The sequence below is a fragment of the Pyrus communis genome, chromosome 10, assembly GCF_041283825.1.
Source record: "Pyrus communis isolate YQ-2024b chromosome 10, ASM4128382v1, whole genome shotgun sequence".
Taxonomy (NCBI): domain Eukaryota; kingdom Viridiplantae; phylum Streptophyta; class Magnoliopsida; order Rosales; family Rosaceae; genus Pyrus; species Pyrus communis.
In genome coordinates this window covers 5,444,439-5,516,527 of record NC_142574.1, presented here as the reverse complement: position 1 = coordinate 5,516,527, position 72,089 = coordinate 5,444,439, and the positions used below count along the sequence as shown (strand labels likewise).

At 38.3% G+C, this 72,089-nt stretch overlaps 4 protein-coding genes across 5 annotated transcripts; 2 read left to right on the top strand and 2 right to left on the bottom strand.

Annotated features, from left to right (window-relative positions):
* Window positions 1–20,964: 20,964 nt before the first annotated feature.
* LOC137728112 (GATA transcription factor 5) lies at window positions 20,965–22,752 on the top strand. Of its 2 annotated transcripts, none has more exons than XM_088677218.1 (3): window positions 20,965–21,146; window positions 21,285–21,592; window positions 21,689–22,752. In XM_088677218.1, exons 2-3 carry the CDS (start codon window positions 21,287–21,289, stop codon window positions 22,349–22,351), a joined length of 969 nt encoding a protein of 322 aa, XP_088533344.1. In that variant the 5' UTR covers window positions 20,965–21,146; window positions 21,285–21,286; the 3' UTR covers window positions 22,352–22,752. The 2 variants fall into 2 exon arrangements, with proteins under 2 accessions (XP_088533344.1, XP_088533345.1); XM_088677219.1 differs by having other exon boundaries at window positions 20,994–21,146; window positions 21,271–21,592.
* A 28,473-nt stretch (window positions 22,753–51,225) lies between these two features.
* LOC137730314 (cytochrome P450 84A1) lies at window positions 51,226–53,453 on the top strand. The gene is made up of 2 exons (XM_068469384.2): window positions 51,226–52,274; window positions 52,641–53,453. The coding sequence occupies exons 1-2, from the start codon at window positions 51,336–51,338 to the stop codon at window positions 53,259–53,261; spliced, it is 1,560 nt and encodes a 519-aa protein (XP_068325485.2). The 5' UTR covers window positions 51,226–51,335; the 3' UTR covers window positions 53,262–53,453.
* Window positions 53,454–55,272: 1,819 nt separating this feature from the next.
* Window positions 55,273–58,478, bottom strand: LOC137727441 (uncharacterized). Its single transcript, XM_068466300.2, has 5 exons — window positions 58,123–58,478; window positions 57,630–57,799; window positions 57,316–57,385; window positions 55,742–55,814; window positions 55,273–55,600 (listed from the first exon to the last, which is right to left on the bottom strand). The coding sequence occupies exons 1-5, from the start codon at window positions 58,322–58,324 to the stop codon at window positions 55,480–55,482; spliced, it is 636 nt and encodes a 211-aa protein (XP_068322401.2). The 5' UTR covers window positions 58,325–58,478; the 3' UTR covers window positions 55,273–55,479.
* A 490-nt stretch (window positions 58,479–58,968) lies between these two features.
* LOC137727440 (zinc finger CCCH domain-containing protein 19-like) lies at window positions 58,969–71,227 on the bottom strand. The gene is made up of 10 exons (XM_068466299.2): window positions 69,698–71,227; window positions 69,538–69,617; window positions 67,792–67,979; window positions 65,077–65,998; window positions 64,845–64,972; window positions 64,458–64,517; window positions 64,330–64,380; window positions 62,270–62,340; window positions 61,410–61,564; window positions 58,969–61,240 (listed from the first exon to the last, which is right to left on the bottom strand). The coding sequence occupies exons 1-10, from the start codon at window positions 70,930–70,932 to the stop codon at window positions 59,136–59,138; spliced, it is 4,995 nt and encodes a 1,664-aa protein (XP_068322400.2). The 5' UTR covers window positions 70,933–71,227; the 3' UTR covers window positions 58,969–59,135.
* Between the last annotated feature and the right edge of the window lie 862 nt (window positions 71,228–72,089).

The window sequence follows — 72,089 nt, the reverse complement described above, 5'->3', positions numbered from 1 at the left end:
GCATAACGTCAATTAGGACATTAATAGCGATTGCGGCTGTATACAACTTTGATATACATCAAATGGATGTCAAAACAACATTTTTAAATGGAGAACTAGATGAAAGAAATATACATGGAACAACCTGAAGGGTTCGTGCTTAAAGGACAAGAAAGCAAAGTATGCAAATTAGTTAAGTTATTACATGGACTTAAACAAGCACCAAAACAATGACACAAGAAATTTGATCATACTTTGTTGACACATGGGCTCCAAAGAAATGAGTCTGATAAATGTGTCTACATTAAGAGTAATGATAAAGCTTGCGTTATTGTCTGCTTGTACGTGGATGATATGCTCATAATGGGAAGCAATAAAGATATAATAAACAAAACAAAGAAAATGTTGAATTTAAATTTTGACATGAAAGACTTAGGTCAAGCCAATGTCATTTTAAGAATTCAAATTAAGAGAAGTAGTGAAGGGTATGTCCTTACACAATCCCATTATGCAGAAAAAATATTACGAAGGTTTGGTCAATTTGACTGCAAACCTGCTGCAACTCTTTTGATGCTGGATGCAAGTTGGAGAAAAATAAAGGCAATGTCATATCTTAACTTGAATATTCTCAAGTAATTGGAAGTCTAATGTACTTGATGAATTCAACTAGGCCCGACTTAGCTTGTGCACTAAGTAGGCTTAGTAGATATACAAGTAATCCGGCACAAGCGCATTGGGATGCTTTAGTAAGAGTGTTAAGGTATTTGAAAAATACAATTAACTATGGATTACACTACACAAAGTATCCACCTGTTGTAGAATGCTTCAGTGATGCCAATTGGATTTCTGATGCTACGGATTATTAATTATATATATTAATTAATAATTAAAAAAATATATTAATTAATAATTAATATATATATAATTAATTACCAAAAGATGGGCCTTGGGCCTTGGGGCTCTTGGTCTTTGAAAATTAAATTCTTTAATTATTTATTTTTTAATTAATTCCGAATTTAATTAAATTATTTTTTATTTTGAACAAACTCATATTTTCAGATGAAGTTTGAAATAAAAAAACGCAGAGAGCATAACATCCCTCTGAAGAGATGTCTCCCAACAATCACATCTCATTCTCATACCTGTTACGAACAGGCATAATCCCACTATATATACATTCTCAACTCCACCTAAAAACACATTTTGCTATAAAATATCAAAGCACATTAAAAATTCATAATAATTAATTTACAAAGTGAAAAATGTGAAAAGATATGCAAATGCTCGTGATAGCATACTCTACGCTTTGATGACGGGTACATCGTCCTTTTGAATTTTTAAAACCCACGAAACCCTTGTGAATAGTGGTGCGAGATTTATACGCACACAAATTAAACCCTCTTTTCGTCAAATTGTAGTATATGTATAAGTAGGGATCGTTCTGGACCGGGGATTAGGAGGGATTGTTAATCACTTGAATTTGACTCAAAAAAAAAACGTAAAACACAAAATAAATGTATTTCTAACTAATCTAACACTTTAAAATAAATGGGGGATTGGTTTTGGACGAAATTAAACTAAAAATAGAAACTTGGAAACAAAACAGATTGTACAAACGAAATTGATGGAATAGAATGAAGAAAAACTAGTTAGAGGATTCCTTATCCACACATGAACATAAGCATATAATTTGACTCCCAGTTATGACTTCAACAAACGATGAATGACAATGCTCCAAGTTAATTAGGTCCGCTTAAATTAACCTTCAGATTTCCCTAGATTCATTGGATTGAATGGGATACGCATTACAACCAAATTATTCCTAATCAAAGTCTCTCACATGGAATACGCATGATAGAGACATTCAACAAAGATCATTAAGTTCAACGGAAATCATAAACATTGACTAGGCATTCATAACTATGGAATACGCATGTTAATCCAGCCTAGGGTTTACTAAACACAATCGTGACTAGCGATTTTTACTACTCATGAATATAAGTTCATAACGATTAGGTGAAATTCCCTTATATCCTAGCATCAAGTCTTAGGCATGCAAATTAAGTGTCGACCCTCAACCCACATACATAAACAAGTTCTTAATCAAAACAGAAAAGTAACCCACATCTAAAGTTCATGAATTCATAACTGGAGTAAATCAAATCATAACCAACATATGTCCATGGCTTCAAATTCGCCTCTAACTAAAAAGAAATTAGTTTCACATGTTTAACATAATTGAATAACAAGTTAAATTAAACATGAAAACAGAAACAAGAAAAGAAAGAACAAATGGATGGAAAGTTAGCTACGGGGTTCATCTCCACATATGTTATACTTGCATAATAAAACGATTTCCAATTGCATTTCAATAAATCATTAATTCTCAACGCCCCGGGTTAATTAGGTCCGCTTAAATTAACCGTCAAGTTTTCCTTAAGTTAATGAATTGGATGGGTTAGCGCAACGCAATTCACAACATTCTCCAAAAGTCCTTTACGTGAAAAGCACAATAAAGATACAATCAAAGATCATTAAGAATAATGAAAACTATAAGTGTTGACGAGGCATTCGTTACTATGGAATACGCATGAAACTTATGCCAAGAATTCGTTTGACGCGATTGTTTATAAGCAACCTCCACTACTTGTGAATATAAGTTCGTAACTATTAGGTGAAACTCACTTATATTCTAGCGTCATATTCATGCATGAAAATTAAGCGCGCATTCTCAATAAACATACATAAATAAGTTATCAATCAAACGGTTAAACAAATTGAATCCACAACTTATGAAACGCAATTAGAAGTAATCAAATCAAAATGCAAGCATAAACATATATTTCGAATCACCCCCTAGCTAAAGGGGGTTTAGTTTATTATAACTTTGAAATCAAAGAAACACCTAAACATTCCAACAACTCAAACTTGAATTGTATGAACGTTTAGGCACTCTTCTCTTCCATTCCTCACACGTACAAACAAAGAGAATTGAATTTAAACATTGAAATCAAAGAAACACCTAAACATTCCAACAACTCAAACTTGAATTGTATGAACGTTTAGGCCCTCTTCTCTTCCTCTTTATTGAAGCATAAGGTCTAGGGATAATTGGTTTGGGGGATGGAAGTGTGGAATGGAAAAGGAGTGGTGGAGAAGTGGAAGGGGAATGGAGAAATGGTTTTTGGATTACAAGGGAACTCACGGCAAAGAGAAGGAATGGAAGTGTTTGTGGTGTGTTGTGTATGAAATGAGATGTCCATGAATGAATGAATGCAAGGGTATTTATAGGAGTAGTGGAGGGAACATATGGCTATGTCATTTGTAGGTGAAGTAGGTGGATGTTGTAGGTGAAGTAGGTGGATGTTGTAGGTGAAGTAGGTGGATGTTGTAGGTGAATTAGGTGGATGTTGTAGGTGATTATGAGTGATAAGTGATAAGTGTATGATATGTTAAGTGGTGAATGATAAGTGATAAGTGGTGATGATAAGTATGGAGCATGTGAATTAACTAATGAAGGAAATGCATGTGCAATGACAATGTGTTAGAATGGATGTGTGTTATGCATGGCATGATTGGGATTAGGAAAGGTTTTAAATGTCCTAAAACTAAAGAGAACAAGGTTCCAACACTTTGGTCTTCAATTAGGTCTTCAATTTCCTCCAACACTTTGGCTCCAAGCATAAGCTATCCATCCTTAGCCCAAAAGTGCTCCAAAAGTCTCCAAAATGCATCTTTTTGCTCCTTTAGCCCTTTGGACCTATAAACACACGAAAATAGCTTAAAGTACTAAAATAACTAAAGAAACATAACGTAAATGCACGAGAACAAGCCATTTAAGTCGCATGAATATGCTCCTATCAAATACCCCCACACTTAGCTTTTGCTAGTCCTCGAGCAAAACAAAACAAAAGAAACCAAAAACAAAACAAAAGGAACAAAACACAACCTACACCTTCCAACAATCGTCTCAGATTTCCAATGCACATGACAAGTTAAAAATCATTAGTCCCATAGATTTTTAGCCATCTTTACAGTTAAGTACATTCTTAATCATAGTCACCACATACTAGTTCACAATTAAGCATTTAAAACACATTTCGAAAGTAGTAACATGCCTTTAGAGAATTTCCTCAATTCCTTACTAGAATGCACTCTATTTTCACACAGATTTTCTGACTACACACCCTACACTAGTTATATGTGAGAGATTGATGTAAACATGTAGACGAACACTCACATATGTTATAATAAGGAAAGCATTTTCTGGAGTTAATAAGCATGTTTAGATATGATCTCATGAATGGAATGCTACTACTTAGACGCGAGAACCAGTGACACCATAAGCTCATACCAAGTTCAAACTCCACAATTGAAATACATAACACTCAAGATAGAAGTCAAGGGTTGTAACGGGGCTAAAGGTGTTTGGCTAACAAAGAAAGGTGAAGGATAAACAAACATTCTTAAAGCAATAGTGAGCAAAGTATTTGAATTAGGCACTTAGAATTCCCTTTAGAACGCAAAAATCAACTTTGAACACCCAAGGGAAAGTCACACAAAACTTAGGGCCATATTCAACTTTTTGGACCCTTTCTTCAACCATCAACGCTCGTGAGTTCATTCTTACTTATTTTCACTCTTTTTTTTTTTTTTTTTTTTTTTTTTTTTTTTTTTTTTTTTTCTTTTCTTCTTCTTTTTCTTTTGAATCTCGAAACATACATATAAACGTAAGAACAAACTTTTACTCCCCCACACTCATTTTCTTGCATAATGTAACTCAAAAGGAATTCATTTAAGTCATGCTCACTATACTTTAAGAACAAGGGTATAGGAAAGTCCTACACTAAGCTAGGTAAGGGAAATGTGGGAAAACAAAGAATAAAAGCTAAACAAGGCTCAACGGGGTTAAAACTTACAACAAATACGAAGTATGGGAAGTAAGTTTATTTGGCTATGGTGGTGGTCACTACACAACTTCTTCTTGAATATGTGTTATGCAAATCAATAACATGCTTTGAATGAAAAGGGCATGAGTTCTAGCATTTGGAACTATATGATGAAACGCCTTCTAAGTAGTAACCAAGCAAAGAATAATGAGATCATGCAACGACTTTAGAAAACAAGAAATCACAGATTATACTCTCCAAAGAACGTTATAGGTTCAAGTCTCTCAGGGTTGTAGCGTTTGTTTGAGTTCCTTCCTTCAAGCATGTTACAAAAACGAATTTTTTTCTTTTATGATTGCATGTGAAGTCATACATTATAACCATAACCAAGCATATACCAAGAGTAAATCAAACTTTTCTCTATGTTTATAACTCTTTTTAACAGTCATGCAATTACAAACCAAATCCTTATCATTGTGTTGGAAGGTATCCTAAGACACAAACACACAAAAACGACTCAAAACACTCTTTTTAGGCTTTTTAAAACACGTTTTTCAAATTTTTATGTGATTTTCGGAGTTATAAAAACAAAACATACTAAAACACTCTAAAACAACTTAAAAACACCTTAAAACAGCAAGGAACAACATTTGAAGTTATAAAAACAAAACATACTAAAACACTCTAAAACAACTTAAAAACACCTTAAAACAGCAAGGAACAACATTTGAAGTTATGGGTGATAAAATCCCACGAATTTGCATTAAATATACTTAGTTACCCCCCCACACTTAAATCAAACATTGTCCTCAATGTTTTAAGCATAGATTCACACAAAACATAAGTAAACACACAAAAAACATTTAAACATACTAAACATGGCAGAATGTAATTAACAAAGAGAAGAGTTTAGGGACGCAAATCTGGTTATGGAGTGTAAATTCCGTCTTCTCTTTGTTGATTGCATTGAGGCTTGATCTGGATGATTCCATAGGCTTACTCTCGAACTGGTTGCCGCCCATCGTTGATTTTCCTTTGTGCTACTCTTGATCTGGGCAGCAGGATTCTTTTGGTCTTCCCCGAAGGTCTGAGCTTACTCCTTTGGTCTGTTTCTTTGTTCAATCTTTCCAATTCGTATTGAAAAGGGTTGGAGGATAACTCAGCCTAAGTTTGTCTCCACATGCTTCAATGTATCATTTTCACTTGCCTTACTCGCTCCCTTTTGCAGAAGTGGTCCCTTCTCTGGAAGTGTATCAACCGTTGAAGATGACTACTCGAGAGCAACGCTAGGTAAGCAATCAGGAACAGATTCCAGGCAGTTGGCTCCAGATCGGAAGACTGACTCCAAGTGCCGGCTGATTGCTTCTTTCACTTTGCCATGCGAGTAAGAACAAGGACAAAGAAAAGGACAGGGAAAGAGCATGATATGAGATACTTTTGCTTTAGACCTTTTTGATATGAGATACCTTTGCTTTTGAAGAAACGGCGAATGAAGCAGCATATGTATTTGTTGTGGTTGTCTCCACATGCTTCGATCGACCGTTTCCTTCTGCCTCATTTGTACTCCAGGTTTCTGGTATCTTCTTTGGGGGAGAAAAAATTGAGTATTTCAAGAGGCTTTGCTGGGAGTGCACCCTCAGAGGTGAGGGAGAGTTGGGCATTTTCTTCAGGTTTGCCCTGCCATAAAAGACGAAGGTCGACATATATAGAGATAATATCAAGTGGTGGTACTTTTTACCCTTGTCGACAAACGTTTTGATCCCGCAAATCCGGCTCTTTGAAATAGTGGCGCCTCTTCGATCTTTGAATACGCCTCTTCGATTTCTGAGCAGGCGCCCCTTCGATTTCTGAACGACGCCCCTTCGCTTTCTGAACGACACGTGGTAGTGCAGATGCGGCTCCTTTTGACAAAGCTGCACGCGTCTTCTGAAAAGCAGAGAAAGCGTCGCCGAACATTGCGCTTGTCGGCTAAAGATGTGTAGATGCGATGATGGCCTCCACGTGTTTTCAGCTTTGTCAGAAATCTTTTGACAAAGTTGAACGCGTTTTCTGAAAAGCCGAGGGAGCGTCGCCTAAATTACGCCGGAAAATCCGGCTCTTTGAATCGGTGGACGCGTCGTCTTGGCTTTTTATAGAGCTATCAATCACCCCAACACACACACTCTGAAGATTTCCCATTCCTGAAAATCGACTCCGGCCCTTTGAGAATTAACTCCATCCCTTCTCTTTGAACACTTTTGAAAAATGGCAAACTCATCGAACCTTAGCTTGGAATTGAGCCTTAGCAGTGATACGGGCGCACCGCGTCAAGGTAACGTATGGCGCCCTTCTTTCTTATCTTCCAACGGTCCTCTCACAGGTGAAGACTCAGTGATGCAGGACGCCACAACAGCTACAATAGTAGCTAGGAACCTCCTCACTCCAAAAGATAGTAGGCTGCTGTCAGGACGGTCCGATGAGTTGGCCGTTCAAGAGTCCCTCGCACTTAGTGTTCAGTGTGCGAGTTCTGTGTCCAACATGGGCCAACGCTTGCTTGCCCGCTCCCGTCAGCTGGAATCATTGATGGCAGAGGTGGAAAGTCTTAAGCAGGAGATCAAACTGCTTAAGCATGAGAATAGAAGTTTGCACGTACTTGCCAACAACTATTCGACGGGCATGAAGAGGAAGCTTGATGAACTGCAAGAGTCTGAAGGTCGGATTCAAAGTGACCGTCAAAGGTTTTCGTCTTTCCTCCAGAGGCACCTTTTTCCTGGATCATCCAGCGTTTGGCCAAGTATTGAGGCCTCAAATGCTCTATCTTCGATGCCTCCAGCTCCGATGCCTTCCGCTCCTATGTCTTCTGCCCCGATGCCTTCCGTCTCCATGCCTTCCGCTTCAAGAGTTTTGCCACGTAGTGGGTCTTTAAGTAAACAACCTTTGTAAAACCTCCATCGTTCTGCCATGTTTTTTTTTTTTTTTTTTTTTTTTTTTTTTTTTCAAAATGCATTGGGTTGCCTCCCAAGTAGCGCTTTCTTTTACGTCTTGCAGCCGGACGAAGAACCCAATCACTCCAGGATATGTTCACGAATCGGATAAGAACTCCGAGTCATGAACTAGTACCTAAAACAAGAAACAAAACAAAATTAAGAATCTGGAAAAATAAAAACAAACGAAAATAAAACAATCCAAGGGATTAGCAAATTTTCTAATCCCCGGCAACGGCGCCAAAATTTGGTGCGAGATTTATACGCACACAAATTAAACCCTCTTTTCGTCAAATTGTAGTATATGTATAAGTAGGGATCGTTCTGGACCGGGGATTAGGAGGGATTGTTAATCACTTGAATTTGACTCAAAAAAAAAACGTAAAACACAAAATAAATGTATTTCTAACTAATCTAACACTTTAAAATAAATGGGGGATTGGTTTTGGACGAAATTAAACTAAAAATAGAAACTTGGAAACAAAACAGATTGTACAAACGAAATTGATGGAATAGAATGAAGAAAAACTAGTTAGAGGATTCCTTATCCACACATGAACATAAGCATATAATTTGACTCCCAGTTATGACTTCAACAAACGATGAATGACAATGCTCCAAGTTAATTAGGTCCGCTTAAATTAACCTTCAGATTTCCCTAGATTCATTGGATTGAATGGGATACGCATTACAACCAAATTATTCCTAATCAAAGTCTCTCACATGGAATACGCATGATAGAGACATTCAACAAAGATCATTAAGTTCAACGGAAATCATAAACATTGACTAGGCATTCATAACTATGGAATACGCATGTTAATCCAGCCTAGGGTTTACTAAACACAATCGTGACTAGCGATTTTTACTACTCATGAATATAAGTTCATAACGATTAGGTGAAATTCCCTTATATCCTAGCATCAAGTCTTAGGCATGCAAATTAAGTGTCGACCCTCAACCCACATACATAAACAAGTTCTTAATCAAAACAGAAAAGTAACCCACATCTAAAGTTCATGAATTCATAACTGGAGTAAATCAAATCATAACCAACATATGTCCATGGCTTCAAATTCGCCTCTAACTAAAAAGAAATTAGTTTCACATGTTTAACATAATTGAATAACAAGTTAAATTAAACATGAAAACAGAAACAAGAAAAGAAAGAACAAATGGATGGAAAGTTAGCTACGGGGTTCATCTCCACATATGTTATACTTGCATAATAAAACGATTTCCAATTGCATTTCAATAAATCATTAATTCTCAACGCCCCGGGTTAATTAGGTCCGCTTAAATTAACCGTCAAGTTTTCCTTAAGTTAATGAATTGGATGGGTTAGCGCAACGCAATTCACAACATTCTCCAAAAGTCCTTTACGTGAAAAGCACAATAAAGATACAATCAAAGATCATTAAGAATAATGAAAACTATAAGTGTTGACGAGGCATTCGTTACTATGGAATACGCATGAAACTTATGCCAAGAATTCGTTTGACGCGATTGTTTATAAGCAACCTCCACTACTTGTGAATATAAGTTCGTAACTATTAGGTGAAACTCACTTATATTCTAGCGTCATATTCATGCATGAAAATTAAGCGCGCATTCTCAATAAACATACATAAATAAGTTATCAATCAAACGGTTAAACAAATTGAATCCACAACTTATGAAACGCAATTAGAAGTAATCAAATCAAAATGCAAGCATAAACATATATTTCGAATCACCCCCTAGCTAAAGGGGGTTTAGTTTATTATAACTTTGAAATCAAAGAAACACCTAAACATTCCAACAACTCAAACTTGAATTGTATGAACGTTTAGGCACTCTTCTCTTCCATTCCTCACACGTACAAACAAAGAGAATTGAATTTAAACATTGAAATCAAAGAAACACCTAAACATTCCAACAACTCAAACTTGAATTGTATGAACGTTTAGGCCCTCTTCTCTTCCTCTTTATTGAAGCATAAGGTCTAGGGATAATTGGTTTGGGGGATGGAAGTGTGGAATGGAAAAGGAGTGGTGGAGAAGTGGAAGGGGAATGGAGAAATGGTTTTTGGATTACAAGGGAACTCACGGCAAAGAGAAGGAATGGAAGTGTTTGTGGTGTGTTGTGTATGAAATGAGATGTCCATGAATGAATGAATGCAAGGGTATTTATAGGAGTAGTGGAGGGAACATATGGCTATGTCATTTGTAGGTGAAGTAGGTGGATGTTGTAGGTGAAGTAGGTGGATGTTGTAGGTGAAGTAGGTGGATGTTGTAGGTGAATTAGGTGGATGTTGTAGGTGATTATGAGTGATAAGTGATAAGTGTATGATATGTTAAGTGGTGAATGATAAGTGATAAGTGGTGATGATAAGTATGGAGCATGTGAATTAACTAATGAAGGAAATGCATGTGCAATGACAATGTGTTAGAATGGATGTGTGTTATGCATGGCATGATTGGGATTAGGAAAGGTTTTAAATGTCCTAAAACTAAAGAGAACAAGGTTCCAACACTTTGGTCTTCAATTAGGTCTTCAATTTCCTCCAACACTTTGGCTCCAAGCATAAGCTATCCATCCTTAGCCCAAAAGTGCTCCAAAAGTATCGTTCTGGACCGGGGATTAGGAGGGATTGTTAATCACTTGGATTTGACTAAAAAACGTAAAATAAAGTTTAAAACACTATACTAGACTCAAAGAATGCAAAACTAAACTTTAAATCACTAAGACAAACCAAAGACTCAAAATGCTTTAAAACATAAACTAAATTGAACAATAAGGAAAAAGGGGGGAAAGAGTTTTGATTTGACGAAAATTGAAATAACAAAACAAGTTAATAAACTAAGCAGAATGTAAATGTGAATATGGATGATGGAATAAATGGAATGAAGGCTAGCTAAGGGGTTCTTCTCCACACATGTTATACTTGCATACAAGATTGATTCTCAGTTGGTCTTTCGATAAATTATGAAACTCAATGCTCCAAGTTAATTAGGTCCGCTTAAATTAACTTTCAGATTTCCCTAAATTCATTGGATTGAATGGAATACGCATTACAACCAAATTATTCTTAATCAAAGTCCCTAACTATGGAATACGCATGATAGAGACATTCAACAAAGATCATTAAGTTCAATGAAAATTAGAAGTGTTGACGAGGCATTCGTTACTATGGAATACGCATGAAACTTATGCCAAGAATTCGTTTAACGCGATTGTTTATAAGCAACCTCCACTACTTGTGAATATAAGTTCGTAACTATTAGGTGAAACTCACTTATATTCTAGCGTCATATTCATGCATGAAAATTAAGCGCGCATTCTCAATAAACATACATAAATAAGTTATCAATCAAACGGTTAAACAAATTGAATCCACAACTTATGAAACGCAATTAGAAGTAATCAAATCAAAATGCAAGCATAAACATATATTTCGAATCACCCCCTAGCTAAAGGGGGTTTAGTTTATTATAACTTTGAAATCAAAGAAACACCTAAACATTCCAACAACTCAAACTTGAATTGTATGAACGTTTAGGCACTCTTCTCTTCCATTCCTCACACGTACAAACAAAGAGAATTGAATTTAAACATTGAAATCAAAGAAACACCTAAACATTCCAACAACTCAAACTTGAATTGTATGAACGTTTAGGCCCTCTTCTCTTCCTCTTTATTGAAGCATAAGGTCTAGGGATAATTGGTTTGGGGGATGGAAGTGTGGAATGGAAAAGGAGTGGTGGAGAAGTGGAAGGGGAATGGAGAAATGGTTTTTGGATTACAAGGGAACTCACGGCAAAGAGAAGGAATGGAAGTGTTTGTGGTGTGTTGTGTATGAAATGAGATGTCCATGAATGAATGAATGCAAGGGTATTTATAGGAGTAGTGGAGGGAACATATGGCTATGTCATTTGTAGGTGAAGTAGGTGGATGTTGTAGGTGAAGTAGGTGGATGTTGTAGGTGAAGTAGGTGGATGTTGTAGGTGAATTAGGTGGATGTTGTAGGTGATTATGAGTGATAAGTGATAAGTGTATGATATGTTAAGTGGTGAATGATAAGTGATAAGTGGTGATGATAAGTATGGAGCATGTGAATTAACTAATGAAGGAAATGCATGTGCAATGACAATGTGTTAGAATGGATGTGTGTTATGCATGGCATGATTGGGATTAGGAAAGGTTTTAAATGTCCTAAAACTAAAGAGAACAAGGTTCCAACACTTTGGTCTTCAATTAGGTCTTCAATTTCCTCCAACACTTTGGCTCCAAGCATAAGCTATCCATCCTTAGCCCAAAAGTGCTCCAAAAGTCTCCAAAATGCATCTTTTTGCTCCTTTAGCCCTTTGGACCTATAAACACACGAAAATAGCTTAAAGTACTAAAATAACTAAAGAAACATAACGTAAATGCACGAGAACAAGCCATTTAAGTCGCATGAATATGCTCCTATCAAATAGTGTCTAGGGGATTCAAAATAAATAAAAATTCACAATAGTTAATGTACAAGTGTGAAAAATGTGGAAAAAAAATACAAACACTTGTGGTTGCATCCTTTACACTTGGAGGTTGTTACATCATCGTTTGGATTTTTAAAACCCTTTATAAACGATGATGTAACAACCTCCAAGTGTAAAGAATATACAAATGCTTGTAAGGACAAGGTGTGACAACCAGTCCCTAATTTTCCATGTAATTTCCTTCCCAATTGTGTAAAATGGTGTTTATGCCCTTGTCGGCAAAGTGAAACCTGACGTGAACATTGTTATTCATCTTTAAATTTATTCTTCCTATTATCCTAATTAAATAGTACTCGTTGTTACGAATGAGGAAGCGCGAGTTAGACCTAAATCAGATTTGTAACAAAGAAGTTACGCTTAGTTAAAGTACGCTAACAACAGGTAAAATTGTACACATGTGTGCTAATTATTTAGTGTTGGGAACATTGTTTTTGATAATGTGAGCCAGATTTTGTGTACTTTTAAATTGTACAAAATGAATTCTTCCCACTTTAAAGACCGGTCTTGTGACCTTATCTCACCACCAATCAGTTTTCTTCCCTTACTTTCTCACCCAATCAGAAACCTTATCTCTTTTGTCCAATCAGAAACTCTCCCCTTCTCTTTTTCTCTTCTTCTCATTCTCTCTCTTATGCTATGTCTCTCTTCTCTCTGCAACAACTAAGAACCATCATCAAACAACATAGATCGGACTTAACTCACCACCCTTGTACTCCTCTCATCCTCACGAGTCCATCCATACGAGCCGATTCTAAAATGACCTAGTTTTGAGCTTCCAACTTAGACCTCCGACTCGGGTGTAGATTCTTCAGCAACTTTCTGTTCGAGTTGCAAGGTTTTGGAAGGTTTAGAAGCAACTACACAACTCCCTAGAGTCCTTAGTCTAAGTTTGAAGTCAAGCCAACATGTAGACACGCGACTTTGGGACGTTAGAATTAGAGCCGAGATCTTCGAGGCGTTTTCATTCCATTTCCGTCCATTTTTTGGACTTTTAAAAGGTACAAACTTGCTCTTCTTTTCCCAAGCTTCATTTCCATATAAAGTAAGTCAAAAATGGTTGAGAAATGATGAAGATATGAAGTTTTAAAGTTTTTACAAAAATCAGGCCAACTTTTCCTGATTCCGACGAACCAGACGACAGCGGCGACGGTGACTGGAAAATTAGAGAAAAAGAAGAATATTCCATTAAAGTTGACAGAATATTCTCACGCCATTATTAACGCCATTAAGGTAACTCCTCTAGACTTAATGGAATATTTCGTATCCTTCAAATCTGTCGAAATATTCCATTGGGATCTACTAATGAGTGCAGGCGCGTGACCTGCGCATGTAGCCTCAAGATGTTAGCGCGTAGAGGTGCATGAGGGCGCATGCTGCTTCATGGCGATGCATGGTCAACGTGTACGGGTCCACGACGTCGTGTAGAATGTTTTCGTATGTTTAAACCCTCTGTTTGAGCAAACTATAGGGGATTTTCCTAGCCTTTTTCATGTATGTCCTAATTAATTAATTAATTAATATAGGTTTCACATTCCGTTGAGAAGTGCGAATTCAAGTAAGGCTAGGAGGCTACGATCCGACTACGTATCAATGAGTGGGCATTTGTTTTTGTATATATTATATATAAAGTTTTATAGTTTCCACAAATGCTTTAAATTAATATTATACTTATCAGGCAATGTTTTATTTCATGTTAAAAGTGATATTATATTATTGAGATTTATAAATTGTCAGGGCATGTTCATTTACATTTTATGTGCTCGTCATGCATGCTTGCATCAGTGTAGTACTCGTCCCGGGTCAGGGCTAGGCTTCACGTGTATGTTCACATCGCACTGCACGCTCACCTTGGATCCATTGTAGGTGCCAGTCCTGTCCTAGGCTCCAATAGGCAACTCGAACTCGTAAGTGATGCGCCTAGCGCTAGTCTTCACGTGATTATAGTACTAGAGCGTATATTATGATTACACCCAGTCCTTTTCATGTCAGATCTTCTCTGTGTGAACTCGTGTGTTAGCATAGATTGATGAGCACCTGATTTTCTTATGCCATGGTTGAGATATTATGATTTGTGTGTTTCTTGGATTATTGTTCAATTACCTTTGATTTCATACTTACATGTAGTATGATTTTCTGGAAACTATACATATTTTACACCAAGGGATTAGTATGTTCAGAAAATAAATGTGTTTAATAAACCTTTGTTTTTGCCCACTCACACCTTCTATTTTTCACCCCTCCAGGACTTAGTTAGTTGAATCCTCCGTGGTGTACTAGGGAACTTCGACGATTATGACATTCTCCCAAATAAATATAGGAGCTTATTTTTGGTTGTGTAATAAGTAACTTAACTAGATTCGATTGTTCTAATTATGTCGTCATGTGATCTATGCTCTGACTACTTATGTTTTATAGGTTCTTCCAACTACTGCGCACTCTTTTTATTAGCTTCAATAAATTCTAGCTTTGGTTTAAATTTATCCATATTTTTATATATCACTTTCCTTTAGGCTACGTCACCTTTGGGTGTCGACCAAAATGCCTCGACTTCGGTCGAGGTGTGTCATAAGCTCTACAACTTTCATGAAGGGGTCAACTTCAAAATTCGATACCATAATCCATAAACCCTAGATTAATATTTGACTATGATTGTCGTTCACATTTATGCTCCATTCTTCTCACCATATTTCGTTTTTTCAGATTTTCTTTTTTGAAAACATGATCTTTAGCAAATGCAGAAAAAAGAATGGTTCGGATTGTTGATATCATGTTCATATTTTTATGGTTAGTGAAAATATTGCTCGGAGTTTATAAAGTCTCTAGAAACTATATAACATATACTTATATTTCAATTAATTGTAAATGTCGAAACATGATATCAACAATCAAAATCGTTTATCTTTCTGTTTCAAAAAAGAAAATTTGAAAGAAAACAAAATACAGTGAGAAGAATGGAGCTTAAACGTAAACGACATCGACGTGAAATATAAATCTAGGTTTTATGATTTATGGTGTCGAATTTCGGTCCCTTCACAAAAGTTGTAGAGTTTGTCATTACGAGCGTATGTATATTCTACATTTTTGACACTTGTACATTAATTATTATGATTTATTTATTAATTTTTCACTCAAACAAAAAAAACTATTCATGAGGTTTTGGAGAGTTTTAAATATTCAAACGACGATTTAACTATTGTCAAAGTGTAGAGGATGCAACCATGAGCGTTTTTATATTATTATTTTTTTCACATTTTTCACACTTTTATATTAATTATTATGAATTTTTATTTATTTTGAACTCCCCAAAAAACAATGTTCATGAGGGTTTGGAGGGTTTCAAAAATCCAAACGAGGATGTCCATCGTCAAAGTATAGAAAATGTAATCATAAGTGTTTGCATATTTTTTTTTTCACATTTTCACACTTGTAAATTAATTTTATTTTTATTTTTAATGTACCTTGGTATTTTGACCACCATGAATGTTCACCGTTGGCCATTGTTGGTCTCATTGATCGTTGATCGCTGTTAACCAATCGTAAGGATTTAGTCTCACTTTTTAAGATTAAATACTATGATTATTATAGTAATTTTACTAGTAGTTTAAAATTGACAAACTAAACTTTTTCTTAACGAATTGAAATGAGTTATTCACGGATTAACGGATGACATGATAACAACCTAATTAGTTAAGTTGTTAATCCGAAATTTGTTATTTTCATGTCATTCGTATCAGATTAAAAAGTCGTGTAAAAAATTCTCAGATCAAATTGTGGTGTAAAATTTTGGTTCAGCATAAAAAAAATAAAAAAATAAAATTTTCTCTCTTTCCTATTTAATTTCCCAACCTCACCAAACGTGACAATGAAAAGATGCATTTTTCATACCCTAGAAAAAATCATAAAAAATTATCTTCCATGAATTCCTTTTCGCGTACGGCTACAAAATAAAATTTTCTCTCTTTCCTATTTAATTTCCCAACCTCACCAAACGTGACAATGAAAAGGTGCATTTTTCATACCCTAGAAAAAATCATAAAAAATTATCTTCCATGAATTCCTTTTCGCGTACGGCATACACTTCGTAGTAGCTATTCAGTAATTTTATCACTCGGGACCACACCCCTACAAAATTAAAAGGACTGCTTTCTCTCCAACAACCAAACCCACCATGCTATGTACAATCAACCTTAATTTTTCCAGCCTCCACCATGCCGTGTGCAAATTTCTTTCTTCCTTCCCTTTTGGATGGAAACCACGACCTAGATTTTTACAAGTTATTTGTTCTTGTAAGTCAGATTGGAAGTTTCACTTGCTACATTTTGTGCTTAAGGATTTTGCATGCGGTCATGACCTTTGAGTTTGAATTGCCTGATTATTTGCCATTGGTCACCAATATCACTGAGGATGCATCTCTTCTTGATTCAAATAGCACTAGCTTTTCAGTTGTTGATAGTGATTATGGTAGCTTCAAACATGACATGGCAATACTGGTGTAGAAAATATATACTTGGTATAACCTTCTTACTTAGTGTAGATTAGTCTAATATTGTTCGTAATAAAATATAAAATAAAAACCAACTACAAGCATAGGAGTTCATGTTGTTTAATGAGAAATTTTTTTATGTGTACTCAAAACATAAGGTGATACACCTCGTATTATTATATAAGTCGACGAAATAGTTGAATGTCACACTTTGGAATATATTTTTCAATGTTTATGCACATATATTATGACATGCAATGTATTATTTCGCATACTGAATAAACTAAATATCTCTCATTGTGCAACATGCTTTTCTAGCATGTAAGATGAGGTGGAGCACTTGGCTTTCATATCACCCTTCTAAATTAAAAGCAAAACTTGAGAAATTTTTCAGTGTGTCTAGAATACAAAGTGGTATACCATATATCATTATACAATTATAGAAACGTTATTTTTTTTAAGTGTCACTCCAATTATATGATAATATGTGGCGTACTACCCGTGTTTTAGACACACTGAAAAAGGAATATGTTTGCTCACCACTTTCAAGTGATGATGATGTTCACAACCTTATTTAACACCGTTGAATGAGTTTAAATTTTGAGACACAAATCTCAAAACATAAACTCACAGTAATAAGTAAGGCGGTGAGCGTCACCACCACTTGAGGGGGGTAAGAAAAATACACCCCACTAAAATCTCCCAAATCTAAAGAGCAACAAAAACGCAATGGAAAGGGATCCTCTCCAGATCCCTTCCACCTAATTCTCCTCATCAAATAATTAGGGCCCTTGAAATTTAATCTAACTGCTACAAATAAGAGCTTACTCTAAAAATTATAATAATTTTAACCGTTGGATCAAATTTTAAGGGCATGAATTGTTTGATGATGAGGATTAGGTGGAAGAAATATGGAGAGGATCTTTCCAAACGCAATGCCACTTTGCTTTTTAGGAAAGCGCGTGGGTGAATTAGTTATCAATCAATCCTATCATTAGCCTCAAAGTAGAATGTTTTAGCAGCAGGAAAGACGTCGCCAATTAACCAGGAAAAGAGGCGCGATTAACGCGGACAAGCAATAATTTTTCAATCTCGTAGATAACTCGAATTCCGGTGGCGAATGTCCATGACTAAAAGGCACACACACAAAAACGCCAAATGATAGCGGTTTCCTGGGCGGTTTCGTTTAGTTTTTGAATCATCCAAGCGCCAAAATCTCACTTTAACCCATTGTTAACCACCAATTATGGCAATATCCATCACTCAATTCAAACATTCTAATTTCTTCAATCTTGATAGGTATGGTATTCAAACGAATAATGTCACGTTCAAGTGGTCTTGAAAATGAGTTGAGTTCTTACATGACAGCATGAGTTTGAATCTCGTCAATGACTAATCTAATATCTAATCTAACAAACTTTATCGTTTGACCGAAAAAAATAATAATAATGTCACAGGACAATTTATTTATATATGTTAGAGAAATGCTAAGGAAACTCTCTCAAAGTGGGACTCTTCATAGACTCTTTACCACCTCCTTCTTTAACTTAATTTTCATGTTAACATTATAAAATATTGTACAAAAAACATGAAGTATCAGAGAGTCCACAATGAGAGAGAGTTTCCTTAACATTTTATCATATTTTTAATATTATACAAGTGATATGAAGAGATGAAGATTGAACATCCGGGATGAAATAAATGTGTTTTTAACCAATTGAATAGCAAACCCTATCATGATTAATCACTTTTAAGATTTGTATCCGATAACAAAATGACTTAATACTTTTAACGTGGATACTTTTGTGTGTTTATATTCTGGTAGTTTTGTAACAGGTAGTTTGATTGTCAACTTTTTGCCCTCTTTTCTTTCAATTTTGCCCTCACTTTTGAATACACAATGTTGACATGAGGAGGGCAAAATAGTAATTTTGTATCTTTTGAACTTTTTCCCCTTTTTTCCTACTTTGTATCTTTTGTATCTTTTGAACTTTTTCCCCTTTTTGAGGAGGGCAAAATAGTCATTTTATATCGAAATATTTACATAAGATAAAAAATATGCACTTATTAAGAGAATTTGTCTCACCATCATTTTTCATACATGTAAGTGAAATCATGATGTTTTTTCGATAGTTTGAATGAGCTGAAGCGGTTGCGCTTGAGGAGAACGTGATAGGAGGTAGGCAGTTGTTCACACACACGGAGTGTGTGCTCATCTGCTAGTAATATAATAAGTTAAAAACTCGTATGCATATCACCATTATCGATATTTAAATCAGCCTATTATTTCCAATGAGAAAGTGTATTGTGCAAGTCTCTCTTGTTGCTACAATTAACATTTTAAAAGACGCTAGGCGCTAGTCGGACGTCGTATTGGAGCCTAGCACTTAGGCGGCTAAGAGGGTTTAGACGGATTGAAGTGTTTCTTTTACTTAAAAAATACATAATTATATTGACTTACATAAATTACACAATAAAATGATATATAAATGATAAATTATTAAAACATATTGAAAATATGTGGAACTATTATATAATAAGCGTTTGTTCGAGTATTAAACTAGTCTCTTCCATTCTATCGGAAAAAAAAAATGCAAGATGAAAGTTATCTACTTTTGTATAAGTGAGTCGCGACCTAAGCGGGTCTAGGCGTGCTAAGCGGACGTCTAAACATCTTTAGGTGCTCTTTCTTGCTTTCAAACATGTAGAGATTAATCAGAGCGGTAGCCAGCTGCTTAGCGCCTAGGCAGATCCTAGACGACGCTAGGCTGGGATTTCTAGAACAATGCTAATAATCATAATACCGACGTTTGTGAGAATTTGTAAAAGCTCGAAAATCATTTGTTCATATTTTTTTTTTAATATGTACCACTTCTTCATATAATTAATCGTGTGATATCAGTAAGATGACGTAGTATAACCGTTTCATATTATAATTAAGATTTTTTCTATTTAGAGGGCTTGGAAAAGTTGGAACTGAAGGAACCAATGCCATGATGGTCGTTGGTGGTCATGGTCAAGCTCAGCTAGATTTGCTTTTATAGAGATAAGTGGATATGGACTTGGTCCGAATAGGCCAAGCATGCCAACCCTTTGAGACCTAGAATAGTCAGCCAGCCGGAGCCAGACAGCCATCCCCACCATCCTTTGTCACACGCATGCACCAAACACGCACCAAGTCACAACCCCTCCCCAATATTTAATTTAAAAGTTATTTCAGAATTGCCCCTTAAGCTTTTGATTTTATTTTCACTTTTGTCTGTCATCTCCCATTTTTGTTACAAATTAGTCTCAAAACTTTTAAATGTGTGAACTAGTCATAATAGCACGTGAACACTTTATGAAGGATATTTTCTGTAATTCATCAATTTGGAAAAAAGAAATGTCTTCCGCCCATTGGGACGTGACCACTTAAGTCCACATGTAAGCGTTGGGAATGAATTTGACATTGATAGAAATAAGGATCTTGCATGTGCTTATAAATAAATTGGGCTACTCTGCATATTGCCAATTGATTTTATGGTAGAACCTTAATTTCATGGTATTAGAATAGGTTGTCCCACGTGTGAAGCCAAACGGCCACATGCGTTCCACGTCATCCAATTTGTGTTGTCTACGTGTTAGTCTTGAAAATTCGCTTTTAAGTGAGAGACAAATTCGATACCAAATTAGGTTGTCCATTGGGTGACTTAAACGAACTCCTTCTCCCCTTAGTGTAAACTATACTAAAAAAAATAAAAGAAAATTACGTCGAAGGCCCCAAACACAAATCTTATTAATCTTTAAACTATTATCATTGTTCTCAATTTACACATTTCAGGTCTTATTAATTTTTAACGTAGCCTTTTCATTTAGAAAAGTGAGATCTTAAATTCAATTCCATGAACATCAAGTTTAATATCGAATTATAATGCTTCAAAAAAAAAAAAAAAACCGAATTATAATTGGTCATTGTGTAGTTCTATATACATAAAATTAAAAATTTGAGACCAACTTGGGATGAACCAAACTTTGAGGTGCGGAGTGGAAGCACAACTAAATTTCAGGACCAAATTTATAATATTCTCATTAATTTAAATTTACTCAAAAAATCAAAATAAAAAAAAAAAAAAAAATAGCGGACGGACACTGAAAGAGATGGATAAAAACACCAAACCAATAACTCGGGCACTTGCTTCGCCCACAAACCTGCCTTTATTTCAGTGCTTCTAACCCAACCAACTCTGACCCCATCAATCATCCACATCGCACCACCCCACAGTTTTCATCTTTCTCTCCTTCTTCTTCCTCCTCTCCCCTTCCCCAGTTCCAGGTACAATTATAATAATGGAAATTAACATAATTTAATATTTAGTTTATTTTAATTCCCATGCAAAACTAAAACCCAATTTTGTTCACTTCTTGTGCTTAAACTTGTGAATTTTTTACGACTGAAGTTTTGGGTGTCTAGAAATGGAGTACTGCATCGAAGCAAAGGCCTTGAAATCGAGTCTGCGCAGAGAACTGGCCGCGAAGTCGACCCAGCATGTTTTGTTGGAGGAGCTTTGGTGTGCTACTGGAATTTCCGGTGTGCCCTGTGAGGATTTTTCAGTGGACGACCTTCTTGACCTCTCCAATGGCGAATTCGAAGACGGGTCCGTTGAAGAAGAAGAAGAAGAAGAAAGAGAGTCAGTTTCTGTGGATGATGAAATTTCTAATTCAAGCAGTTTGGTCTTGCCCGACTCTGACTCTGGTCTGGCAACCCAACTCCTGGTTCCGGTAACAATCTTTGAGTTTACAATTTTTTGGGTTAATTCTCTGTTAAATTATGTAATTATTTGAAATTAAATTTTGGGTTTTGGGTTAATTTGACAGGACGACGATTTAGCAGAGCTTGAATGGGTTTCCCATTTTGTGGACGATTCTCTACCGGACCTCTCTCTGTTACACACAATTGGTACCCAAAAACCAGGTGCTCTTCTTATGAACCGGTTTGAACCGGAAACCAAACCGGTTCATTTAAGATCTCCGTTGTTTCCTTTTCAAGTTCCAGTCAAACCCAGAACCAAACGTTACAGACCGGCTAGCCGGGTTTGGTCCTCCTCCTCTTCATGTTCACCATCATCATCGCCTTGTTCTTCTGGGTTTTCATTTTCAACTCCTTGTCTTATCTTCAACCCCGTTCAAAGCATGGACGTGTTTGTTGGTGAACCGGCGGCTAAGAAACAAAAGAAAAAACCGGCGGTCCAAACAGGGGAGGGTTCAATTGGGGGACAGTTTCAGCGGAGGTGTAGTCATTGCCAAGTACAGAAGACTCCACAATGGAGAACCGGTCCGCTTGGTCCTAAAACATTGTGTAACGCATGCGGCGTCCGGTTCAAGTCTGGCCGGCTTTTTCCGGAATATAGGCCGGCTTGTAGTCCTACTTTCTCTGGTGCTGTCCACTCGAATAGTCACCGTAAAGTGTTGGAGATGAGGAAGAGGAAAGATGTTGGCGAGCCCGAACCGCGGTTGAACCGAATGATTCGGAGTTTTTGATGGGTGAAATTTAGAGAATAGTGCACTTGAACCGGCTTGAATGGAATGGACCCAATTGTGTCGTGCTTGGTTGTAATAGTAGTGGTAGTGGTACTAGTAGTAGTGAGAAATTTTCATTGTAATCGAACACGGGTGGTATACCATGTGTTTTTATATAAGTGGCGGGAAATTTTATTTTTTATGTTATTAAATTTTTAGCACACATATCACACCATTTGTATAGTGACACGTGGTATACCACTTGTGTTCCGGTCACACAAAAAAATCTCTCTAGTAGTAGTAGGATTTTAGGAAGGTTTTAGAATTTAGCAATAGTTTTAGACTTAAGCTTTTCATTCTTGTATTATCAATTTGTTATGTATTTAGAATGGTGCTATCCACACATTTATTTTTATTTCTCACATATCTTTTATTAATTTTTGTCCTTTGATTTATAATAATTTATTAGATTCAATGATCAAAAATTAAAAGATGTGTGAGAAGTAAAAAGATTCACACATCGTATTGATTGAGGGAGAGATATGGATATGAGGACCGACGAGCTTTTGTTTTGTGGGTCTCCCCCTCTAATTAGGGTTTAGTGGAGTTTTTGGATCTTTTGATTTGTTTTTATTAACTTCACTTTCACAAAGGCATTGAAATTTTCAAAACTCCAAAGTAGTTCAGCGGTTTTTTATGGATGTGCAATATATAAGTGAAACATTAGAAATTTTAGTTGACCTAACCAAAGAACAAAGGAAACTCGATTCTTGAAAGTTGAAAGGCCAATTTGAGAATTATCAATAAAAAAAAAGGCAAGTTTGAGAGAATGGTGAGCTGTAATTGAGGTTTAAAGAATGATTGTGTTGGTCAAATCGCATGGCATGACTAATCAATCACCACTAAAATACTTCCCCAAAAATTTATTATAGCACAAGTGCTCAAATTATCTCATATTAGATTTGATTCTTGTCAAAGACGAGTTTGAACAATATTATTACTAGCATATTGTAAAGCTAAGCCCACTCCTTCTCCTTAATGTAGATAATATTGTTTATTCAAAAAAAAAAAAAAACCAATTAAGGGGTGGATTTTTTTTAATTTGAAGGCTTTTATGCATGATTATTTCGATCTCTACACGAGGTGATGATTAATCTCTCACCTCTAGTGATGGGCACAAAACCAAAGATTGAAGCCAAAGCACAAATCAAATCAGACCGCACTGAACGGTTTAGTATTTTCAATTTTAAAACTGTAACCGAAACTGAATCGCGCCACCTTCTCAAACTCAAAGGCCTCATAAACCTTCGAAGAGTAAGTGTCCAAAAGAAATGGACAATGAAAAGGTTGAATGATTCAAAGTAGTGACTTGAAATACAAAAACTTTTTGTTTGATTGCATGAACAATTTATTTTTTGGGGTTGTACTAATGCTATAAGGCATTTTAACGTTGACCTTTGTTTGAACTTTAATTTTAGTTCAGTAAACTTAACTTTTACAATTGAGCTATACTAAAGTAATGTCATAAGCCATTTTGATGTTGAACTTTGTTTCAAGTTGAATTTTAGTATGTGATGATCATGAATTTTTTTTCAATTGAGTTGTATATCAATGATATAAAAATTTAGTTTGCAAATGACCTGTTTTGAACTTTTGAGTTTGTTTAAATGTTGAATAATTGTATTAATACCAATTGTTTAATAGGCCTACAAGTGACACACAAACTGAAACCAAACCCATTTGAAATTGAACCAAACCAAAGTTAAATGGTTTGGTTCCATCTCTGTCCTTACGCTAAAACCGCATCGAATTAAATTTCGATTTAATTTCAATGTTGTTGTAAAACAACATTGAACTAAATCGTGCCACCTATTCATGTCACATCCCTACCTGGGGCGGATCACTTCCCGGGCCCGCTCCACTATCGTGCTATTGTCACATCCCGACCCAGGCAAGACCACTTCCCGGGCTTGACTCTACCACCGTAGCACGATATTGTCCGTTTTGGGCTTACCATTCCCTCACGGTTTTGTTTTTGGGAACTCACGAACAACTTCCCAATGGGTCACCCATCATGGGATTGCTCTAACCCCCTTCTCGCTTAACTTCGGAGTTCCCATGGAACCCGAAGCCAGTGAGCTCCCAAAAGGCCTCGTGCTAGGTAGGGATGAGAATATACATATAAGGATCACTTCCCTAGGCGATGTGGGATCTCACAATCCACCTCCCTTAGGGGCCCGACGTCCTCGTCGGCACACCACGACCAGGGTTAGGCTCTAATACCAAATTATTACATCCTGGCCCGGGCGGGACCACTTTCCGGGCCCGCTCCACCATCGTAGCACGATATTGTCTGCTTTGGGCCCTGACCAAGCCCTCACGATTTTGTTTTTGGGAACTCACGAGCAACTTCCCAGTGGATCACCCATCATGGGATTTCTTTAGCCCCATTCTTGCTTAACTTCGGAGTTCCTATGGAACCCGAAGCCAGTGAGCTTGGTATCTGTAGACATCGAAATTTCAGTGAAATAAATGTTAACCAATGTATTAAAATTACAACATTTATTTATTTCACCTACATCACACAATCATTTCACCTACAACTTCCACTTACTTCACCAACCTCACACACTTATTTCACCTACATCACACACTTATTTCACCTACAACATCCACTCACTTCACCAAAAAAATGGATGGTAGTGATTCACTCTCAAAGCCTATAAATAGGCTTCTCCATCAAGAGAAAGGGATAACACACCAAAACCTTGAAGCCTTGAAGCTCTAAAGCTCTCAAGAAAATCCCGAAGGATCAAGAAAGCAATCTTCGTTCTTCGTCAAATCCTCCTTCAAGATCAAGCCCCAACGGTCCTTGAAGAACTCCCACCAACTCAAGATCAAGCCCCGACGGCCCCTTGAAGAAAGTATTCATCATTCACCATCCGTTCATCCTAAGATCAAGCCCCAACGGCCCTTTGGATCAACAACCTCAACAAACCCATACACCCATTCTTCAAGATCAAGCCCAACGCCCCTTGAAGATCCATTCATCAACTGTTCATCCCTAGACAAGCCTCGACGGCCCTTTGGATCAACAGCTCATCCACAAACCTACACCCTACGAAGATAAAATCAAGGGATCAAATTACAAAGAGATTGTAACCCTAAAAATCATTAATACAAAAATATTATTTTTGTACACGTATTCTTGTTTCTTGTTTCAGGAATTTTTCGTGTTTACAAACTTGGCACGCCCAGTGGGACATCTCTACCTCTCATCTCTATCCTCAAATCATCGAAAAACGCAAATGGCATCAAGAAAAGATCAAGTTGTTCCCGCAATCAAAGTGAAGAACAAGAACATCATCTCTGCAGGTGGTGATATTTCGGGCATCACAACCCGAAGTAAAGCAAGAGCTCTTTTTGCCGCAGCTTCCACCCCTGCATTAACTCTGTCAAAAGAACAAGAGCACCTGAGGCACGAGCCTGTGATCACCCTAGCCTTGTTAAGGGCGTCAAGAGGAGAAAGCCCGAGGAAATACTCAGAGTTCCTACTCTCCGACGCTGATTCGAGCGGCAGTACAACCATGCAAGTCATAACTACTGGAGCAACTTCAATCGAGGAGCAGTTAGCTCAGATGAATGAAGCAATCGCAAAGCTTACACGGACTGTGGAAGAGAAGGACTTGCAGATTGCCGCACTTGTCAACCAACTAGATGCGCGGCCCGACGTGAAAGTCGACCCAAATGTTGGCCTAGTAAAGAAAGAAGTCGACGAAGAAGAGGAGCCTTCATCGGAGAAAGTCGAAGAGAAGCTGAAGCTAGACCAAACAACGGCGTTCATGGGATCTCTTTCTATCCAGCAGCTACAGGAGATGATTGCAAGCACTATCAAGACATAGTATGAAGGAAGCTCACATGACTCCGTACTGTACTCAAAGCCTTATTCCAAGAAGATTGATGCTTTGAAGATGCCAATGGGTTATCAACCCCCAAAATTTATGCAGTTTGATGGAAAAGGCAACCCGAAGCAACATGTCGCCCATTTCATTGAAACTTGCAACAATGCTGGGACAGAGGGGGACTACCTCGTCAAACAATTCGTGCGTTCGCTGAAAAGTAATGATTTTAACTGGTACACCGACCTCGAACCTGAGTCTATCAACAGTTGGGACCAGCTAGAAAGGGAATTCCTCAACCGCTTTTACAGCACTTGCCGTACGGTAAGCATGCTAGAGCTGACCAGTACGAAACAGTGGAAAGATGAACCTATCATCGACTACATCAATAGATGACGCTCCTTAAGTCTAGATTGCAAAGATTGGCTTTCTGAAACCTCTGCCATTGAGATGTGCGTTCAAGGTATGCATTGGGGGTTACATTACATCATCCAAGGCATAAAACCAAGAACATTCGAAGAGCTAGCAACTCGTTCCCACGACATGGAGCTGAGTATCGCTAATCATGGGAAAAATGAGCCGATTACTAACTTCAAGAAAGATAAAGTATTCACCCCAAATGTAGACAAGACCGGGAAGAAGCCCGCTAAGGAAGCTTTCACCGTCAACACTACCCCCATCAAGACCTCCTCAGCGCCCATCAAGATCTCCTCCAAGAAGAAAGCGAAAGAGATAAAGGCAAGTGAGCCTTTTCGCACCCAAGACAGATATAAGAGCACCTTGAGAGAGTTGGAACAGAAAACGTACCCTTTTCCTGACTCTGACATGGCTGCCATGTTAAATGACTTGCTGGAAAAAAAGGTGATTGAGCTACCCGAATGCAAGCGTCCTGAAGAAATGAATCGCACAAATGATCCTAGGTACTGCAAGTACCATCGTATTGTGAGCCATCCTGTTGGCAAGTGCTTCGTTCTTAAAGAACTCATCATGAAGCTAGCACAACAAGGGCAAATTGAGCTCGACCTTGAGAACACGGCCGCAACGCATACCACTACAATTGCGTTTAGATCGTTTAATCCTGTGCTTCTCTAAGCAACACCTGACCATTCCCGTGAATGCTCAAGCTGCACGGCACCTCCTACACAACCATCAATGGAGGGAAGCGACCAAGATGCACATGCTGATAATGAAGAAGGATGGTATTGGTAACCTACAAAAAGACAAGGAAACCAAGACCACGAGTCATACAGCCAAAGGTGGAACAAAAAAGAAATCACCATGGCCACAACAATGCGAAGTCTAAAAGAAACATAGAGCATGATAAAACAACATATGCTCTGGAACCTATAGAGCAGGAGCCACGCATTCCCGTTTCCTTGCATGAGTACTTCCCGAATGACTTTTTCCAATAGTGCACTACTGTGGCCTGTCATATGGTTGAGGTAGAAATAAAAGAGCCCTCAAAAGGCAAAGTTATCGCCACTGAGGTAGAAAAGACCCTCACACTTGAAGAAGGTCTGCCAACACACTTTAGCATCGGGGAAGTGCTACCGTTGCCAAAAAAGATGCGAAGAGCACTGGCAGCAGTCTTGGTAGGTCCCGGCGACCACGAAGTGCAAGAAAGTAACGACGAAGGCTCGAAGCTTTAGCTACATGAATGTGCCACATGTTGTGCCACCCATGACGCAATTAACTTCACTGACGAAGACCTACTGTTGGGATCAAAGCCTCACAACCATCCTCTTTTCGTCTCCGGGTACGTAATGGAATACAAAGTCAACCACATGTTTGTGGATGGTGGGTCGGCCATAAACATCATGCCAAAATCAACAATGACCATAATCGGCATCAAGGTGAATGAACTATCCCTGAGCCGTCTGCTGATCCAGGTTTTTAACCAAGGAGGACAAAGGGCAATGGGCATGATCCGAGTAAAGATGATCATTGGTGAGCTCAAAGCAATCACGATATTCCACGTGATTGATGCAAGAACTTCCTACAGCTTGCTCTTAGGAAGACCTTGGATCCACGCAAATAGGGTAATGTCGTCCACCCTTCACCAATGCCTAAAATTTTACCGAGAATGAGTGAAGGTGATCCAAGGTGACACCAAGCCATTCACCGAAGCCGAATCACACTTTGCAGACGCCAAGTTCTACATGGATGAAGACATGGTACTCGAAGCCTTTCCGGAAGAGATCAAATCCACGGGCAGAGCAGCACCTAAAAAGCAAGAGTGGCAAGCCATACCTAAAAAGCAAAAAGAGCAGGCCATGCCATCTTCAAGCAAAGACGATGACGAGTTTGCTAAACCTGCAACAACCAAAGGGAGTAGGATGCCGTCAGAAGAACCGCACGCACCCATATTCCGGTATATCCCGATGTCAAGAAGAAAGAATGGTCAATCTCCATTCGAAACTGGAACAAGAAAAGCCGACACACAGTGGCACACGGATAATGTGAAGTTGCTCAAGACGAATGCAGTTTTGCCTCTGACACAGCTAGGGGGTGCTAAGGTCGCAAGACTACCACAAGGCTTCATAAAAGCTTTACCAAAGAAGGTGGAATCAAGCTTTCTTCCAACCAAAAGGACCGAGGAAGGTTTCGATCCAAACACCTACAAACTCATGTCAAAGGTCGGGTACGACTTCGCTTCTTCTGTGGCGGCTGGAAAGAAGGTTTCAAACACTGTCAATGACGAAGAACGTAACCTCACCAAAACTCAAAAGAAGTTGAAGGAGCATGGTTACGGAGTTGACAACAACAAAGCCGAACTTGGCTGATGCAAGAATTATACGCACACAAATTAACCCTTTTTTTTGTCAAATTGTAGTAAGTATGTAAGTAGGGATCGTTCTTAACCGAGGATTAGGAGGGATTGCAAATCTCTTGGAAACTGACTCAAAAACGTAAAATAAAGTTTAAAACACTAAACTAAACTCAAAGAATGCAAAATTAAACACTTAAAACACTAAAACAAATCAAAAGACTCAAACAGCACCCAAAACACTCAAAACTGCCTTAAAAACACTTTCTGGGCAGTTTTGAGCACTTTGGTGAATTTGGACGAATTTATGTAACAAAATGAATCAAAACACTTATAAACACAAACTAAGACACTTTCTAACTAAATTAGACAATAAAGTAAAGGGGGATTGAGTTTTGGACGAAATTAAATAAAATGCACAGATTCAAATTAAAACAGATAGTAAAGATGAATTTGATGGAATTGAATGGATAGGAAGCTAGCTAAGGGGTTCATCTCCACACATGTTATACTTGCATATAAAACGATTTCCAATTGCCTTTCAATAAACCATGAATTCTCAACACCCCAAGTTAACCGTGATGCACTAATTAACCTTCAAATCTTCCTTATGTCAATGAATTGGATGATGCATGCGACAATTCAAATCATTCTTCAACGGTCCTCAACATGAATGCATAGAAGAGGTACAGTGAGAGATCATTATGCTCTATGAAAATTATAAATGTTGACGAGGCAATTGTAACTATGAATGCATGAAACTCTTGCCAAGAATTCATTTAACGCGATTGTTTATAAGCAACCTCCACTACTTGTGAATATAAGTTCATAACTATTAGGTGAAACTCACTTATATTCTAGCGTCATATTCATGCATGAAAATTAAGCGTGCACTCTCAATAAACATACATAAATAAGTTATCAATCAAACAGTTAAACAAATTGAATTCACAACTTATGAAACACAATTAGAAGTAATCAAATTATATTGCAAGCATAAACATATATTTCGAATCACCCCCTAGCTAAAGGGGGTTTAGTTCCTCATACGTACAATACAAAGAGAATTGAAATTAAACATTGAAATCAAAGAAACACCTAAACATTCCAACAACTCAAACTTGAATTGTATGAACGTTTAGGCCCTCTTCTCTTCCTCTTTGTTGCTGCACAAGGTCTAAGGTGAGTTTTGGGGGTTATGGATGGTGTAGAATGATGTGTTTAGGGTAGGGATGGATGTAGGGGAAGGCAAGGAGTGTTTTTGGGCAGAAAATATGAAGAATGGTGAAGTATGGCTGTGTTAGAGAGAGGGAATGAATTTCTGGCGTGAATGGTTGTGTATGTGAATGATTAGGGTGAATGTGCATGTACTTTGACAACTAGGTTGAATAAATTAAAGGGAGTGCATGTGGAATGTTTTAAAGGATGGAATGCATGTGAATATGCTGGAAATCTGATGGGAACTCACGGCATTGATGGGCTGTTTTGTGTTGTTGGTGTGTGAATGGGAATGCAATCTGAAATGGGAGAGCATGTGGGTGGAAATGCATGTGGGTTAAAGTGGAATGACAGCTAGGTTATGATGATGAATGCATGTGCAAAGTTGGTTGAATGATTATGAGTGCATGTGGCTAATTTATTTGAAGGGAATGCATGTGATTAAAGGCTAGGAAAAGTTGTGGAATGGCTTGTATGAAGGGGGAATAATGCACGGCATTAAGTGATTGGAATGGTGTGTTGTGAAAGGGAAGTCACGGCCAAAGGGGATTGTAATCTTTTGGTCTTCAATTTCATCCATCTATTTGGCTTCAAGTATATGCAATCCATTTAACGCCCCAAACTACTCCAAAATGCACCAAAATGCACTCTTTTGCATACCTTGCCCTTAGAACCTGAAAACACACAAAAGAAGCATAAAGGACTAAAATAACTAAAGAAACATAACGTAAATGCACGAGAACAAGCCATTTAAGTCGCATGAATATGGCTTCACACCAAATGCACCTGTGATGATTTCAAACAAAGCGAAAAACACTAACACTCAATTCGTCAGTTTGAGCATTTAACAAGACCAAGAAGAGCCTAAACCCGTCTCTCGGACGTCGGTTTTCGATAGAATGAACCATTGAAGCTCCAGAATTTCAGTGCTTAATCGCATTGGTAGTCAAGATCGAACCTCTGTCTTGAAGAGGCTTAACGCGCCAACATCCCAAAGCTCTGTTTTTGAAAGGTTGTTAAAGCCTAAGAAACAAAGCAACACAGCTATCTCTCCTCTGCGACGATCAGCTTCGGAAAGATTTGAAGATAATGAGAAGCCTTTTGGAAAGAGGAAGACAACACCAAAGGAAGAAAAGCTCGATTGGTTAGCAGAAAAATGCGACGTTCGAAGCTTGATTCCTTCAAGGATGAAGCGCCAAACAATCCTAGAGGTCGACACAAAGGGACCACTGAAAGTAAGAAGGCATACTATCATCCACACCAGACAATCCTTATGCCAACAAGCTCGAGAAGACAGCACTGAAGAGGAGATCCAAGATGTTTTCCACATCACGATTCAAGAAGGTAAAGAAGATGAAATCCCTGAGGAAGATGTCACTGCTGCACCACCACAGCTCGAAGATGGGGGGCAAGCCACGGTTGATGATCTCAAGGAACTCAACTTAGGTACAAGCAAGGAACCAAAGCCTATCTTCGTAAGTGCATTTAAGTACAGATGAGATAGAGGACAGGCCTGGACCTACAAAGAAATGCCTGGCCTGGACCCTATCATCGATGTTCATCATCTTGCGGTCAGGCCTGGAACACGACAGATAAAGCAAACTCAAAGACGCTATTGATCTGAGCTTATCCCAAAAATCGAGGTTGAGAACGACAAGCTAATCGAAGCAGGCTTTATTCGAGAAGTGCAATACCCCAAGTGGATCTCCAACATCATCATTGTCCTTAAAAAATCAGGATAAATACGTGTTTGTGTAGACTTCCAGGACCTCAACGATGCTTGCCCAAAGGATGACTTCCCCTTGTTAATCATTGAAATCATGGTGGATGCAACCACTGGCCATGAGGCATTATCATTCATGGATGGCTCTTCTGGGTACAATCAAATTCGCATGGTTCTCGAAGATGAGGAACTAATAGCCTTTCGTACTCCAAAAGGTATCTATTGCTACAAGGTGATGCCCTTTGGTCTAAAGAACGCTGGAGCTACGTATCAACGCGCAATGCAGAAAATCTTCAATGACATGCTACACAAAAACGTAGAATGTTACGTAGATGATGTAGTGGTTAAGACGAAGAAAAGATCAGACCACTTGAAGGATCTGCGAATAGTATTCGAAAGGCTGCGAAAATACAACCTCAAGATGAACCCGTTAAAGTGTGCGTTTAGCGTCGTCACCTCTGGAAAATTCCTCGGCTTCATCGTCAAGCACCGTGGTATTGAAGTAGACCAATCAAAGATCAAGGCCATTCTAAGCATGCCCGAGCCAAGAAACCTGCACGAGCTGAAAAGTCTACAAGGACGGCTAGCCTTCATCAGACGCTTCACCTCCAACCTCGCAAGGTGTTGTCAACCGTTTAGTCGCCTTATGAAGAAAGATGTTCCATTCGTATGGGACAAAGCATGCCATAATTCTTTTGAAAGCATAAAGAAATATTTGTCAAGTCCACCTGTCCTGGGGGCACCTGTGCCCGGGAAACCGCTCATATTGTATATTGCTGCTCAGGAAAGTTCAATCGGAGCACTCTTGGCGCAAGAGAATGAATCCCAAAAAGAAGGAGCATTTTACTACCTCAGTCGAACTCTCACCGGCACTGAGTTGAACTATTCCCCAATAGAAAAGATGTGCCTCACTTTGGTGTTTGCCATTCAGAAACTCAGACATTACATGCATGCTTACACCATCCACTTGGTTGCTAAAGCCAACCCTGTCAAATACGTTATGTCTAAGCCAGTCTTGACAGGGCGACTCGCTAAATGGGCTTTGCTTTTTAATCAATATGAGATCATTTACGTCCCAGCTAAAGCCGTCAAGGGACAAGCGCTAGCAGACTTCCTTGCCGATCATCCAATCCCAACTGATTGGAAAATCTCAAACGACTTGCCTGACGAGGAGGTGTTCTACATCGACATCTTCCCGACATGGACGATGTTCTTCGATGGATCCGCACGAGCAGACGGAGCGGGGGCAGAAGTAGTATTCATGTCACCACAAAGGCAAATACTACCTTACTCCTTCCAACTGAGTGAGCTATGCTCCAACAATATTGCTGAGTACCAAATATTGATCATCGGGATCTAAATGGCGATCAACATGGAAATCACAGCTCTTTAGGTATATGGCGATTCCAAGCTCATAATCAATCAACTCTTAACTGAATATGAGGTAAGGAAAGATGATCTCGTCCCATACTTCCGGCTAGCAACTCAACTGCTACAAAAGTTCGAAGCCGTGACTCTAGAACATATGCCAAGAAAGAAAAATCAAATGGCAGACGCTCTCGCCAATCTAGCCTCGAGTATGACACTAGGAAAAGATGAAGCTGCAGACGTGCCAGTTTTCCAAAGATGGGTGATTCCGCTCGTTAATGAAATGTCACTAGATCATACAAATGTCATCTCAGTACTTCCAGTCGATGCTGAAGAGTGGAGACAGCCGCTAATCGACTACTTAGAGCACGGAAAACTTCCAGATGATCTTAGACACCGTTCTGAAATACGTCGACGAGCACCTCGCTTCCTTTACTACAAAGGAACACTCTACCGACGCTCTTTTGAAGGAGTGCTCCTGAGATGCCTAGGTGAGGAAGAAGCTATTCAAGCCATGGAAGAAGCACATTCAGGTGTGTGTGTGGGGCAAATCAGTCTGGACCAAAGCTACATTTCCATCTTAAAAGAATGGGTTACTACTGGCCGAGCATGGTGAAAGACTGCCTGGAACACGCCAAAAGGTGCCAAGCCTGCCAATTCCACGCCAACTTCATACATCAACCGCCTGAACCATTACACCCTACAGTTGCTTCATGGTCGTTCGACGCATGGGGATTGGACGTTGTAGGACCAATTACGCCAAAGTCATCTGTAGGGGAAGCTTACATCCTAGCTGCAACAGATTACTTCTCTAAGTGGGCTGAAGCCATACATTTAAGGGAAGTAAAAAAGGAAACTGTTGTTCGTTTCATCAAGGAGCATATCATCCACCGATATGGGGTGCCTCGCTACATTATCACTGACAACGGAAAGCAGTTCTCCAACCGACTCGTGGACGAGCTTTGCGACAAATACAAGTTCAAGTAGCACAAGTCTTCCATGTATCATGCTCCGGCCAACGGCCTCGCGGAAGCATTCAACAAGACGCTGTGCAACCTCCTGAAAAAGGTAATCGGCCGAACAAAGAGAGACTGGCATGAAAGAATAAGTGAAGCACCTTGGGCATATAGGACTACACATAGGACTCCTACCCAAGCTACACCTTATTCTCTCGTATATGGCGTATAAGCTGTTCTACCGCTCGAAAGTCAAATCCCCTCACTAAGGATGGCTATACAAGAAGGCTTGACTGATGAAGAAAATGCAAAGTTGCGCCTTCAAGAGTTGAAAGCGCTGGATGAAAGAAGGCTCGAAGCTCAACAACACTTGGAATGCTACCAAGCACGGTTATCCAAGGCATTCAACAAGAAAGTCCGCCCAAGGTCTTTCCAAGCGGAGATCTCGTGTTGGCATTGCGTAGGCCTATCATTACAACTCACAAGACAAAAAGCAAGTTCACATCAAAGTGGGATGGACCCTACGTAATACAAGAGGTCTACACCAATGGCGCCTACTTAATCATGGCAGAAGATGGGTTGAAGATCGGCCCCATCAACGGTAGATTTTTGAAGCGCTACTAGCCCTAAAGCAAATGCACCACGGTCCTGGCCCGCAAGAGCATAAACTGTGTACAACAAAATCATCACCAAAATCACCATTAAAATCCAAAAAAAAAAAAAAAAAAAAAAAAAAAACCATCACTCATTTGAACTACGTCATGACTTGATCCCTCCTCAACCAAGGGTATGTAGGCAACTTGAAACTTCAAAACTTCAAGTACAGTCACATCATCAACAAAAACACAAACACTTTGGAGAATAAAGAGCAAATTCAAGAACACAAACACTCTGATTACAAAATAGAAGGCAGAAGACACTACTCGAAAACTATGTCCCTAAAACTGCGGAGGCGATCTTCAAGCAAGCCTTCCAAAGTCTTCAAAGTCTCTACCTCGGTGAGAGACAAGATGGGCAACTCTATAGCCATGTCTTTCTCTTGTTCTAGGCGTGAAATCTCCTCCTGGCATTGAGAAAGTGTAGCTCCCCGCTCCCCGAGAACGCTTTCAAGTCGTGATGCTTCGATGCCAACTGTTCTTGCTCTCATATCAACGCATCTAGACATACTTGGACGGAAGCTAAAGAAGTTTATGTGGCTTGATAATCTCCCGAAGCAGCTTGCTGAGAAGACTGGACTTGGGTTAGTGACAAGTCTATTGCAGCAAGCTGGTGAACTCTAACATCTGGACTCAACTTCTTCAAGGAAATAGCACGCAAGGAAGAATACTCAGTTATCGGCAGCGTAGGATTGCAGGACAGGGCAGTCGGGATGCGAGAAAGCAAACAATGCAGTGGCTGTGCAATGGTTGTGCAGTGACGATTTGATCCGATATAAATACATACATATATATATATATATGTGCACATGAACCCAAAGAAGCGAATGAAGTGCAACGACTGTGCAAATAATGTTGCAGTGACTGTGCAAATAGCAATCCGCATGCAGGGAAGAATGTAATGAGATGACTGTGTAAACAGAAATCCGCATGCATTGAAGAATGTAATAAGATGACTGCAAATAAAAAAAATAAAAATAAAAAAAAAGTCTGCATGCGGTGCAGCAAGGAACCCAGCAATGCCAATGTACCATACTCGTCATCAGAACAATGTACATGCACACAAAAAAAAGGTGCAAGCTATTGTTAGCAAATCAAGAAGAAAAAGGAAAAGAGATGGTGGTGACAGAATCATTGAAAAGAAGAAAATAGGGGAAGGATGGTGCACGGCACCAGCTTGCAAAAGTATCATTTAAAAAAAAAAAAAAAAAAAAAAGGAAGGAAGTAGCACATTTTAATATGTTTTGCTTGTACTTAACACAATACGCTGAATGAAATAAAGCATGTCCATTGATCTCCGAGAAATTACAAATGCGTACAGAAAAAAAAAAATGGAGCTTTCACAAAAGCTGCTCACGAGAAGCCCTATTACTGAGCAAAACTCCAGGAGTGGGAGGCATCGAAGATAGATCATTTGAGGCTTCAATTCTTGGTTGAACGCTAGATGACGAAGGAAAAAGGTGCCTCTGGAAGAAAGCCGCAAGCCTTTGACGGTCACTTTGAATTCGACCTTCAGATTCTTGCAGCTGATCAAGCTTCCTCTTCATGCTCGTCGAATAATTATTCGCAAGCACGTGCAAATCCCTATTCTCGCGCTTAAGATGTTTGATCTCTTGTTTAAGATTTTCCACCTCCACCATCAATGATTCAACTTGACGGGATCGAGCGAGTAGGCGTTGACCCATGTTGGACACAGAGCCCGCACATTGAACACTGAGAGCTAGGGACTCTTGAACGGCCAACTCATCAGACCGTCTTGAAAGCAGCCTATTATCTCTAGGAGTGAGGAGATTCCTAGCTACTACCATAGCCGTTGTTGCATCCTGTATCACAGAGTCCTTACCTGTAAGAGGGCCATTAGAAGATCAGAAAGACGGGCACCATATATTACCCTGCCGCGGCGCACCTGTATCACCGCTGAGACTCAAATCTAAGAAATTGTTAGATGGGTTAGCCATTTTCAAAGATGTTAAGAGAAAATGGTGGGACGAAGTAAAATCTAAAAAAAAAAAAAAAAAAAAAAAAAAATACACCGAAGATGATTTTCACAAGCAGGTAATCTTCAAAGTGTGCACGTTGGATGTGATCGATACTTCTATAAAAGGAGAGGCAACACAACCAGCAATAAAAAATAAAAATAAAAAATAAAAAAAATCGAAGAGACGCCACTTTCAAATCTTAAAAGCCGGATTTTCCTGCGTAAAGTTCGTCAACGCTCTTCAGACGCAATCTCAGCTTTTCAGATAACGCGTGCAACTTTGTCAAAGATCTCTGACAAAGTTGAAAGCGCGTGAAGGTCATTATCCCAACCACCACACTTTTGCCGACAAGCGTGGGTGACAAAGCCGCACCCGCACTACTACTTGCCATTAAAATCCCTATATATGTCAACATTCATGGTAAGGCATACATCCAAAAACGCATGACTCTTCTTGTCGGCCGAGAATGTAGCTACAACCAAACCTCTCAATATGCTCAGTTTTCTTCTTCCCTTGAGAGCACCTATTCAACCAAGTCTTCGAGAGCAAACATATCCCATATCATTAGGGTTGAAAGCAAGAGTATCTCATAGCATGTCTTTCCCCCGTCCTTTCCTTTGTTCTTGTTCTTCCCTGAAAGACAAAGAGAGAGAGAGAGATCAATCGACACTTGGAATCAAGCTTCCCGTTTGGAGCCGACTGCCTGGAATCCCTTCCCTGATTGCTTATCCAGCCCTGTTCTCAAGTACTCATCTTCAACCATTGATGTACCCCCAAAGAAGATACCCAGATGCCTGTAGTACAGATGAGGCAGGAAGAAACGGTAGATCGAAGCATATGGAGACAAACGCAACAAATATATGTGTTGATTCATTCGCTGCTTCTTCAAAAGCAAAAGTAGCTCATATCATCAAGGGCGAAAGCAAAGGTATCTCATATCATGCTTTTTCCCTGTCTTTTCCTTTGCCCTTGCTCTTGCTTCCAAGACAAGGAGAAAGAAAGCAATCAGTCGGAACCGGAAATCAAACTTCCGATATGGAATTGATTGCCCAGAACCTTTGCTTGGTTGCTTACCTAGCTTTGCTCTCAAGTACTCATCTTCAATTATTGGTGAGTCTCGAATTCCCTTAGCGCATACTCCAGGACAGGTGACGGAGTGTCGGCTCTTTACATTGAAGCTGCCAAGCATAGATGAATTACTGAGAAATGATGCCCTGAAAGACCATTTAAAGGCAAAGGGTTGCGCATCATCTCGGGCTATGTAAAAGAAACAAGCAGAGAATAATGCGATACAAGGAGCTGGAACAAATTGCTGGAGCACGACGCCTTCCCCTGCAGAACCATCCAGACAGAGGAGTTTAAGTCAAATCCAAGCTCGACATCATTGTTCTAATCAAAGAGCTCGAGAAGCCTCAACAACCCTCCGCTGGCGCCGTCACCAAAGAGCAAAGCCTCGCCGCGCGACGCTGTTAAATCGTCAACACTTCTTCAAAAAGAAAAAGTATCTCATATCATGCTTTCTCCATGTCTTTTCCTTTGTCCTTGTTCTTACTCGTAGGGCAAAGAGAAAGAGAGCAATCAGCCGGCACTTGGAATCAGTCTTCCAATCTGGAACCGACTGCCTGAAAAATCTATTCCCTGGTTGCTTACCTAGCGTTGCTCTCGAGTAGTCATCTTCAACGGTTGATACACTTCCAGAGAAGGGACCACATCTGCCTGGAGAACAGCTAAGACGAGTGACAATGAAACATCAATCTTGTGGATCGTTAGCAAACGCAACAACTGCATATGCTGAGTCATCCTCTAACCCTCTTCAATATGAATTGGAAAGATTGAACAAAGAAACAGGTCATCACCTTCACCTCGTGCTTGCCTGCCATGTGTCTGAATCCTGAAACCGCTCATGGTCCTATTTTCACTCAAGATCAAGCCTCGACAGCCTTTGAAGAAATCACATGTCCGATTCAAAATCAAGTGTTCACCACCCTTGAATCAAATTCAACTCCAGATAAAAGGAGTAAGTTCAGACCTTCGGAGGAGACCAAAAGAATCCTCCAGCCTAGTTCAAGATTAAGCCTGTGGAAAATCAACGATTGGAGGAAACCAGAAAATCTTCCAGTCGAATTCAAGTTCAAGCCCCAACAGCCCTTGAAGAAATTTCCAGCCCAATTCAAGATCAAGCCTCGACGGCCCTTGGGTTGACATCTACATTAAGGGACTTCAAAACGCATCTTCTACACGTGACAAGCACATGTATACGACGCGCCTTGAAGTGGGGGCATTTGTAGACATCGAAATTTCAGTGAAATAAATGTTAACCAATGTATTAAAATTACAACATTTATTTATTTCACCTACATCACACACTCATTTCACCTACAACTTTCACTTACTTCACCAACTTCACATACTTATTTCACCTACATCACACACTCATTTCACCTACAACTTCCACTTACTTCACCAACCTCACACACTTATTTCACCTACATCACACACTCATTTCACTTATAACTTCCACTTACTTCACCAACCTCACACACTTATTTCACCTACAACTCCATTTACTTCACCTACAACATCCACTCACTTCACCAAAAAAATGGATGGTAGTGATTCACTCTCAAAGCCTATAAATAGGCTTCTCCATCAAGAGAAAGGGATAACACACCAAAACCTTGAAGCCTTGAAGCTCTAAAGCTCTCAAGAAAATCCCGAAGGATCAAGAAAGCAATCTTCGTTCTTCGTCAAATCCTCATTCAAGATCAAGCCCCAACGGCCCTTGAAGAACTCCCACCAACTCAAGATCAAGCCTCGACGGCCCCTTGAAGAAAGTGTTCATCATTCATCATCCGTTTATCCTAAGATCAAACCCCAACGGCCCTTTGGATCAACAACCTCAACAAACCCATACACCCATTCTTCAAGATCAAGCCCAACGCCCCTTGAAGATCCATTCATCAACTGTTCATCCCTAGATCAAGCCCCGACGACCCTTTGGATCAACAGCTCATCCACAAACCTACACCCTATGAAGATAGAATCAGAGGATCAAATTACAAAGAGATTGTAACCCTAAAAATCATTAATACAAAAATATTATTTTTGTACACGTATTCTTGTTTCTTGTTTCAGGAATTTTTCGTGTTTACAGTATCGTTTGGTATGCAGACGGGACGGGATAGGATGGAACGGAACGGAGCGGGAGCAAAGATACCCTCAGATGGAAACAAGGAGGAAGAAGAATGAGACGAAGAGGTTATAATTTTGTGTTCGACAGATGTGGAACAAGTCGTTCCAGGGGGTTGAGGTGGAACGAAAATTCACCCAAAACTCGTCCTGTGGAACAGCTCGTTCCACCCGTTTTGGGCGCACCAAATGTGGGACGGAACGCCTTGTCCCACTCTATTTCGTCCCGTCCCACGTACCAAACGGTACCAAAAGGCCTCGTGCTAGGTAGGGATGGGAATATACATATAAGGATCACTTCCCTTGGCGATGTGGGATGTCACAATTCACCCCCTCCAAGCTCCTAGATTTTTCCTATAAGAGTATTTCCACTCCGAAAAAGCCCCCGAGCAATAGACAATTCAATCCCCCAAGTGAATAGTAGCTACTCAAGTGCATCTCCACCCTTAAACTAAATAACCCAGACAATTGGTATTAAAATATTATTAAAGTTTTGTTATAAAATAATAAAACATAAGTTTATTTTTAATTTTGTATGATAATAAAAGATTGGTTAAAAGTATTTGAAAATATTTGAAAATATTGAAATGTGGCGTAAAAGCACTTCCAGTGTAGGAAGTCCCCCTGGGCAATAGTCAACTCAATCCCCAATAAACAGTAAATGCCCAAGTGCATTTTCACTCCTAAAATGAATAGCCCAAGCAGTTTGTAATAAAACATTAGTATTTTTTATTTTATAAAATAATAAAAGATTGTTTTAATTTCGGATAATAATAAAAGATTAGTTGAAAGTATTTGAAAATATTGAAATGCATCGTAGAGTGAAAGAACAGGGTTAGGTGTTTATATAAATTAATTAATTTTTATAATTCTTAATAATTTCTATAATTTTTTAATAATCTAAATGACGTCAGCCTTACGTTACATAGGCAGAGCATTAGGCTAGGCGATTATTGTCTGACTTCTTAATCGGGCTCACATTGGGTCCAATTGCCCGAGTGGGCTCGAGTGTTTTGGGGAGGGAGAGAGTGGATTGGGTTGCCTATCCCAAGGCAATAAGCAACGATGAAGTTGCTCTAAGGTGGAAGAACATGATTAGGTATTTATAGAAAGAAAAAAAAATCATTTTTTTATATTTTTAATTATTTTTTATGATTTTTTATTTATTTATAATTTTTTGTATTTTTAATTGTAGCTTATGTAAGCCTTGCGTCACATGGCCTAGGGGCTAGGTTAGTCGATTTTAGCCTAGGTGAGCAACTAGGCTCCCCCAGAACCCAGGGGATTGGAATGGGATGGAGGAGTTTTGGAGAAGGAAGGGGATTTAATCCACTATCCCTAGGGGATTTGAGAAGGGTGGAAGTGCTCTAAGTATAACTCATCTTTTTTTCTCTTAGCTAAAACTCAGTGGCTAGGGCCACTTAGTACTACGGTCTAGTAATATTCCTCTTCATTTGTAAATGAGAGGTCTTATGTTCGATTCTCGCCAAAGGAGAATTTGAACCACATTATTGCTAGCCAATTGTGAGGTTAAGCCCACTCCATTTTCCTTAGTGTAGATAATATCGTTTGTTAAAAAATAAAAAAATAAAAAAAAAACCCTCAGTGGCTAGGATCTACTTGGCAAATTACCGATCCCCTTAGCAAATTACCAAATTAAGCATGTATGTTAAATTTTATATCTTTCACATTTCTAAAATACCCACAACTTAGTCATTACTTCATTATGGACATTAATAGTGCATTTTTTTTATTGCAAGCAATAATAATATGGTGCTTGCAAGTGGCCCTCTACCACAGTGGTGAAGAAGAGTGCTGCCCTTATATCATGGCGTGGGTTCCAACCCCACCGGCTCCCTAACCTAATATCTAATTTGACAAATCTATTGTTTGACCCAAAAAAAAAAAGAAGAAGATAATAATATGGAGCTTATGGCACTCTAAAATGTTATTTTGAACTCTTCATAAGTGTATTTTTCTCTTTTTAGAGAAAGTTTGGAATGCAAAATGAGATTCTTAGAGTGCCGATAACAGTTGTTTATGCAAATTTCATTCGTAATTAGATTGATGAAATAACACTTACAAAACAAGAAACACCGTTAGCCTAATGGACGAACACCCAATACAAGGGAGGGTATCGACCAAAGATCCTCCAATGCCTAGGCGAAATAGTTTGAGAGAAACTAGAACATAGAAAATTTTGAATGGTAAATGGTGATCACCAATTAAAGAACCAAACAAATAGAAGGCATATAGCAACGATACTTGATAAATACCAATTTGATTAATGCATCAAAACATACAATACAATAATTGTAGTATTTAAACAGGAAAGAAAGTTGTAGAGGCATGTTACTTGGTCGAAGCTAGTGTTGGACACTATGCTCTTAAGACGATATTAAGACCCACACTAATGCTTATGATTTTCCGTGCTCATTTCTCAAGATATGACTTTCCGTTCTTGTGATAGTAACATTCCAAAGCACAACAACAAGCAAACCAAGATTATGCAGAAACTCTCTTTCAATGACTCTCGAAAAGACTCTAATTTTACGGAATCACTGGATATTTGAAAATTGTATATTATGCTACAATGGGGTTGCTGTATTTATAGAGATAAAATACCCTTTGGGGGATGGGTGTGACTCCATAGAGGAGACGCATTGCATACACAGAAGTGACTCGTTCTTTTTCATTAAATTTTCTGATACGGCTTGCATCTCATGCGATTGAAATATTAGGGTACAAAACCATACCTGATATTACAAGAGCAGTAATGGCTTCGACAATAACACATGGATGAGGAGTTTGCAAACTTCCCTTTTCTTATTTGTATTATGTTTGGATGAAGAAATTTAAGTTTACTAAAGAAATTTAAAAAGACAGAAATTGAAATAATGAGGTTTTATTTTCTAAAATTTTTGAATTTCTTGTTTGGTTAACTTAAAATAACAATGGAATTAAATACGAAATTTGTTATTTTTAAACTATCAATCATAAAAATTGGAAAATGACACGTATTTATATGAAATTTAAACCTGGGAATTTGAGATCCCAAATTCCAAGTTTTTTTTTCCACGTTGAAATTTTAATTTCTATGTTTATGAATTCAAACAAGAAAATTTATGTATGTTAATTTATAAATTCTGACTTTTATCCAAATTTCAGGTTTATTTTCCTCATTCAAACATAGTGTTAAAGTTTTTCGCCTCACGTCATCATAAGAAAATTAATTATTATAATAATTGTAGGTAATTACAATTATTATAATAATATAAACTCTTAATTAAATTACAATATTCACTCAATAATAAAATTTAATATTAATATAATGTTACATTTCTAACCATTTAGAGAACAGACTCCCCGCTGATAGCTGGAGGTAAGGCCGCATGCCATACCAGGTTGACCATTATGTTCTGCTAGTGTGATGCAGACCACACTTCACGGGCAGCTATTGGTAGACCAGGTAATTTATTACAGGACACGTAAAACGACATAAAAATAATGAGTTCATAGTAATAAAATAACTAATCGGGTCATTATCGGGTCACACGATAAAAACCCGTTACTAACAGGTCCTTAACAGGTTTATACGAAGGTGACACGCTGGTAATCGATTTCGATACTTTAAGAAAAAAATTATTTTGATGATTTAATTTTTTAAACTACTGAAAAACTTACTATAAAATACAATAGTCATAGTATTATTATTCTATATAAATTTGAAAATTTTAAGTTTCATTTATTTATTTTTATAGTGTACTATAGTCACAGAGTGAGATTAAAAAAAAATTATAAAACACATAAAAATAAGAGTATCAAGTAATTTAAACGTGCCAAACACTTTTGAAAAAATTATAATAATTCATGTACAAGTGCAAAAAATGTGAAAAAATATGCAAAAGCTCATGATCGCATCCTCTACGCATTGAGTATGGGTACATCGTCGTTTGAATTTTTAAAACCATACAAACCCTCATGAATAGTATTTTTAAGGGAGGTCAAAATAAATAAAATTCATAATTATTAATGTATAAGTCTAAAAAATGTGAAAGCATATATAAACATGCAAGGTTCTTAACCTTGAAACACAACTCCCTTCATTTTGCCTATCCTTGAACATTTGGTATTTTATAGTAATGTATTAATGTTTTTTTCATTAGACTCTTATTTTGCAGTACCTAATACTTGAAAGATAATTTTTTTTTTTTTATGTTTGAAGTAATATTTATGTGACATTGTGGCATACATATACTAATTTAGTATTATGTTTTCTATTTTTTGGATCAAATTATGTTTTTCATTTTCATTATTTATTGACTTAAAATATATTTTATTTAACGGGCAAAGAGTCGGGTCATATTATCTGATAATATTAACAGGTCGGGTCATATTACTTGCTTACTTTAACGGGTGTTACACGACACGATCCATTAAGATATCGGGTATGTCATGAAAACGACATGATACAGAAAACACGACACGAATGCCAGGTCTAGCTTTTGGAAGAACCCTGGAACACCCTTGCCAAGTAGTGACGCTGGAGCATAGGACATTCAAAAGAGACTCCAAAGAGTCAACTCCTATATCTTTGGGCCAAGGAAGTCATGGTGCCAAGAAAGGGATATCATGGACCCAAAGAACTCTTTGTTATTTGTGTGGGCCCGAAGGCCCATCACCTATAGGACATGTAGATACTTAGCCTTTTGAGGTCTGATGTGGTATGCTCATGATGTTAAGGGTAAAATCGTCAATTGATCTAAAATTCCATGTGTGATTCTTTTATTGGAGAAATTTTTTATTCAAGCAGGTACTTCACATGTCATAAAATAAGGGGAAGGACTCGGGAAAATATTGTATTATGACATGTGGAGTACACCTTGAATACAACTTACTTGAAAATCTCTCCTCCTATTGGATGTGGATAATCTATGTCTCCACAACAGCTCCCTAATAATAATCTAAACTATTGTAAGAGTTATGTTAACGTTCAAAACATAGAGTAGGTCAACAAAGGACCAATGCAGTCAACCCCTAATAGGTGCAAGAGTAAAACTAACATGGAAACAACAAGGTTTAAGTGGTTCACTCTAAGAATGGGTCAAGTCCATTGGAGTGGTCTGGTGTGTATATGTATACATATATATATATATATATATGTATGTATTGTGTGAATTACAATATATAATTTTCGGTACAAAGTAATCAAACTTTATTATCATGAATCTAATCATTTATAAGGATCCTTTATATATGCCCCTAAATGAGCCCTAAAAGTTTTGGGCCTTTAAGTCTCTCACCACCCACTAGCAAATATGTTGTACATGTAGGCATAGTTTGTAACCTACTTCTCCACTGTTTGACTGGCACATGGAGAAGAAGTGACATTTGCGCACGGCAACTTGCTAATTTTCAAGGTTGACACTCCTCGAGCTCAGTGCTCGTGTGAGGGTCGTTGAAAAGCAATTAAGCCAAGCGCTTAGTCTGACAACATTCATATCCTTTCATAGACTTTTTGTTCTATTGTTGGTCAATTTTGTGTCTTGGAGTTGACGTTTAGATAGACCTACCATTAAAGCTTTGTGCCATAAAGTTATCATGTTTATCAACTGACTTGAGCGGTCGAAAATAAGTCTCTTGCTTGTTCCCTTTTGTCGATAGAAAATCCAGAGCTTTGAGTGGTCATTAGTGATAGTCGTTAGAGTAGCACTCGGTCCTTAGGGTTGGCTTGTGAGCCTAGTATATTGATCTTTCCTCATTTCCTAGGGTCTTTCAAGACCCATCTCTGAGTTTTTAACAGTTATACATTATTTTAATTAGTCTTAAAATACCCTTGTGTAAACAAGGTAAACCCTATCATAGTGGAATTGTTTTTTCTTTTTGAACAAATGATATTATCTACAGGGGAGGAGGTGGTCTTAGCCTCATAATGAGTTAGCAATAATGTGGTTCAAATTCTCATTTGGCGAGAATCGAACCTAAAACCTCTCACTTACAAGTGAAAAAGAATATCACTAACCTTACATAGTAGGATTAAATATGAAAAACTGTGTAATTTGTAAAAGGACTAACACGTTGACAAAAATTTAAGTTATACACGATGTTAAGAGACTGAAAGGAAAGAGGAAGTGTGTTGTTACCAGTTTTATTTGTTTATTCATCCTAAATTAATATTTTCCCCCCACGTTTCCTTTGGTGTTATCCGTAAAAAAAATAATAATAAAATAAAGGGTGTTTTGATTAACACCCCATAATTTTATGAGTACACCCCAATTTCAAAATTATTCTTTAAAATTCCAATATTAGCCCTTTCATTGTTTAAGACCACCTTTTTATAATAGTTAAGAAATTAAAACCTTCTAACATCCTATCTCAACTGCTCACCCTTCTGCCACCTTCCTTGTTGGTGTTACCCAATGATAGCCACCCCCTTTCTTGCCGTTTTCTCTCTCTCTCTCTAGAATTCTCACTTCCGCTAATATTTTGCAAGACATGAAATACCATAAAATTGAATTTTATAATGTCAATATCAGCCTAATCAGGGATACCAACTTGATGGCCGTGGAAAATTTGAAAAATGCTACTTGTAGAAAAGCAATCCTACTGTGTCAACTAGGAATTGACTTTCTATGAGACTATTGGCTAGTTTAATTGTAAGTCGGCATATGTTTTGGTATATTTGAGATCATTTTGTTAATGGAGGTGCCATGGTGGGGGGCTATCGAGAAGGAGTAGGTTTTCGGATGATGAAGGTGGTGCTGGTTTTGTTTGTTTGTTTTTATCTAATTTAAATTAGGGTAGAAAAGGAAATTCAGACCAAATAAAAGAAAATAGGGTGTATTCATAACATTGTGGGGTGCCAATAAAAAAGGTCTAAAATAAATACAAAACTCGATCGCCATATATTTTTTATGTGGTAAACCCTAAGCCTTCCCCTTGACCACTCTTTCCGTTCGCCTTCTTCGCCACCACCTGTTTACTATTTTTTCCTCTATTTGGTCTCACGATGGAATAAGGTATCCGATAGAATAAAGCCCTAGCTAGGAAACCTTGTTCTACAAGTATTATAATTAAACGTAAATTAGCTCTCCACACTTTCCAAGGAATCCTAATCCTTGAAGCCAAGGTTTGTGATGTATATATAAAGGGTTTACCCATCTACGAATGAAATCAACTAACTCAATATTTCTGCATCATATCGGACAACTGAAAGTTGAAGCTTAACAAACTCTCTAGCGCCACAATATAAGAGGTATGTATGTTCAATTTTTTTTCTGTTAAATGTCTTAATGCAATTTTATAGTATGAACAAGGATATTTTGCGTAGTATATAAAAGTTTCTTGTTAATATATATTGTAAAAACCCTAGACTAAATCAGTTAACTTGGCATACATGGTGAATTCTTTGTTTTATGTAATTGGTATAGATTTTGGTTTTACTCAAATTTACAGGAATTTAATTGTTTATTTGAATCAAAATAAGGTTACTGATTAAATGTTATTAATTATTTTCTGAACCCTAGAATGGATGCAACACAAGATGTACCAGTTTCGCTTCGTACTTTGAGAGAGTACGCTATTCATAAGCAGATGGCTGATCATCCCCTGCTGGAGGACATGAGGAGACAAGAAGAACTTAAGTTAGCCATCGAGAAGGCGTCGGCACTCATGAATATGGAAGTTGTTGATGTAAGCGATGAGGCGGACATGTTGAACTTGTGTTTGTTTAAGCTGGCAGATCACCCTAAAACCTGGCCTGGTTCCGCCCGGATCGCAGCTGCTCTAGATGCGCATGAGCTTCAAAAAATTCTTGCCATTGCTGTTCGGTGTGACATTCCGGTACTCCAGCCACCACAAAGATGTGTTTGGGATTCCACATCCTAGCAAGGGACTTATAGGTCAAATAGAATATATTTATCCGTGTGCCCAAAGTTCTGAGTTTGATTATCCTATTTTTTAGTTTTGTGTTTAATTTTTAAAAATTCGTAATTTCTGTGTTGTAACTATGGATTCGGTGATGTTTGAATCTGGATTTAAATTTCTTATGGTGTTATATATATGCATCGAAGTTTTACTTCTCTCGACTCAATCATATGATTTTACTGTATGCATCAAACGAACATGTGACTACAAGAGTATTCACGGGAGGATTTTACCGTGTAACTTGCTATTTATCCAATTTTCTCTCTCTCAAATTACGCGACGCTCATACACCGCGTGATAACTGTTTGCACCGAAGTTTCCCCCCTGCTCAGCCCTCCTGTGTTTCAAAACAGTTTGAAGATTTGATCATGTTAGTTCAACTCAGCAACTGAGGACTTGATGCATGACTCTTGAATAGTGAACATGTGTTTAGCACAATGACTTTTGAAAAATCAGTCAATCAGGTGCAGTCAGTGAAATTTTACGCAGTCACTTCAGAGTTCCTGCACAAACTTGTCACACCAACGTAAGACGATTTCAGCGTCATAAGTCACCTCATGTCTACTCTGTTGTAAATTGTAATGATTCTAGAGATTGTGTTCTTGGTGTGTTTTAAGTTTTAGACGCAGGTTTAAGGCTTTTCTAATTATTCCGCTGCGTTTCGATCTTTCTTTGACAGAAAGTCAGTTGGTTGAGGCTGTTTAGCCCCCTTTTCTTCACTTAATGACACACTAGACAATCCACGACTTGCCTGTTTATCCCCATTGAATTACCAAAAATAAAAATAAAAGGTCATAGTTTCACTTACATAGCAAATTAATACATATATTCAAGTGGCCTGGGGACAATGCGGACAAGGGATATATTCAAGTCGTCGTCTTCTCTGCCCAAGCATTGCGCCTTCGTCAGTTGGTACATAAAGGATACACTTGTTCAGCATAGCTTTCATTGACTGATCTGAGAACTTGTGTCGGAAAATTTTGACATTTACGGGTACAAGGTATGATCACAGAAAACTAGAGTTCCCCCAGCGGCGAGAGAACTCTGCAATCCATCATAAATAAAGTGATCTATCTCTTTCATCACGGGTCACCAGGGGCTCAAAGTAAGGGCAACTGGGATTTATCCGTAACCATGCATTGATACAATATCATTATTCCTCTTTTGCCTCTCAAATATAGCAAAAGGGAAGCAAAACAAGGTCAACTGTGAATCAACAATTTCTTGCTCCATTCAGTTTACTAATTGTTCGTTCTCACATCAAATTGCCATGAACATAGCAGCTAAAGCCCTGTAACAGATCTAGTATCACACTGCTGTAAAAAGAATAGTGATCTCTGAGTTTCTGTATCTCATCGATGACAAAATACCTACAATCTATGTGTCAAACATTAATTAAACAATTAAATCAATTTTAATCCTATTGGTTGTCAATGAGACTCATGAATTGAAGAATTAAATTAAGGCATTTGACTCCATCTTTGTTTGCGGTAAAAAATGTCATATATGACATCTCCTTTAGAGAATACCATGATATCTTTTAATCCTAGTTAACATATTTGACATCTCCTTTAGACATGATAAGAATTCAAATTATTCTTCCCTTCTTTTGTCGAAATTCAATTAATTCCTTAATTAACTAGGGTATAATCTGTTTCCAGACAAGTGGATCCAAAATTCCCACTGCCACATTAGTGCATTCCTCATTAAAGGCTGCAGATCCCTTATTAATTATATCAAGAACTCTCATAGTTTTATATGAACCTGACCAACCCCATTTTCCCAACACAACCAAAGCCATGGAGCTCCTTCACCAAGCTCTTCAATCCCTGCAATCTTCACCCATGTTGCTTATTCTTCTTCTTCTTCTTCTCCTCATCATTTCCTTTATTTTTTTTGTTTAATTCGCGCTGGAAACTCCCATATCCGCCAGGTCCAAAAGGATGGCCCATCATCGCTAACATGCTCATGACGGACCAACTTACCCACCGTGGCCTAACCCATTTGACCAAGCAATATGGTGGTCTCCTCCATCTCCAGATGGGGGTCATACATGTTATGGCCGTATCAACTCCTGATATGGCACGCGAAATCCTCCAAGCCCAAGACAGCTGATTTGCCAATCGGCCAGCCAATGTTGCCATATCTTACTTGACCTATGATCGGGCAGACATGGCATTTGCCAACTACGGCCTGTTCTGGCGTCGCATGTGCAAAATTTGCGTCCGTGAATCTATTAGCCGAAAATGGGCTCATGGGCTTCGGTGAACGAGGAAGTCGAGATGGTCCAAACCGTGGCAAGGAAAACCGGCTCCCCGATGAATGGCGGGCAGTTGGTTTTCGCTCTAACGAGGAGCATAACATATCGGGTGGCTTTTGGGTCAAGCTGACATGAAGGGCAAGGCGAATTTGTGAAGATTTTGCAAGAATTTTCAAAGCTTTTTGGAGCTTTTAACATGCAGGATTTTTTACCATGGTTGGGTTGGGTTCATGTACAGGGTTTTCAGGACAGAATGGCTAGGGCACGTAAGTCACTAGATGTTTTCATCAACAAGATCATCGACGACCATAGCAGCTATAACCCTGTAACAAATCTAGCATCAAATTGCTTTAAAAAGAATAGTGACCTCTGCGTTTCTATAAATAATCGATGACCTATGTACCTACAATCTTATGTGTCAAATATTTATTTTATAAATATATTGGTCCTAACCATCCTATAGTTACTTTAATTATTAAAAAAAAAAATTTTAATTGATATTAGTTGTCAACAAGACTCATGCATTATAAAATTAAATTCAAACCATATAACTCTATCTTTGTTTGCGATGAAAAAAGACAACTAGAAAGCAACGTCATATATGACATTTCCCTTAGAGAGCATCTAATGTCTTTTAGCCTAGTTAGCATGTTTGACAAAATGGTAAGAAGTCAAATTACAACTAGAAAGCAACGTCATATATGACATTTCCCTTAGAGAGCATCTAATGTCTTTTAGCCTAGTTAGCATATTTGACAAAATGGTAAGAATTCAAATTATTCTTCCTTCTTTTGTAAAAAGTCAATTATTTCCTTAATTAACTATAGGGTATAATCTGTTTCCAAACAAGTGGATCCAAAATTCCCATTGGCAATATACACAAGACAACGCGTGACGTTTGCAAGATAAAATACATAGCAAATATCACCACCAAAGTCGCCAGTTATTACTTCCCACATTAGTGCATTCCTCATTAAAGGCTGCAGATCCCTTATCAATTATATAAGAACTCTCATTGTTTATACGAACCTCACCAACCCCATTTTCCCAACACAACCAAAGCCATGGAACTCCTTCGCCAAGCTCTTCAATCCCTGCAATCTTCACCCATGTTGCTTATTCTTCTTCTTCTCCTCGTCATTTCCTTGATTTTCCTGTTTAGTTCCCGCCGGAAACTCCCATATCCGCCAGGCCCAAAAGGGTGGCCCATCATCGGCAACATGCTTATGACGGACCAACTTACCCATCGTGGCTTGGCCCATTTGGCCAAGCAATATGGTGGTCTCCTCCATCTCCAGATGGGGGTTATACATATTATTGCAGTATCAACTCCTGATACGGCCCGTGAAATCCTCCAAGTCCAAGACAACTTATTCGCCAACCGGCCTGCCAACGTTGCCCTATCTTACTTGACCTACGATCGGGCGGACATGGCCTTTGCCAACTACGGCCCGTTCTGGCGTCGCATGCGCAAAATTTGCGTCATTAATCTATTTAGCCGAAAACGGGCTGAGTCATGGGCTTCAGTGCGCGAGGAAGTCAATGAGATGGTCCAAACCGTGGCGGGAAAAACCGGCTCCCCGGTGAATATCGGGCAGTTGGTTTTCGCTCTAACGAGGAACATAACATATCGGGCGGCTTTTGGGTCAAGATCACATGAAGGGCAAGGCGAATTTGTGAAGATTTTGCAAGAATTTTCAAAGCTTTTTGGAGCTTTTAACATGCAGGATTTTCTACCATGGTTGGGTTGGGTTCATGCACAGGGTTTTCAGGACAGAATGGCTAGGGCACGTAAATCACTAGATGTTTTCATCGACAAGATCATCGACGACCACATGGCTAAGAGGAAAGCAAACGTGGAGAATAAGGATGACAGTGAGGCTGCTGATACAGATATGGTGGACGAATTGATAGCTTACTTTAGTGATGATGCTGGAAAGGAAGGTGACGACCCCAATTCTGGCTTCAAGCTCACCAGAGACAATATCAAAGCACTTATTATGGTATGTATATTTGACAATTAAAATTTTATTAATACTTTATATTTTTGTTGGTGAATAGTCACACATCGGAGAAAAACAAAAATAATATACAATTTTTATGTGTGAGAGATATACTTCTAATATCATCGAGATTTTCTAATGATAAAATTCAACACATACCAATAAGTGATTAAGTTAGGACAATAGATGCACTTTATTAAATTTTAAGAAACAAATCTGATTTTAAGTATTTGTTGTTAACTATTTTTGTAAGGAATTAGGAGAGAAAACTATTCTCATAAGGAATTCATGTACTTAATTATTACTATATTTATCATTTCCGATTGATTTAGTACTAAATAATACGATTATCCCATATATACGTAGGATGTGATGTTTGGTGGAACAGAAACGGTTGCATCAGTGATCGAATGGACAATGGCAGAGCTGATGAAGAGCCCAGAAGATCTCAAAATAGTACAACAAGAGCTCACTGATGTCGTTGGATTGAACCGTAGGCTCCAGGAAACCGACCTCGAAAACCTAACCTACCTCAAATGCGCAGTCAAAGAATCCCTCCGTCTCCACCCGCCAATCCCTCTCCTCCTACACGAGACCGTGGAAGACACCTCTGTGGCTGGCTACTCGTTCCCAGCCGGGTCACGGGTTTGGATCAATGCATGGGCTATTGCTCGTGACCCGACTGCATGGGACGAGCCAGAAACATTCAAACCCTCGAGGTTTCTGGACGATGGCTCGCCTGATTTCAAAGGGAGTAACTTCGAGTTTATTCCTTTTGGGTCTGGTAGGAGGTCGTGCCCAGGAATGGCGTTGGGGCTGTATGGGTTGGAGATGGCTGTGGCTCATCTGCTTCATTGTTTTGCATGGGAGTTGCCCGGTGGGATGAAGCCTAGTGAGCTTGACATGAATGATGTGTTTGGACTGACTGCACCAAAAGCGGTTCAGCTTGTTGCTGTGCCAACTTACAGGTTGAATTGCCCCCTTTGAATTAATAGTTTCAAGTAGACGAGGAGACGATGATGATGAAATATTACTTGGTTTTAAATCAGTGATCGATGAGTAAATTTCTCTATGTAAAGGTACTTTAACTAATAAGGGTTTGTTATGTTCTTGGTCTCTCTTTACCAATTGGATAATACTATTGCTTTCCCCATGGGGGATGAGCTCATTATTCCTCTATTGCAAATAACAATATCTTCAACATAGAAATTTCATAATTCGAACAGTTCAATATCTTCATTTTCATTTGAAGATCATCCTTACAAAAAATAATTTGAATTTTTGATTGTTTCATCATCCAAATGTATAAATAAATCAACGGTTCATCATGAATATGTTACTTGATACCTACACTTATGACTTATTTGATACATTTGAATGGCTAAACGATCACCTCAAATGATTTTTTTGAGGGATGATCTTAAAATGAAGATTAAGAGATTGAATGGTCCTAATTATTAAAAAAAAAAAAAAAATCTATGTTAAAGATACGTTATTTGCAACTGGAGGATAGCAAAATAGTAGTAAGCTAAGACGCTTATGGTGTTAGATTATGGATTGAGGTTATTGATCAAGATGAATCTTTCGTAAATTTATACCAAATTTACGATCGCACAACATAATTTGATGAACTTGATATGCAATATTGATCACACAAAGACTTCATCATATAGAATATTGGTTTATATCCTAAAAAATTAAATTTGTAGGGTTCATAAACTGTTCCATTAGGTAGTAACATATTAATTTGATATTGTGATGATACAAAGCTCAAATTAATAGTATTGTTATCAACTAACTATTGGTCTAGTATTTTTTTTTTTTTTCCCTTCCCTAATGTTGGAATAAACATCTTGATTTCGATTCCACTCTTCTATACAAAAGATAATATAAATAGGAGCATAGCTTTCAACAAATGACCGTTGAAATAAAATTTTTGAGTTCGGTTCCTTCCTTCTACACGAAAGATAATATAAATCAATAGCATAGCTTTCAACAAATGACGGTTGCATTTAGACGAAAACCCTTAAAGTTTGCCGACCCTTTGACACGTGGATAAGCAAATAATATAACTAGCTAATTGAAGTGGTTGAGAAATGGACATTGTGAGATTAGAATGCGTTAGCAATTGCGCAATGCAAACTATGATGTCGGTAGAAGGTGAAAGGATAAACCTCAGCCAATGACATTCTATGCAGCTGTTTAGCTATAGCTTTTTGAGTCCAACTTCAAGGTAGAAGAACGATTACTCATCAAATAAACTTATCATTCCAATCATCTTTAAATTAAGAGGAAAAAGAAATAAGTAAAGTTCCGTCGTTGAGTGAGAAATGAAAAATTCATAGAAAGTTACAACCCCTACCACGTAATAGTGCACCTACATGCCTTCATCGACGTTGTTTCTCAATTGGATAGATAAAAGTTTTCTTCAAGTCTAAACCCCCTTTCATCGACGTTGTTTCTCAATTGGATAGATAAAAGTTTTCTTCAAGTCTGAACCCCTTTCATCAAGTGGTGAATTGACACAATGATTAGGACATTTCTCTTCAGCCCACTACTTTCTGGATACAAACTGCCCCTCTTCCCCTAAAGTAAATTTAGTAACATTGATTGATGCAAAAGAATTCCCTTCTAATCTTCTCAAATGAATATCATTTACACTTTCAATATTCATTCGGGTTAGCTGCTCCAACCAATCCAGAAATTAGAAATCAAACGAAGCATAATTTCCACACTTGCAGGCAAACAACAGCTAATCAAACAGCTGCAAAGGGATAACTTTACCTTCGACTTCTACAGTCAATTTAAACAAAATTTTAAAGTTGACCTTCTTTCAATATACCTTCCGTCCATCGGTTATCTAATTCAATCCAACCTAGACATCAAACGTGCCCTTAGCGTAGAAACTTGGTTAGCATGGGATTACAGCTTAATACATTTGTTTTCTAAACAAACTAAATCCGACAAAGAAAGCAATGCCAACCGTTACACGATAAAATTTTCAACCAACCATGCTAGTCTTGTATTTGTGATTACAAATGTTGAAACAAGATGTAACCATGGCAGACCTACAACCCCTATTATTACGAATTTCCACTGTAAAAACCCCGTCCCTTCACCGGATGATTATATTGTTATTACAAAAAAAAAAAGAGTGACGGAATGAAGGGTATAAAAATTATTTCTGCAATAAAAGGAAGAGTTGTTACTTGGGCCTTCTACGGTAAGGGTACAGAATGTCATCCACACTCTGTTTCACGTAGTTGCCCACTCTATTCACATTTCTGGCAACACCTGATGCTACTAGAACTGCATTCCTCTTAAACCTGCACATATAAATATAAAGTTTTTGAACTATAAGGCGAAAGATAATAAACAAGACCGGAAATTAAAATAATAAACCATGTGAAAAAAGTCATTGACAAGTGATAACTCATATTCACTGCTAAGTTGAGTTTCTGCCTTACCTGCGGAGGTATTCATCTCCTGCTGAATGTGCTGGTTTGTAGGTTCGAGGTTGAGGAATAGGCCGACCGTTTTCTGGAGAGGAGACACAAAAAGTTATCAACAAGATTGCTGTAAATGCTACAAGAATATTCAAATCACTTGAAAATTAGTATTCACGTATTGAAAATGTTATGCTGCTTCACCAGAAACACCAGTAAGAAGCATAAGCTGTTAGCATATCAACTAATCAATCATTTCATATTCTACTCCCCATCACATGTTAGTCTCTCTTGTGGAAATCAATCTATATTGAAGTTGCAATTGTAGGGATACAAACTCAGGATCTCGTTCCTTGGTAAAGTTTACCACTTTACAACCATTCCCAAACATTAAAGCTGTTCAGTGGAGACCTAATGTGAATGAAGCTCTATTGGATACATAGCCCAATCCATGTGGTAAAGTGTGAAACACTCCCCCTCAGGCGGATCATCTCTTTTGGGTGATTACACATGCGACATGGGGTCCCTCTTTTGGTGATCAGGATTCACGAGTTCTTATATCTATTAAGTTGACCTACAGTTTGTGACTCTAATACCATGATATAGTTTGTTGATTTACCACTATCCCAAAAGCATCGACTGTTAGGAAGTGAGGCAAAGAGTTATTGGATATTCTAAATAGACACAATAAGAAGTTCTAAAAGACGCTAGGCTAGTTGGGCGGTGGGCTGGGGCCTAGCTCCTAGGCGGCTAGACAGGGCCTAGGCAGATTTAAGCAAATTTATTACATATCATATAAATAAGTGCCTATTTGTACTTAAAAAAGATACATAATTGTATTGAGATACATAAATTGCAAAATAAAACGGCATATAAATTATAAAGTATTAAAATATATTGAGAACATGAGGAGCAAGTATATAATGAGTGTTCATTCGAATATTCAACAAGTCTATTACATTTTAATGAAAAAATAAATTGCAAAATGAAAGTTATCAATTTTCTGTATAAGTGAGAGCCACAACCTCGACGGGTGCCTAGTCGGGTCTAGGCGAGCTAAGTGGGCGGCTAGGTGCGCTAGGCGGACTCCTTAGTAGTTCTAGTCGCCCTTTCTTAATTTTCAAACGCCTAGGGATTAATCGGGACGGTGACCAGGCACCTAGTGCCTAGGCGGGGATTTTTAGAACGGTTATATATCTGACTTTATACATCAAGTGAGAAACTATAGTGCACAATAAAGGACAACACTGAGAAAAATTCATTCTGATGGTAACCAAACATACCCTTCGAGAATGCAATAAAATCACACTGCACATTTTCTAAGTTGAGCTCTTCATAATGAGAAGAGAGAGAGAGACACACACACATGGTATATGCAGACAAATAACATCACATCACTAATCTAATTAACAAGAATTTTGGCATGCATTTCATTTGCAGGACGGGTTTAGAACATGAGACATTTTAGTATCAGAAACTAAGTGCCCCATGGGAGAGATGTATTTGTTCAATATTCATGGAATCAAGACCTTATTGGCATTCCCCCTCCTCCTTAACAAAGTTAAAAGAAACATAAAAAGAAAAACTTGATATACCTTCACTATTATGAGCATGAGCAGGAGCCGGAGCATGCGTATGGCCAGCAGGTTTTTTGTCATACAGTACCTGTCACAAGCTCATTATGTCACATATCAACCAAGTTAACCAGAAGATTGTACGCATATATGTATGAATATTATGAAGTATCAATGTAACTAGACTTTTAACTTAAACATAAGGATATTAGATAATAAAGTGATGATATTCCACCAGATAAATTTCGAACAGTCTTCAAGTGTAAAATTATATGTAAAATGAGTTTTACAATTAGAGAAACAAGGAAAAAGAAATAAGAGTCAAGATACAACACCTCGAGACCAACACAAAACGGCAATTCTGCTTGTTTATTATGTGGATCAGCAGGAGTATCTTTTCTGTCTAAGAAGACCGAATAACCAACGCAGGCATATTTAAAATCGGCAAGCGTCCGGTCTGCTTTAGACGCCTCCAATTCGGTTTCTCCCACAATGTAGCTCGGAACTGGGCATATAAAACCATAAATAAGAACATATCTTAATCTTGTTGATGCATAAAAACAAATATAAAGTTTCAGATGGTCAATCAATATATATGACGAAAAATTGAAAACCCGAAAAGATATAATCATCAAATTAACTATAAAATACTCCATAAAGACACACCCTTTTCTTGTCAGTACGAAAAATATAAGCATCAAATGAGCCTGTAAATGTTGTAGCATACCTAAAAGCACCAAGAATTGATTTCTGGATGATTGGATTAACAAAACCATCAAATTCATTCATCAATTTGGAGAGAGAGAGAGAGAGAGAGAGAGAGAGAACCTTGTTGGAGGGTTTTGGAGAAGCCGACGCAGGTGGGGTATTTGGATTTGGTTTTCTGGGTGGAGGAGTAATAGAGGCAACCCTTGCATGACTTTCCCTTGGTCGATGACCCTCCTCCGCCTCCGCTTCCGCCGAGAATAGGATTGGGGTTAGGTTTTTGGATTGGGATTTCTCCATCTCCGCCTTCGCCGTTCTTATCCATTTCTCTCTCTATCTCTAACAAAGATTTTCAGATTATTATCTCAGGAATCGAATCAATGATTCGGTTGAGAATCATATGATTTCTCCATCTGCTATTTATTTGTCGCTCTCTCCTTTCTTCGCTCTCTGTTTCTCTGGTGTTGTTTTGTCGATTCAGTTTTTTCACTTCCCTCCTTGTCATCTGCACTAGATTGTCCTCCACGGTTCGGTGCTGATCCTACGGTTCCAAAATAAGCGGCAAAACGTGTAAATTTTTATAAACTTATATGACATGGACGTTACTACGACGGTTTACTTATGTCGTATAAGTTTTTCTCTTTCACTCACCCGAGTTGTAAATGACACATTGCAAATAAAGATTTGCGCATTCCTTTCAATTTTTAAGTCTACACGGAGCATTCATGATTTATTTCTTACTAACTTGACCTAAGTTTCTTGGGACTATAAAATCACTCACTCAAACATTTGTCTTACAGGAGTTTAAAAGGAAATGTCGTTAAAGAGGAAATGCCTCACACAGAAAAACGTGTAAACAAACCCTACAACGGACCACCGAACCACCGGACTGGAAATGGCGTACATGCCGTCTTGCTGGCTCCGATCACAATGCCGAGTTGTATGAAGAACAACTATAGGGTACTAGGATTTAAAAGGAAAAGAAGAAAATATACCATATAATAATAAGGCTTTTGATGAAAGAGCTGAATACACTAAACTAAACTGCCCTAGTTATGTAACTAGAAGATTAACAAAACAAAGGGCTTATGAAAAAGTTAAAACTATTTAATCGGAAATTTACTGTACAGCTGCTGCTATGTGTTCCCAAAATTCTTACTGGTCGGGTGCAGATAATCACACGCTGCGCCCTTCTTGCAGTGACCACTCTCAAAGAACCTGCACACTTTTGAAGTAGTTCTCCACAAACCTCCTCCCCCACCGCCGCCGCCGCCACCACCACCACCACCAAATGACGACTGCCTATTCCAGGGCTTGCCACCACCATAACCAGAATCTCCGCCATGTGGGCCACGATCCCTTTGATTTGAGAACCTATCTCCTCCATTCTGAGTTTGTGCACTCCAACCAGGATTGGTGTTCCCAACTGCTGTCCCTTGACCAGATGGAGCCCAACCAGGATTTGCAGGCGGTCCTTGAGCAGCAGGTTGGACCCAATTAGGCGCTGCATTTCCAGGTACTGGACCTTGACCAGGCCCAGCCCACCCTGGACCCTGTCCCGGAGCTCCCCAATTCATGTTTGTATTTGCCGGCACTTGTCCTCCCCAGGCCATGTTTGGATCTTCCCCAATTGGGGCCCAACCTGCGTTTTGATTCTCTTGCCCCGTTCTTGGCAGAGAACTTTGGTTATCTGGAACACCCATGCTCCAATGTAACTGGGGTGATAGTGCTGGAGGCTGAATGTATGATTGATTAGCCGGAACTTGGGGTCTCCAAGGATCAGACTGGGGAACACCAGAGAAGCCTGATGAAGGGAAATTTCCAGCTGCATTTCCTGTATTAATAGACGGGGTAGCATTGTTGGTAGATGGAGCATTACTCCAGTAACCATGGGCCGGATGTTGTGCAGGCATAGTAGTAGCACTAATTGGTTCTATCCTTTGGGATGGAGCACCTGTCCAGTGTTGAGTTTCACTCCCAGATACTGGGCCTGAACCAGTCATTTCCTGTTTTGGAACTGAACCAGAAGCCCATCCTTGAGTATCACCACCGGGTGAACGACTAGTCACAGACTGAACCAGATTTTGCAGATTTGAAACAAGATTTTTCACGTCTGGCACTTGATTCATCGAAGCATTTACTTGACTCTGCATTTGAAGACTATTTGTGGAGCCCAGAAGTGGACCACCTTCAGACTTGGGTGCTGCATTAATGCCATGAAGAGAGCTTGAACGATCATTTCCAGAAAGTGAAACTCGCAGTGCACTTTCTGGAGTAGCTACTGTACTAGGTTGCGGCACTCCATTGCCACCCAAGATGGAGCCAGTTGGATGAACAGGGGTGGGTGACCAATTACTTTCATAAGCTTGACCCCTTGCCCCACCTAATGGAGTTTGGGATGGAGTAGGCGAGGGAAAGTTTGTTGTGCTCCACCCATCTGAAGAATACTTGGGGACCTCCACTGATGATGGAGTACCCCTGCCTGAGGAAGGATTAAGTTCGTTTTGAGACCCCCAACTTCCTCCTCCAGCTTGGCCTTCTGCACCCCGCTGAAAGAGACCTCCTTGAGGCTTCCCAGAATGTGCAGGTGTGAGATGTGAATCTTGCACCATTTGGGCCTTTAGAAAACTACTGTCAACCGGTGAAGGGTCTTTCTGGAACTTTCCGGCCAATACATCAGTTACCAGGATAGAATCTTCTTCCTTCTCAGTGTTTTTCCAAACTCTCAAGTTGGCAGGAAAATAGCCAGTGCTGTTCCATTTGCGCAGCTGTGCCATGGAAAATGGTCCCTGAACTTTCCCAGAAGGATCTTTGTAATGCCATATTTTTTCTGCATCATTGATGGTGCCTGTAGATTGCGATATGCCAGTGGAGAAATGTGCCACTGAATTTCCCGAGCCACCACCAGGAGATGATTCAGATGGTACCATAGACTGCGTACTCCTAACACCTGTTTCTAAACTTGAAATATTTTGTTTCTTCTCCCATTGGTTTGTTTTCAGTGTTTCTCTGTCTCTTCCTTGACCCCATGAATCGTTCACTATCTCACCAGCTCCAGTTGTATTTTCTGCTTTGTTGTAGAATCCCTTATTCGACATATTCCTGCTCAACTCCCGATTCGGATTGGAATAATTCCTTGTCCCACTCCAGGAATCGTTAAAAGAAGATCCTCCTCTTCGTGGAGAGATTGGATCCCTCCCCTTCCTTCCAAAGGCAGAACCTGTAGATCTAGTGTAACTATCTGCATGGATTGAAGGCTATGTATCAATGATTGAAGTAATGATTGGATTATACTATCATTCCAGTTAAAAACCTATGATTGAATTAATGACAGAGAAAATAGCACTACAAAATTAAAGGTATAAAATTTTCCAAAAAAAAATAAAATAAAATAAAAAATTGAATGGGACCTTGTCTCTTATCATCTCCTTCGTCTTCCTCCTCCTCAGATTCATAACTCGGGTCCATATTTGGATCTGCATGTATTTCTGGAGTTTCCTCTAGTCTACGCTGGCGTTCCTCAGGTGTCTTTAGAAGCTGCAACTTCTCTACACACTCTCTAAGCGTGAAAAGGAAGTTAAGGATTACAGCATATCCATTCCTAGTCATCTTAAAGCACCAAATAGAACATAAGCACCTCTAAAAAAATATAAAAACTAGTTCTAAGGTTTTCTTTCCAAGAAATCAAGAAATTAATAAGATTGTTTTATATCAACAGAGAAAATGTGTTTCAGCATCAACTAATGAAAAAGGAACTATCAAATAAAACATAAAGAAAAAGAAGACCTCAACTGGTTTAAAGTATCCCTTCACAATTCACTCATTACTTCTAATCATAGCAGAGAAAAAAAAATATGAGAGAGAAAAAGAGAGTTCACTTTCCGCCATTTACCAACATAAAGTTTTTAAATTTTCTGGCAATCACTAATATAAGAAACAGGTCAACTTATATCGAAGGCCACAGCCTTGGAATAGAGCAAGAAAATATAAAATTAAACCAAATAGCTCAGACTGCAGGAAAGAGAGTAGTGCATAAGGTTCCAACACATTCAAACAGCGCGCACCAAGAAAAGGGAAAAGATTTCTGCACATCATATTTCCCCTCTTGCACCCCGTCTTTTTTTCTAGCCATTGGATTGAATAAAAAGGATAATCAAGGGCCAAAATTAATATGGGTGTGTAGAACTAGAAGGTAAGGGTCTGCAGAAAATCACTCCCCCACAAGAAAATTGTGCACAAAAATGTATTAAACATGAAAAGTAAAGGATATTCCTTTCTGCGCCCTTTTTCACTAGCTCGATCGCGAAGATGACTGAGTCTCACTATCTCCGTTTCTAACCACTGTATCAGAATAAAAAATAAAAACAAATTAATAATCCATCAAAGAAAAGCAACGAAAATTATTGAATTTGGACCTACAAGATTAAGAGTTGAGTCAACACTAAAGGAGCCAGAATCCAAATTGTATCCAAGAAGAGGAAGACAAAAACAATCATTTTTAAAGAACAAATCTGGTCGAGATTATTAGAAATTAATTGGGGAAATGCAACTAGTTCTTGCCGATATTCCTACGTTGCAGACAAGTTAGGTCTTTGATCTCTTCATGAAAACAGTAAAACTCCGCTAGCAAATGGCACAGGATGGCTGCAAAGAACTCGAGCAGCTCATAAGTTCAAGATTGCATTGAGATTGTTTTATATTTAAGTTGATCTGGAACCCAACCTTACAACAACAACAAAGCCTTTTTCCCACTAAGTGGGGTCAGCTATATGAATCCTAGAACGCCATTGCGCTCAGTTATGTGTCACATCTTCCGTTAGATCAAAGTACTCTAAGTCTTTTCTTAGAGTCTCTTCCAAAGTTTTCCTAGGTCTTCCTCTACCCCTTCGACCTTGAACGTCTGTCCCATAATCGCATCTTCTAACCGGAGCGTCAGTAGGCCTTCGTTTCACATGTCCAAACCACTGTAACCGATTTTTTCTCTTCTTTCCTTCAACCATAGGGTTACAAAAATCAAGCACCTGCCTATCTCAAGCTAAGGTATTTAAGCCATGTCACTCTATGTTATACATCATTTTGAAATATATAATGAGGGGCTAAGGGTAATTAAGGATTGACAGCTTGACTAATTAACAAAGCTCAGCAAGTGAAATCGTCAAGCTTGAATTTTGGGATCAATAGCATTTAGATGTCCAGTTAAGTTGGGAAAAGGAAAAAAGTTGCTTCACCTAGGCTTTGTATGCAACCCTTTAGAGAGAGACCCACTTACAAGTGGAAAGGAAAACCATCACAACGTAGTGCTAGTAGCAACTTGTACTCAACCTTAGACACAAGTTTATTACATGGTGATGGTGTAACCTACCCCAAATACCTTCTAAATTGAAAAACATAATAACACCAAAAAATTCTCTGTTGTGTCTTAATGTGTGGTACAGATAAGAAATACCAAAGTCAATTAAACTTGGAATCCATGACCCCATTACCTCTATAATCAACACCACTGTTGTACGCAATATACCAAGCAAGGTTTCGCTTTACAAGCCAATACCTAAAGTTGGAGAACCAAACACAAAGAAAGAAGCCTACTTGGCCTAAAAAGACAACAAAACAAACCTAGGTTCAGATTGCTTGCCATGGCCCTTATTGCCCTGGTTCTTACAACGATGAGCCAGTCACCCAACACACGTGTGGAGTTCAACAAACTCCTTTATCACTTTTGCAGATTAAAGGCTACTTATTTTATCTTCTATTTCTTGTTGGAAGGAAAGCTGTTCTTAATTACCTTTTATCAGTGGTTTCTGCATTTTTTCTGGCCAATACAGTTCCATTATATTGTATGCAGTTCACAGCTTGTATTTTTTTCGACTAAAATAATTTAAAATTTGTTATTTTATAATCAAGTATATTATAATTTTCTCCATAGAGGACGCACAGCTGAAAATTCTTCTCTATAGAGGACACTCAGCTGAAAATTGCAGTCATGATAATATTTTCTTTACCATCATCATCGTCCTGGCATCATCATATTTTCTTTTGCTTTACCTCTCTGTGCAACATAACTTTCCTATGTGCACTCCAAAACTTTATCCTGGCAATCAAATCTACAGCAATCCCTAATTCCAATGCTGTAAAATAGATCTTAATTTTGCGATGTACAAAATTACCAATCAACCTTTGACGCAACATGACACATGTGCAAGCCTAAGCATACATGCAACATGTGCAAGCCTATGCGTACATGGAACATGTCCAAGATGCAAATAAAATATGTAAAGAAAACAGTTAACAAGCCTGAAAACTACTTCAACGGAAAAAGGGAAAGAGTTTTACATCTTTGACTCTGACTGTTTGGAGCACTGTTGCTTTGTCTTGAACATCACCCTGCAATCAGCAACTTTCTCAGTACAAAATGAAAATTAACATCAACACACAAAAGTAACAATAGAATATAGAAATACCACAGTAAGCCGATTGATAAGTCCACATTTTATGCTCTGACGCAGTCGCTTGCATTCGTCCTAAAAATAAAACAAGGAGATATATCAAACAATTGACATCCAAATGAAAGTAGAAACTAAAAAAAAAGAAAAAAAATTTCAATCTCTCCCAATAAAGAGGTCAAAGCAAACTACACTTTCCATTGGATGTGAGAATTAGTCACATTTCCCTTATAACATATTTTGCCCAATGGCAAGCATTATATGTCTTCCTAATGTTATTTCTAATAGAGGCCATCCCCTTGAGAACAAGAATGTGCAAATCATGTCTCTTTAAGAGCCACAATTATGTTATTTTTTAACCGAGTTTGGAATTGAAATGAAATAGTTAGTTATATGCTAAATCACCTCAGTGAAATCTTGGTTTGAGATGATATCAATGGAAATGATCTCTGTCTTGTTTAAGTTTAATATCTCCAGCAAGATGTCTGTCATCCTTTTACCAACTTTATATGGCTCAGCACCTTTGCATGTACCTGTTCAGGAATCATTTAAACAATGAACCTTACAATTCTGCTGGTTTAAGCCTTCTTTGCTTAGGCCAAAAATACAATGAAAGACAATTAATCAAATAAATTACCTTTAACTTGGACCAGCCTATACAAATCTTGCTTTTGACCACTACCAGAAATTCTAATTCTGACAAACGAGCCAGCAACCTTATCTTGAAAGTTATCCAGATCATCAAGTAGATCTTCCACTAAATTACGCCTTAAGAAAATTAGATTAATGTTATGCATATCAATGGCTGCAAAGTCGTCAATATTAGACTGAGGTCCTTTCCCATCACCCTTTTTACGTGTTTTACGTTTCTTATCTTTACTGGCCTTTTCCGGGGTATCAGAGTTGCCATCAACCTCCAACTGATTGCCTTCGGTATCAGCAACACTCCCTTGAAGATCATCAGCATGAGCATCCTCTTTTACAAGAAAGTGGGATTCAAGAAGCCTTAACATTTCAAAATGCCCAACACGTGGTTTCCCAAATATATTTTGAAGCCTTATATCACAAACTATCTGACTTTTTCGGCGAGGGTCACGAAGTTTGTTCCTTTTTATATATTCTAGCAAGAGAGCCTGAACATCAAACTGAGATAATGCAGACTCGTCACCATCTCTCATGTGCATAACCAACTCCAAAATTTCCTTTGATGCCCACCCTGCACTGTCACCTGCAGATGGGCCTTCAGAGCCAGTTTCTGTAGCTGGTCTTGATGAATCCCTCCCCTTTGCACGGGTTCTCATTCGTTTTTTGGACTTTCTATTTTTAGAGTTAACTAAATCCAAATTTTCAGAGTTGTCTGAATCAGAACCTCCACCATCATTAGCATCATAGGGTTCATCACGTGACTTCTGTTTATTAGCACGTCCAGTTGAACCTTTCCATGGATTCTTGGCCTGAACAAGGTCATCAAGCGTTAGAGATAACTTCTCTTTTAAGTCTATCCAATAATCCTTGAAGAGGTACTCCCAGCTGCTTTTATCATCAAAATTGACTTCATCCTGCCCAAGCACAGCAAAAATAAGAATAAAATGAATGCCACTGTGAGCAATTAAACATGTGAAGTGAAAATAGTACATGTTTAAGGACAAATGGTATAAAGGTAGAAAATTCCTGAAATAGTTCCAAAATGTTCTAAACTCTAAACGATCGATCTGTTATTTGAGCAGTAATAACAGTGTGTAATGTAATTATCTCATTAGGATTAGTAGCATGGAGGTAAATCTATATGAGCAAAACTCTGGTTTAGCCTTTTATATTCAAAAAACAACAAAAACTACATGATAAATTAGGAAGAACCTGGAATTATAGTTATACAGCTGTATTGTCATCCTTTTGACAAGAATAACAAACACTAGACAGACTTTACAGAAAATTTGGGATTAGGTGTCATTTGAATTGCATGAAAACAAAAAAATATGCGCCATTAAGACCACACTTTTTTTTTAATAAAGAAACAATTGTATTAAGATCAAGGGATAAGCCCGCACTATTTTAATTAGCAGTTTATCCTACTTCCTGCAGAGGGCTGGACAGCTTTTTCATGTATACATGAATGCTAGCATTCCAGGTGGTCATGAATGCTATTTATCAAGATTTCAAATAATTTAAACTACCTATTAATAGAACCAACCAAAAGAGGGTGAAAAGACTATCTAAACTTCTATCACCAAAAAAATAAAAAATAAAAAAAGATGGGCAATAATGTAATTTCACAAAACTAAATCTTGCTGTTTTTTTATTAAAGCCTCACCTACATGTGATTTTAGCATATATCTAATATTAAAAAAAAATAAAAAACAAAAACCACTCTTCCCACTCCCACATTCTCTCTCTCCTTCCTTCCTTCCCATTTTAAAAACAAAAACAAAAAATGTTCACATACACCAAGTGTGTAGGCATATGCTAGTAATAATAATAATCATCATCATCTATTAACAAACCCCTCTTTGTCAGCCAAAAGAGGGTGAAAAGACAATTTGCACTATCGACACAGGCAATGATAGACAAAATCCCTAAGAGGGTGAACATATGCAACACCTCAAACCATTTCACATGAGCTTTCCAGCCACATTATATCTTATCTTCCCTTCTTTCTTGTTCATTTTTGCACAAAATTATAACCAGACACTTTATTATGCCTTAGCTTTCGAACCAATGCATGGAATTACAATTAGATGATTTATTCTTGAAGCCATATTTTCCAACATATAATAAAAGAATTCTTATAAATGAAAAGAACATTACAAAACAAAAATACTCAATCAAACTAGTTTCCCTTAAATTTATTAACATATCCAACGTATAATTCCAGATATATGACTTGTACAAACTCATTACGTTCTCATTAATTTCTTTGCTCTTCTTTTTACAGGTAACACAAAAATTTTATTTTTAAGAAAAAACAAGTGGAAACAGTGTTCATCGAGTGAACTAGGGTCTGCAAAAAGGGAACTCAAACAAAAAACAAGATGAGAACAGGGGAAAGTAGCTTATCAAGACAAACCTCAGACAGCAACAAACCTAGGACAAAATCACCAGGGAAACCAAGTCACTAACCTTATTACATACAGAGGCCCACAAAGACCACCCATATGTATAAGCTTTGTTGTTTCTTTTTTTCCTTTTGGCTAACTGACTTTTCAGGATGTAGGAAAAATGAATTTCTCGACACACTACTTTCACTCACTAAAACACTCCCAAGAAAGATATAACCCTTGACCCTGATCATGACAATGCTAGCAAAAGGGAAATAAAAAAGTAACGAGGGAATAACAAAAGAAAGAAGGCAAACCTTGTCCTTGTTTCCTTGCTCATTCTTTTCAATCATCATGATAGTTTTCATGCATGTCTCACAGAAGCCTTTGTTTCCTCGAACACATAAGATAACAGCATCTTTGATACAGCCCTTGCACAAGGAAAAGGTACATGTATAACACATGTAGTGGGCAGTCTTCTCACAGTTGCTACAAAGGTGCCAACCTAAAATACATTTGTTAATACATCAGATACTGCCCAGCAATCCAAAAGAACTAAAATAATTCATATAAGCAATTTTATATTGATGTTAAGTGATGAAACCCAAGTCACACATGTAAAAGAACTGATGCTTATAAGATGAAGAGTTCAAAATACAGCCATAATGCCTGCAATCTCTCTCAAAAAAGACATTGGCTACTAGATAAACTAAAAGTCTAAAACCACACAAAAAATAAAAAATGAAGCAGACACACATAACTTCCAGGTTAAGGCTAGAGTCTGAATTAATGTAAATAATAAATACTTTCATGAACCCTTTCTTCCAAAAACAAAAAAAATTGTTGACTCATCTTTCCCTGAGCATGGGTTCCTAGGGCACTCGGTAAGAGTTTGGTACTTATTATGTTACTTTAACTTAACCGTACACGATTCAGAGAGGGTCAGATTTAGAAGGGTGTAGCATTTTCAGTGAGTACGAAATTCAAAATTTGGCAAAGTAGAGCTTGATATTAGGTCAGATATATTTCTCCTCCTAAATCTTGAGTTTTATTTGACCTGCTTAACTTAAGTCCCCATTCCATATTCTAACATAATCATATGAGCAGCTGTAACTCTCTCTCTCTCATTCTTACTGTAAAGCCATTACGGAAAGAATACAGTTAGCTGAAGGCATGAACTTCAGTGCTCAAAACACCATGTCCTTCAATTCCTTAATTAGCTGTCAATCATAGGTCATGACATCAGCAATTGTTTCTCCCTTTGTCATTATAAAAGAAAATCTAAACCAAGGAACAAAAAACTGATCCCTATCTGCAGAAAAAGCAATGCCCTCCTCTTGGTAACACCCATATCTCAACAACTCAAGAATACATTTGTAAACGATTTCAATTTTTTACAACTGCAGGTACTTGTAGTCACAACTCTAAACAAATACAAAATCACTAGGAAACTAACTACTATCTTCAAAGCACACAAGCTTCCAAGGACAATTAACAAGTAGTCACTCAAATAATTATGTTCCAGGTCGGTAATTACAACCATGCAGCCCCAAATCAACTCTAACTAGACAATAACAGGAAATTTCAGTACAAACTGTCCAATACTTCATGATACTGAAATTAAGCAAAACAATATTTCTTTGAAAAAAAAAATAAAAATAAAAATCACGAAAACTATTCAGTATTTTAGATATATTTTTCAGATAATTTAAGAAAACACTGACTCAATCATCACTGCCACTAAGGAAGAATATACACAATGGATGTTTGTTCAAGATGCATTTAAACTAAGTAAGAATATACACTCTGCATATACACGAGCATTCTACTACACTGCAGGGTACCCAATACATTAAGTTTTTTGGCCGTTAGATCTGGTCAAAAAATTCCCGTGTAAAGGATACCCAGAAGCATACTAGAAAACCCCAAATATGCATTGTACAACCAAGTATATTGTGCATTCATAATCTACTGAACCTTAATGTACTACATCAAATATAAATAAAACGACAAAAACTTGGTGAAAAGAAGAGAAATTAAGGACTTAAGCTGCAGCAATTTACCACAATTCCATCGACCCTTAGCCCGAAAGAAGGCCTCATCACGATTAACACACGAAGGATGGTATGCCTTGGGACATCCCCTGAAAACCACCGATTAAACTAATCAATTAACCAATCACAGAAGTAAAGAACCACAAACAGTAAGCAAGGTTTAACTGACCTGCGGTCACAAAGCACAAGCTCTCCCCCATCAAAGCAAATGAAACAGACATCCTCTTCCATTTTCTTCTTTGAAAGGAGTTTTCCTGTGTCCTTAGAACTCTTCACACGCTTCCTCTTCCCGCCACTGCTGGCCCTTTTCATCTCCTCCTCCTCTTCCACCTCCATTTCTTCTGCTTCTTCCTCTGCTGCCCCTGTCGCCTCTGCCTCAGTTATCTCCTCCATTACATCATCACCCATATCCACCTCTCCCACTATGTCGGTCTCAGCCAACATGTCTGCCGCATTCTCCTCATCATCTACCCCTGAGTCATCCTCATCTCCTTCTACTTCGGCCTCAGCCTCCACTTGCCCAGCTTCGGCCTCAGTCTCCTCTAGCTCCACTTCGGCCTCAGCTTCCTCTCCCACCGCCTCGTCCCTGTCCTCCCCTCCTACCGCCTCGGTCTCAGCCTCATTTCCCCCTGTCTCGGCCTCAATATCCTCTTCCTTGGCTTCACCCGTCATTTGTTCTGTTTTGTCCTTCATTGAAAGCACAGTCTCCTCAGCCGTTTCAGCCACATTAGACTCCTCGGCCTCCTGCTTGTCCAAGTTAACCACAGCAGCTTCCTCAGGCAACAACTTCTCCTCTGTATCCAGTGCCTTTTCATTCACATGCCCAACCTCAGTTTCCTCTGTGGCGTGACCTTCAGCCACATTCATCACCTCCACAACCTCAGTTTCCTCTTTCACGTGACCTCCGGCCACAGTCATTTCCTCCTCCACCTCGGTTTCCTCTGTCACGTGACCTCCAGCCACATCCATCTCCTCCTTGACCTCCGTTTCCTCTGTCACGTGACCTTCTACCACATTCGTCTCCTCTTCCACCACCAACTTCTCTCCCGCGTCAGCAGCAGACTTCTCCATCGCCGCCCCCAAATCCTCCACTGCGTCAGTTTTAATGGTCTCATCAGCCACCACCATCGCCTCCACCACATCCTCCATTTCCGTATCCTCCTCCTTACACCCGTCTTCAATCCCATCCCCATCGTCTCTCCCTACTGAAGCCGGTACCAAATCAGATTCTCCGTCGAACCTGAGCCCCGAGCCCCCATGCTCGGGCTCGGGTACAGCCTCCGGGTAGCATTGCGGCTCGGTGTTCCGGAGCTCCTCACCTGTGTGAGGCAACGGCAAAGCGTCGTCTTGGGGTGAAATCGAAGGCTCGCTCACCTTGGAAGTATCTTCCTCGTCCGCTTCCATGGCAGTTACTGAAATTGGAAATCGGAGATTGAAAACCCTAATATCGAAAGAGCTAGGGTTAGGGTTTTAAGCTCCCCGGTTCCCCTGAAGGGTTATATGTCGTCGTTTTATCGTTACGCAATAAAACGGTTGTATTAACTGAGGCGAGCAGTAGCGAAGGAGAAGGAGGCAACTGCCACGACAGCCAAAGAGAAGAACTGGCGTAAGCAACAATGGTTTTTTTTGGCGGTTCGCCGGTTTGGGACGTGGGCTGATTTACGTAAAATTACTAAAAGCTCCAAAGCCACACATCCACACATACACCGGACCTAAATCATTCATAGATGAGGATTCCCGTTCAATCGACTTTTCACTTTTAGTGCCGTTACCGTTCAATTTATATTTGTTACATATTTAAAAAATACAATGTTCTTTTCGATATATGATAGATTGATAATCGGCAAATTCGTTTGTAACCTTTTAACTAACGGTTCAGTTCGAGTAAATCGAGTACCTATTTCAACCAGTTAAGAGTAATGTTAATCTAACAATTTTACATACCTATATACAAGAATCTAACATGAACTACCTCCTATTGTAAGTTGTTGCCTCATGTGGTATCACTATCACGATATCAGGGTTGCAACCCCCTTCCCATTTTTCTTCAGCAATTTTCTCTCGCATATAACTTTAAAAAGTAGTATCGCTCGTAATAAATTTTTAACTACTTGGAATAATGGAATTTATGTTTAAATTATTTTTTCAAAGGCCAATTCCACAAAATTCTTTCACATGATGGTGGTTTTATTATCTATTATTTTAAGATAAATGAGGGTATGATCCGGATTAGTTGGGTTTCCATCAAAAAAACATCCAAGCAAATTACATATAATAATTTAATTTGTTGGATTTTGACAAAAAAAATCCAAGAAAACTTTAACCAAATCAATGTTGAATGATTTGGTTCGAGTGGTTTGGGCCTAAACTCCCAACATGTCATCAACCTTTCTGCATATTTTAATATTCTAGTACATCAAATTTCAAATTTCAAATTTTAAATTTTAGCCACTAATATATTATAACATGTCATCAATATATTATAACTCAAATTAAGATCAATAACTTCAATGTTCCATTAACCTTACGTGTCACGTCTTCCCGGTTTATAAAAATTTAAA

Coding starts and splice junctions, on each gene's coding strand:
- LOC137728112 (XM_088677218.1), top strand. CDS start 21,287: ATGGAGTACTGCATCGAAGCAAAGGCCTTGAAATCGAGTCTGCGCAGA. Junction 21,593..21,688: donor CAACCCAACTCCTGGTTCCG/GTAACAATCTTT, acceptor TTAATTTGACAG/GACGACGATTTAGCAGAGCT.
- LOC137730314 (XM_068469384.2), top strand. CDS start 51,336: ATGGAACTCCTTCGCCAAGCTCTTCAATCCCTGCAATCTTCACCCATG. Junction 52,275..52,640: donor ATATCAAAGCACTTATTATG/GTATGTATATTT, acceptor ATATATACGTAG/GATGTGATGTTTGGTGGAAC.
- LOC137727441 (XM_068466300.2), bottom strand. CDS start 58,324: ATGGATAAGAACGGCGAAGGCGGAGATGGAGAAATCCCAATCCAAAAA. Junction 57,386..57,629: donor CGTTTTGTGTTGGTCTCGAG/GTGTTGTATCTT, acceptor AGCTTGTGACAG/GTACTGTATGACAAAAAACC. Junction 55,601..55,741: donor GGAGATGAATACCTCCGCAG/GTAAGGCAGAAA, acceptor TTATATGTGCAG/GTTTAAGAGGAATGCAGTTC.
- LOC137727440 (XM_068466299.2), bottom strand. CDS start 70,932: ATGGAAGCGGACGAGGAAGATACTTCCAAGGTGAGCGAGCCTTCGATT. Junction 65,999..67,791: donor AGCAAGGAAACAAGGACAAG/GTTTGCCTTCTT, acceptor GTGCTTGGGCAG/GATGAAGTCAATTTTGATGA. Junction 64,518..64,844: donor CAAACCAAGATTTCACTGAG/GTGATTTAGCAT, acceptor TTTTATTTTTAG/GACGAATGCAAGCGACTGCG.